Genomic DNA, 72,089 nt, shown 5'->3' on the forward strand with positions numbered 1-72,089 from the left:
CGAAAAGTTTTATTCGAAGCTATTGCTTACTTTTGTTTTGATTCTTCCTACAGAGAATATTTTGTGTGCATTCTGCATGTGTCTTTAGCTGGGTTATTGCTTGAGGTTGTGGTCAGAAAAGTTTTTTACTCAGGGCAGCAGGCACTTTGCACTATTGTTGGACAGTGGAAGCTGAGTGCAGATTTAAGAGGGTAACGTCACATTCACGTAACAGGTTGCTCTGCAGCACTAGACCTCATTTTAGACTTGCGTATCACTAGTTGGGCATTAGTAATACAAACAAGCCTCTGCTCAGTTCTGTTAATTCCAGCTTCACTAAAATGTGCATATCCCTCGTCATGCATATGAATCTCTGTAAAGACAAAGCACGTCAATATGTGCTGCAAACTTACTTATTACCGTTCAAAAGATTTTTGCTTACGGCTGTACTTTCGGGTGACACAGAATAGGCATGCTGATGATTCGGCCTGTGTATACAGAGACATTGCTACTCTGGTGTCAGAGAGCGCTTTGAAGGAACATTAAATGGAAACTGAAGTTGGCCTTTGTCGAGAGGCTACTGTCTGATTGCAAGGAGACTGAAATGGTGCTTTTACAAGCTACATAAAATGAAGAAACAAAGTGCAGGTGTTGTCATCATTGCCTCATTTTCTAAGTAGACTGCAATCTACTGACACGTCAGATTTCTGGGTGCAGATTACAAGGCCCTAAGCAGCCCCGCAACTAACTTCAAAATGTGGTCATGAAGTCCTTTTCGGCGTATACATCAGAATTTGAATTTAGTGACCGGGAAATTTTTAAATGTAGTTTTCTCAGCAATAAATGCATTTTTTCTCTGCCACACTGACATCAACAAATTGGTTTGATTCGATTTATTGGGGGTTAACGTCCCAAAGCGACTTACGCCATGAGGGACGCCGTAGTGAAGGGCTCCGGAAATTTCGACCACCTGGGGTTCTTTAACGTGCACTGAATTTGCACAGCACACGGACCTCTAGAATTTCGCATTCATCGAAATTCGGCTGCCGCGGCCGGTATCGAACCCACGTCTTTCGGGCCAGCAGCCGAGCACCATAACCAGTGAGCCACCGCGGCGTGCAACAAATTGGGAAAGTGCAGACAGAATGAATTTTTCCCAAGAACAACAGGTTTCATGGAGTTGTTTTTGCATCCCTTTAAAAACTAGTGTTGGAGTTCAGTGAGCAGCTTTCACGCAAGTAACAAAACACTATGGTTGTTAACCTTATTAAAGTGAACATTTAGGAAAGGTTTATTTTGGCTTGAAGTCTGGTTTTGTACTGACTACTAAAGACTACTGGATATATTCACTAGTGCACACAATGAAACTGAAATGTGGGCTACAAAGGAATTAAATTTTGGGGTAGGAGGAGGGGTGCAGTCTTCTTGGAATGTTTATTATTTCTTTGAAGACAGTATAGATATGCTCACTGTCCGAGGAGTAACAATGCTCTGTCCTTGTTTCAGGACCATTGCAGCTGTGAATCCTGTCCGGGGAACGAAGGTAGAGCACCAGAAGAAGAAGAAGCAACACTGCCCCTCTTCAAAAGTTCCTTCCCTCATCATGCAAGACTTTCACTTTTAACTGTTCTGAAATTTGACAACTTTTTAAATCAATATTTTGTGTACGCTGTGATAAACCAAACAGCCTGTGGCATGACTTATCATGCAGTAGTCACAAGAGTGGATGTACTATGTACAGAGAATCAATGTTATATGGTTACACTGATAAGTCAAACAGCTTGTGGCATGCTTTGTCCTGTTGCTTCTATCTCACTTCATTTCGTACTAGTGTCAGGCAAGACACAATTTGCTTAAGATGCCTTATTTATGCTTATACTTGCTGTTACACTTCAGTGGCTGGTTGTATGAATTGTAGCACTACTTTCTTCTTGTCTGTGTTACTTTTTTCATTTTAAAGTTATTTTAGTGTCAAGATAAGACGTACTAACTGGAGTGAAAAAAAGTTTTGCAGTAAACTGTGATAAGGCAAACAGCCCATGGCATCCGTTATGTCCTGTTGCTTTCATCTTCCTGCTTAATGCAGCACTAGTCATGAGCAAAGCATATTTTTCCAATACTCTCCTTTTGCGTATGCTTGCCATTAGTTTAGTGACTGGTTGTGTTCATTGCTCAGGTATTATTACTTCGTGTCGTATTAATTGTATTGTATTTTAGAGTGATCCATGCCATTCTGTATGACAGAAAGGCACAGGTTTCGTTTCTACTTTACTTGCCATTACTGCATATTTTGCATGCTTTTACTGTATGCCTGTAGTGCAGGCAGGGCAACGTAAGTTTCTTTTTTTCTGCGGCCACCCTCCTACCGTTTAACTTAATTCAGTGATGCTGAAAGATATTACTGTATAGTAAAATATCAGCCATGATTGCATTGTTTAACACTGCATATTTTCCAATATTCTTCAATACTCACTTGCCTTTGCTTGTGATTCTTTAAAAGCGGTGAAATATTTTATTCTATTGAAATGTGGCAGCAGTCCTAATGTTCTGTATATGTTTTTATGTCAGTCATTAAAAGATGATGTGAAAGAAATAAAGTGTGTGAAATGACAGAACATGGAGCTTCACAGAAAATTTCTGTGAGTCATGAAAAAAAGCTGTTAAATGACAGAAAATATGGTAAGAGAAAATGAAACATCACAGAATTTTTCTGTTAGCAGCAAATCGAAAAATACCTGTGAAATGACAGAAAAAAGTAAAAACAGAAAATTTCTGTCATCCTCACAGACATTTTCTGGTAATTTCCAACATGAAACCCTGTGAAATGACAGAAAAAGTAAAAACAGAAAACATACAATAACAGAAAATTTCTATCGTCCTAACAGAAATTCTCTGTTAGTCGAAAACTGAAAAGATCTGTAAAATGACAGAAAAAGTAAAAAACCGAAAACATAGCATAAAAGAAAATTTCTGGCAGGCCAGCTGCCAGAAAATTTCTGTTTTTTTTTTTCAATAAATATTTTTTACAGTGTAGACAGCTCCTCTCATCTCGAATAAATCCACTCCGATTTTTTTTCATGGAAGCTCTGTTGTTTCAGAGGGGATCATCGATTCAGAAAATTGGGTGCGCTCTTGCGCACAGGTTGGGCAGCTGGCTACGGTTCTTGTGATTTCCTGGCTTATGCCCGGGCACCAGACCGATCCTTTAGCATTTGCGCGACAGCGGAAGACGCCCTGATGTCCCTCGGCGACTCGTTGCAGCATTTCTTTCCGCATTTCCGGAGCCCTTCACTACGGCGTCTCTCATAGCCTCAGTCGCTTTGGGACGTTAAACCCCAATAAACCAAACCAACCAACTAGCCTGGAGCCCTTCAGAAGTAGCTTCTTGCCCACCGTGGTGTTGCCGTGGTAGGCCCAAAACTCTTTTAGTACTTGTGGTAACCGGCCCTCTTCAGGCCAACCTCGCACGCACGCTTCGAACAAAGAGGGGCTCTCTGGATCCTTTGCCTGCTCTGAGCGTATGCGGTCTAGCACGTTATCCGAGAACGCATATTGGAGAACTCCGTCCACGTATGCCGAGACGTCAGCTACAGACAGTTCTCCGATGGCTAATCCCCTGTTCATCTCTCTGGCGCGAGAAAGTGTGTCCGCCGTAGCGGTGCTTTTGCCTGGAACGTGTGTAAGCGTGAAGGAGTATCGCATTACACGCATCTTGAACCTCTGAATTCTGGGTGGGAGAGAGTCAAGGGGATCACGACCTAGCAGCGGAAGGAGGGGCTTGTGATCTGTCTCAAACATAAACGTTAGACCTCTCAGGAATTCGTGGAAGCGCTCCGCTGCCCAAGTGAAAGCCAATGCTTCCTTCTCGATCTGCGAATACCTCTGCTCAGTTTTCGTGAGCGATCTAGAGGCATATGCTACAGGACGTCTCTCGCCTGAGGGCTGATCTTGGAGTATAACTGCACCAAGTCCTTGCGAATACGCGTCCGCCAACACGATTGTCGAGTACCCGGGGTTAAGGCACCTGTTAGAGCTGTGAGTAGTCTTGATCTTCTCAAAGGCTTCCTCTTGTTGAGTTTCCCAAGACCAATCGCTGTCTTTGCTGAGAAGGCTAGAGGCGCAGACATGGACGCAGCGTCAGGAAGGGACCTTGCGAGGTGGTTCATCATGCCTAGCAAGGAAGGAACTTCAGCGACGTTTTGATGTCTGGGCAATTTCTTGGTGGCCCTAACCTTTTGAGGACCTTGGCGCACACTGCTGCCATCGAAGATCATGCCATGAAACGCTACCTGCTTGACAGAGAAACATTTTTCTTTGTTGAGGGTCACGCCCGTCTGTTGCAGCCGGTCGAGCACTTCACGAAGCCGGCTGTCGTATTCCGCTTTGTTCTTTCCGTACACCAAAATGTCGTCCTTATAGTTCAGCACACCATCTAGGCCTTGTAGGACTTGCGAGAACTTTCTTTGGAAAATTTCTGGTGCGGATGTGATCCCGAACGGTAACCTGCAGTAGCAGTACTGCCCATACGTCGTAATGAAAGTTGTCAACTTTTGACACTCTTTGGAAAGCCGTATTTGGTAGAATCCTGTATTCGCGTCCAGTTTAGAGAAGACTTTAGCTTCCTGAAAGCTCCCATGACTTGCTCCACCGTTGGCAGCTGATGGCGCTCCTGTCTTACAAACTGGTTCAGTTGTGTTAAGTCACCGCAGACTCTTACTGCTCCAGACGACTTCATTACGGGGACAATAGGCGCGCACCATTCCGTCGGCTCTTCCACCTTTTTTTATCATTCCTTCTCGGCCGCCGCGGTGGCTCAGCGGTTATGGTGCTCGGCTGCTGACCCGATAGACGCGGGTTCGATCCCGGCCACGGCGGCTGGAATTTCTTGGGAGGAGAAATTCTAGAGGCCCGTGTACTGTGCGATGTCAGTGCACGTTAAAGAACCCCAGGTGGTCGAAATTTCCGGAGCCCTTCCCTACGGCGTCTCTCATAGCCTCAGTCGCTTTGGGACGTTAAACCCCAAAAACCAAACCAAACCATTCCTTCTCGTTCTAGCCTGTCAAGGTCTTCTTTGACCCTTTCTCTAATGGCTATAGGAATCCGCTGAGGTATAGACACCGCGTACGGGATTGCAGCCGGCACAAGGCGAATCGTATGCTCCCCAGACATGGACCCTGTTCCTTGGGATACCTTAGGATACCTGCTTACTATGTCGTCAGCAGTCAGCAATTCGTATAGAAAGTGTACGATTCCTAGGGCTTTGATAGCTGGCAATCCCAAGAAGGGCGTGAGCAAGTTGTGCACGACGTTAATAGTTTCCTGCGACCGGTTTTCTTTCCAAACTACTTCTGCGTCAAATTTCCCGATTGTACGGATGCTTGAATTGCTCCGCCCGATCAGATCACCTGCTTGGTCCAGGGAACGCGGAATGAAAGGAAACTTTTCACCCACGACAGTCGCTTCTGCTCCAGTATCTACTTTCATGCCAACCTCGTGGCCGTTAATCAGCACTTTGACGAAGTGGGCAGACGCTCTGTTCTGAGATTGCTGGACCGTGCCAAGAAATTTCTTACCAGGTTCGGCAATGCAGTCGAGATTCCCGTCTGCCTGCTTCTTTTTTCGGCACGCTTTTTCGAAGTGGCCCAACTTTCAGCAGAATCGGCATCTTTCTTGCCGCCCTGGGCAGCTGCTTCTCAGATGAAACTGTCCGCCGCAGAAGCTGCAGCTCTTTTGACGATAAGCATTCTTGTGTCCGCTCGAAAACGTGCACTTTCCACCGGCTTTGCTCGACTTTACTGCGCCGACACAAGCTTCCGGGACCGTACAGTCATTGCCTTTTAGCTCGGCTTGCTGTTTCTTCACTGTTTCGCTCGTACGAGCTCTTGCCAAAGCCGTGTTCAATGTAAGCTTCGGATCCATTTGTAGTTCTTCCGATAAAGCCTCATCCCGTAGACCGACTACGAACCTGTCTCTAATTAGGCGGTCCTTCATGTCTTCGAACTCGCATCTGTCTGGTAGCCTGTTTAGCTCGGTTGCGAACTGGTCTACTGTTTCTCCCTGCTGCTGACGGCGTTGATTAACAAGTTCGCTGCGTAGCCCCTTATCATAGTTTTGATCTCTGTGCGTCGTGGCCCACCGGTGGGTCACCTGATGCTTCCCTCGGGTGCGGCGTGACACACCGGTGGGGCACACTTCTGAACCTATTTCTTCCACCTGCTGAAAGATGGCGCTACTGGCATGTATGCTAGCGCAGAAAGTCATCTCGTGGCTCCCTTGGCCTGTGCATTTCCAGGAAGTTGCTTTACCTGGGGCCGTATTTTATAAGAATTCGTTTTCTATTTTCCGCTCCGTTTCGCGTGACGTAAGCATTACGGAATCATCAGAAGAAAGCAGCAGTCGACCAATCACAGAAATGAAAGGCGCGTTGAAGATAGCCTTCGCCATTCGTTGCGTGCTCCGGTTCAATATTGGCTGCAAGTTGCATCCAATAGTGAGGTCCGGTCGGTAATGAGCCAATAGTCAGATCGCTTCTCACGGACGTTTGAACGGCACGGCTACGGCATCGAACAATAATGACCTAACGTAGGGGACCAAATGGATCATAAAAACAAAATGGATAATGGATCCTTGTAGCATATGGCATCTGGAGAATTTATCAAGTCATTTATTGCCGCGACACAGCTCGTTTCATTCCCAGTGAACGCGACTGAAGCACGTTCTCAAGGATGTCCTTGAAAAACGGCGCCATTTCTGTCTACAAAATTTGAGCTTTATGTAACTAGAGCGGGGCCAAGAGCTTCGGTCGTTCTGGTCTGAACAAGTGCCAGAGGCGCTTGTTGCTCTCGCGTTCTCGATTCTTCTTTCTTTTCCTGGGCATGCACAAGTTTCCACAAAAAAGAGTTTGCGTTTTGAAGCCGTTGCTACGTTTACTACCCACCGACCAGCTCCCCTTTGAGGGGCAATGCCACGTGACCCTGCGTATCAGCATTCACTAAGCACCAAGACTCAAGAACAAGACCTCAAACTCGGCATTTTATTGAAGTACTTCCAGAATAATTTTCCTAAGAAAAAAAAACATTTCAAATCACAACATTTGCAACTAAACGTCTTACGTGCCACCAGATCACGGTGCCTAAAACGTAGTCTATGTTCAGGAGTTCTACTCGTGCAGAAGCTTGAAGCATGGCAAACACATAAATGGCCTTCCCGCGCAATTTGCGAAAAATGTAACAACTTTCTTCGCCATTACCCTTGCCTACTATCGGCTTCTGCGAGCTCGCAGCGATGCGTAGCATCCAGTACATCTCCTTCGGACAGACCGTGCAGGTCCATCGGCTTTTTCCAGCGTATGGGCGCGCTTTGTTCCGCGTGTCCTTTCGGTCTCAATCTGAACTGTGGCGAAGAGTGCGCGTGCCAACTCCTCGCGGAATTCGATGACTGGCGACGTTTTACCGTCAACCATTGAACGGACAACCCATGCGTTCACAACTGCGGCTCCAACGATTAGCTCCACTTGAGCCCTTTCCGTAGGCAGGAGTAGTAGGACGTCCTTTGGTCACTGTAGTCTACGCCATTTTTCGCCACGTTGTAGTCGAGGGCTGTGCGCGGTTTCGTGATTGGCTCACCCTTTCTCGTTTTTTTTTCCGGTATCAACAAGGCTGCCGTCATGCTCAGCAACCGTTGTCATCATGAGAACGGGCCGTTTATCCAACCACTTCAGCACCTTTACCCGTTATGTGATTCAAGAAGAAGTCAACAATCAAATTTACTACTACATCTTCGGCATGCCCCATGCCCGCTATGGCGCCAGATTTTCCGGCATGTATTTGCACTTTCAATGTATAGCCCTCCTTCGTACAGGCATTGTATAGCTTGACTCCATACTTGTGGGCTTTACCAGGGATGTATTGCCTAAAGGCGAGGCACCCACGCCACGGAATCATCGTTTCGTCAAGGACAATCTCTTTGCCTGGCTCCAACACTGAGCAGAAATTGCGGTTCATTTTTTCATCAAGGGTCGAATACGATAGGCACGATCCTGCTGTGCGCTCATTTCCTCGTTATCTGCGAAATGCCAGAACCTCAGTAGCAGCAGAAACCGGTCGCGGGCCAAGTTCTGGCGAATGCAGTTTACGCCGTACGGATCGCTTCTTGCCCAGTAGTGCTCCAGACTACGAAGCCTTATTAGACCCATGCAGATCAGTACAACAACGAACACTTTCCTTTCTTGCACGTTTGTCTCAGGCCATTACTTGACGCGCGATTTCTCTTGTAGGGCGTTCGAGTCTATGTACTGCTTCCCATATCTGTTTGCCTCATGAACCATCATGTCCCAAATGTCATCAGTAAAAAAAAAAGAGAAAACAAGCTGAGAGCATCGTTGCTATTCGGGAGGCTGATTAGCACAGGAGGGCTCGAATACGACATCGCTCTAACTCTAGTCGTTATCGCATTCCAGCTTTCGGCAGGTAATGCAGCCTGAACATCACCATTTTCCGAATCCTCAGATTACGCTTCAACGCAAAAGCTTGACTCACCATCCCACAGTTCAGAAGACCTTTCCAATAAGTCTTCGAGGCTGTCATCGGCGCTGCTTGAACGCTCATCGTTCACTGGAGAAGTTTTGCCGCAAGAAGTGGATGGCAACGTATTTGGGCTGTCGCGTGTACCGGCGGATCCGCTTCCACCGCAGGGTCTTTTCTTCTGGTTTTCCGTACCTCCGTGGAATTTTTGACAGTCCATCACAATTTTTGAATGCTCGTAAAAAAATTGGAAAGCACAAGGATGAGGACCACGAGGTTTGGCACTGAGAGTGAGCCAAGTTATTGCGAATAGGACAGACTAATTCTTCAGCTGAGCTCTTGCACACATTGTGAGCGCTTCTCAAAAGTAGTACGTTGCGCATGTGGAAAGCGACCGAAGAAAGGGCTGGAGCGGGTAGCTGGAACATTATCTTTGCCGGTTCCTGATAGCCGTCAGCTTTATCATTAGACGCATTGCAGGCGCCAATGTCAGTAAATACAGGCGCGCTTTAATCTCTACCGCTATCTGTGTTTTGATAGTGGAAACGCATTTTCATGCATTTGTGGACACACATCGTCGCCGCACTGCAAGAAACGCATCGTTGTTAGCGCCAGCACGGCTGGACTGCGTTGCGTGACCCACCGGTGGGCCACGACGCAGTGAACGTGTTAAAGCGAGCACTCTCGTACACTGTATTCTTGGTGTGGACAAAGTAGCTCTGAAACTTCGACTTTACGAAGCTGAGATCCTTCATTTCTTCATCTTTGACATAAAGAGACCGTAGAAGCTCCCGCGACGTTCTGCCCATTGTATAGAGAGGTGTCCTTACTTGCACTTCGGCTGGCGTCTCGTGTAGTCCGGAGGCGAATCTGTAGTCGTCAAATTCGTCCATCCAGGCGGGCCAGTCCGCGACGTTCTGGAAGTCGAAGGGCCTCGGAGGCTTGATTCCCGCCATTCCGAAGTGTTGCTTGTCGCCTATCACCGGGAAGACTTGCTCTTGTTGCAGCAGCTTCTGGTCATCTCCTTGTTGGCGGTGCTTTTGCGGTGCCTCATCGGAGCCGGCCTTCATCCCACTTCTGACACCATGTCAGACCAGTCAGACAGACGCTGGTGATGGTGAGAAACGACCCCTTTGAATGCTCCGTCACGAAATATATATAGCCAGAACACTCACATCATTTATATGAGAACTGGGTGATGGAAAGGAAGGCATAGCGCATATTTCAGCGCGTATCGGTGGAACGGCCGCGCGAACAGTGCTTATCAGGATGACTGTCACAAGTTATGACACCTTTATATGTCGCTGCGCATTAACACCAAAACCGCGAACAGTTGTGCACACAGGCAAGCGGTGGTTTGACGGAACACAGCCGCGTACGGCTCTAATCTACCCGACGGCGTTCTAGTCAATGGCCTAATGCCTGCGCGGCCACAAATTTCCCGTGCCACTCACGGTTCGAAGTGGGTCTCGAGGACACGGCAGAGTCGCTGGTTCGGAGCGCTGCTCTACCCGGCGACACTGGTCGGTGGTTGCCCAAGCGAGGCGGTGGCCAGGAAGGCGGCGAACCGAAGTCGTCGCGTCGCTGCAGCTCGCCAAGGCTGGCACTGGCGAGATGGCGGCCCGAAGCCGTCACATCACTGTCTCCCGCAGCCGACCCAGCCACAACCGCGGCGTTCGAACACTGCCACGTCCCCCTACACACCACGCGCACTCCACACCGTCGTCATCTTCGCCGCGCCGGCCACTGCAGCAGCGCCACCACCACACTTCCCCCGTGTTTCAGAAAGTTGTCCGCACACAACGTCTACCAGTGTGCACAACACCATAATACAGCACAAGCAGTACGCAAGTATGGCCGCACAAAAGGAAAAGTCACACAGAGAAGATACGAAGTTAGCGCGGGCAGCTGGCACACAATAGCAGTAGTCAACAGGTGACAACAGCGGACAACACCACACGAAGTAATAAAAAAAGCAGTGCCCGTAAAGAGGCCCGGGTACACTCATTGGCTGGAGGATAGAGGCAATAAGTAAGCCAGGGCCGCTCTCATCCCCACAATAATCCTCGCGGCTTATATAATAATCCGCTCCTACGTTTGCAGAACCCCTGATGCACTCTACGTGGAAGTCGTACTCTAATCGAATCGAATCGAGATAAGATTGTTTGGCTTCATATCGATGCTTGTCCGTGAGTCCGGTGGAAATGGTGACGGCCCTCCAATCTTGAGTTTGATGCAGCATTGGGTATGGAACACCCTCGCCGAATGTTTCTTCATCCTTCAATTCGTCCTCATTAGCCAAGGCTGCTGCCGATTACTGCGGCATGGCAGTCACTTCGGAATGTGCAACATTTCCTGTGACGCCTTGCCCATCCTCCTCAGTAGCACTGGCAGCTCCTGCTATATTCGGCACAGAAGGCTTTCGTTCCTCATATTTTTTCAACATGTTAATGTGGAAAAGTGTGACTCTGTGACCCAGATCAATAACATAGTCTACGTCACCGCGTCTCTCCAATACCTCAAATGGTCCTTTCCACGACATGATCAGTTTGTTGGAGTCAGTGGGCAAAAGTACCAAAACTTTGTCACCCTTGGAAAGCTGTCGCTTCCTAGCACGCTTGTCATAACATGTTTTCTGCAGCTGTTTGGCCCTCTTCGACTCCACCGGGGCGAGAACACAGGTGTTCAAGTAAGCACAAGTAAGCTGAACTGGGCTAGTCGGAGCAATTGCATCTTCGAAAAACGTAGCGCGAAACACAAGACACAGGTAAGGTGAAGACAGGACACGAGCGCTTCTCACGACTAAATTTTTATTAGGAAGGATAACAGAATATATACCACAGATATGGAGGCGAAGAGAAAGAAGGAAACAACAAAATAACAACTCAAAAAAAAACAAGAACAAGACGAGAAGATAAGAGGTCGGCGATGGACGCAGGTACATAGCATTGCAATATAAAACACGTGCACAGTTACTTGACAACCGATTGGAGGTACACAATCTCACTTTTTGTTAAGGCGATCGATGCGTCACTAATACACTCCCCCCCCCCTTTCGCGATATAGAACGCTTCAATAATCTCCCTTGTACGTTGGTGATATGCCCTGTCAAGAACAGCAGTCTTATCGAAAAGGGGGTGACATTTACAATCCCTGCAATGCTTCGGTAAATTTTCAAGAGCTGTTGGCGTCAAAGAATTTCTGTGTTCAAACAGCCGGACATTTAGACACCGCCCGGTCTGCCCTACATAGAATTTTCCACACGAAAGAGGAATCTTATAAATCACCTCTTTTTTACATGGCACGAACCTTGATTTGTGATTAACATGGCAACGATGATCACTTTTCAATCCCTCTGCTTTCGCTCTGACCACCGCACACAATCCAGATAACTTCACGGGAGCTGAGATTACTGTGCCCACCTCGTAACGATTGGCAACATTTCGTAACCCATGTGAAAAACGATGTACATAGGGCAAAACGACAGGTTTCTTTTTCGCGTCGAATAACATAGCCTTCTTGGCATCCTTGCCCTTGAGCCACAACAGGAGTTTTTCGCAACTAGTGCTAATCAACGAAAGCGGATAACCGGACTTAGTCAATCTATTAACTTGTTCATGAAAACTTGTGTCGTTTTGCCCTATGTACATCGTTTTTCACATGGGTTACGAAATGTTGCCAATCGTTACGAGGTGGGCACAGTAATCTCAGCTCCCGTGAAGTTATCTGGATTGTGTGCGGTGGTCAGAGCGAAAGCAGAGGGATTGAAAAGTGATCATCGTTGCCATGTTAATCACAAATCAAGGTTCGTGCCATGTAAAAAAGAGGTGATTTATAAGATTCCTCTTTCGTGTGGAAAATTCTATGTAGGGCAGACCGGGCGGTGTCTAAATGTCCGGCTGTTTGAACACAGAAATTCTTTGACGCCAACAGCTCTTGAAAATTTACCGAAGCATTGCAGGGATTGTAAATGTCACCCCCTTTTCGATAAGACTGCTGTTCTTGACAGGGCATATCACCAACGTACAAGGGAGATTATTGAAGCGTTCTATATCGCGAAAGGGGGGGGGGGAGTGTATTAGTGACGCATCGATCGCCTTAACAAAAAGTGAGATTGTGTACCTCCAATCGGTTGTCAAGTAACTGTGCACGTGTTTTATATTGCAATGCTATGTACCTGCGTCCATCGCCGACCTCTTATCTTCTCGTCTTGTTCTTGTTTTTTTTGAGTTGTTATTTTGTTGTTTCCTTCTTTCTCTTCGCCTCCATATCTGTGGTATATATTCTGTTATCCTTCCTAATAAAAATTTAGTCGTGAGAAGCGCTCGTGTCCTGTCTTCACCTTACCTGTGTCTTGTGTTTCGCGCTACGTTTTTCGAAGATGCAATTGCTCCGACTAGCCCAGTTCAGCTTACTTGTGCAGTTCCTTTCTTGTACATCGGGCTCTTTTTCATGTCCTAACCCACGCTTTCTAAACCCAGCCACTTTGGCGTCACTAATTGCCATTTGTGTGGTTAAAGCAAGAACTGCTTCATGGTACTCCAAACAAGGCCTGATTCTCCCGGAATTCCATGGTATGTGTGGTTCAATGAAGCCGTCTGTGGGACACTCTCGCCGTGTCAGTCGCATCCTCTGTTCCGAGTGGTGGCGACAAGTCAGACACTACAAGGACTGCCTTCGTCTGGTGTGCGAACTCAACGGTCCGAACTACCTTCCTACCTACCGTGACTGGTGCCGGACTGCGGAGCAGGCCACGGAATTTCTGTGGGCGTCGGTGCGGATCCGTCTTCCTGGCAAGAAGAAAAAACGACCCCCGGAAGAAAAGGTGATCGTACTAGGAAATCAGCGCCTCCCTGAGAAACACCTGAGGACACTACAACTTGGGCCGAAATACGCCTTCCAACCAGCTTTGAACCCCTTCGACAAACTGGCATTGGTGAGGTCCATTTCTGCTCGGACACGGGACGATGTGCGGGCTCGCTGTGTGGAAGAGTGTGTAGATGCTGTGACTAGGACATGTGACGTCGAGCAATGTAAGTCCCCAATCAAAAGTTTGGCTGATTTCTTGGTCTCTTCAAAATTAAGGGTGCTGGTTTCGGATAAGGAGGGCTTCTTTGTCGTCATGCCCAATGATATGTATCTGGAAAAAGCCAACGGTGCAATGGAAAAGAATTTTCACCAGGTCACCAAAAAAGCAGCCCAGGTCAAGCAGAGGGCGATATCTCTGCTTGAAGAGATGTCGATGGATCGCCTAGCGAAAGCTGTCAAGGGCGCAAAAGTGTCGCATTTGGACATTTTTTTCTCAGTCAAAACACATAAGCCTGACTTTCCATTCAGGGCGATCGTGTCTGAAGCGGGCTCATGGCAACATGCTATCTCAGGCTTCTTGCTTAGGAGCCTTTCGGCCTTAGAAATTGATGACCCGTTCCTAGTACCTAATTCGGAGAAGATCGTCCAGCACCTACAGACGTCCGACACGAGGGGGCTCCGGGCTTTCAGCATTGATGTGGAGAATCTTTACTATGATATACCCCACGATGCTCTTTTGCAAAGTGTTCGGACGTGCATCTGCGACTGCAATGATGAGGCGCGGTTCATCAATCATAGTGGCATGCCCGTGGATTCCTTTTTGGAATTGGTATCATTCTACCTGAAGTCCACATTTGTGGGTTGGAAAGGGTCGTTTTTCCTGCAAAAATCGGGGATCTGTATCGGCTCACGGGTAGCTCCGGTTCTGTCAAACATTTTCCTTAGCCAAATCGACAAAACAATTGAGAGGAATCTGGACGGCCTATCATTGAACATTTTTCGGTATGTTGATGACTATTTGGTTCTTCTTCCCTCTGATCGTTTCAATCACTCGGTCGTTGACGTTTTAAAGGTATTTAAGACATGTGGTCAAGGTTTGAGTTTCACTTTCGAATTGCCTAATGAAAACTCTCTTCAATTTCTTGACTTATCTCTTCATTCTGGCAATAAGCATCTTTGCTGGGGCTACCACCCTAGGTCTTCTAAACCTTTACTCCATTTTCACTCCGGGCATTCTAAAGTAGTAAAAAATGCAATTGTCTCCTCATGCTTACGCTCTGCTTTACTTAAGTCTTGCCATGATAAAATAGCCACAAGTTTTCATGAACAAGTTAATAGATTGACTAAGTCCGGTTATCCGCTTTCGTTGATTAGCACTAGTTGCGAAAAACTCCTGTTGTGGCTCAAGGGCAAGGATGCCAAGAAGGCTATGTTATTCGACGCGAAAAAGAAACCTGTCGTTTTGCCCTATGTACATCGTTTTTCACATGGGTTACGAAATGTTGCCAATCGTTACGAGGTGGGCACAGTAATCTCAGCTCCCGTGAAGTTATCTGGATTGTGTGCGGTGGTCAGAGCGAAAGCAGAGGGATTGAAAAGTGATCATCGTTGCCATGTTAATCACAAATCAAGGTTCGTGCCATGTAAAAAAGAGGTGATTTATAAGATTCCTCTTTCGTGTGGAAAATTCTATGTAGGGCAGACCGGGCGGTGTCTAAATGTCCGGCTGTTTGAACACAGAAATTCTTTGACGCCAACAGCTCTTGAAAATTTACCGAAGCATTGCAGGGATTGTAAATGTCACCCCCTTTTCGATAAGACTGCTGTTCTTGACAGGGCATATCACCAACGTACAAGGGAGATTATTGAAGCGTTCTATATCGCGAAAGGGGGGGGGGAGTGTATTAGTGACGCATCGATCGCCTTAACAAAAAGTGAGATTGTGTACCTCCAATCGGTTGTCAAGTAACTGTGCACGTGTTTTATATTGCAATGCTATGTACCTGCGTCCATCGCCGACCTCTTATCTTCTCGTCTTGTTCTTGTTTTTTTTGAGTTGTTATTTTGTTGTTTCCTTCTTTCTCTTCGCCTCCATATCTGTGGTATATATTCTGTTATCCTTCCTAATAAAAATTTAGTCGTGAGAAGCGCTCGTGTCCTGTCTTCACCTTACCTGTGTCTTGTGTTTCGCGCTTCGTTTTTCGAAGAAACACAGGTGTTCTGTAAGCGTTCTCGAAGCTCCATCATGTATTGATAGGTGAATTTGGTTTCTTCATCTAAATGGCTGTTAGTCCACAAATCTCTCAGCACACTCATCGGCCCTCGCACATGTATTCCGTATAAAAGTTCAAAGGGCGCAAAGCAGGTGCTGCTCTGCGGTAGCTCCCTGTAAGCAAACAGCAAGGGTCCCAAGTACCGGTCCCAACACTTAGGTTGCTCTTGGCGCATGCGACTTATCATGCGTTTCAGCGTGCCATTGAAACGTTCAGCTAAACCATTCGACATTGGGTGGTTGGGCGTGGTCCGCAGCTGTTTTAGTAAGAGGAGGCGTCTAAATTCCTTCAAGACAGCAGACATGAAGTAGGAGCCACGACCGGTGAAAATTTCGTCAGATATCCCGACTCTATAAAACATCTATAGCAGTCCTTCGGCCACCTGTTTCGCTACAATTGAGCACAACGCCGATAACATCCGGACATCGTGTAGCGAAGTCCACCATGGTCAAGATATACCGGTTCTCTTTCTCGGATGTGGGTGACAGTGGCCCAATAACGTCAACAGCAACTCGCGTGAACGGGGTTTCAATAATAGGGGTAGTTCCCAAGGGAGCTCGGGCCACGAGGTGCCGAAGCACCGTTCTTTCACAAATTTCGCACGACCTGACGAACCGTCTCACCTCCGACTGGACCTCGGGCCAATAAAAGTAGGCCGGTGTGCGGTCCGTCGTTTTCATCACATCTTGGTGACCGGCCAAAATGCCTTAGTGTGGAAGCTTAAGCACGGCTTCTCGCAGCTGTCGCGGAACAATGAGCTGTTCGAGTTCTTTCCGGCACGGCATCTTGTGCTTACGAAATAAGATTCCGTCGGTAAGGAAATATTGCGTCTGATGCGCTCTACTCACAACTGTGGTGCCGACGGCTTCGAAGCAAGGGCGTAACGATTCGTCGCTGCTCTGGAACTCTTGCAGCATACTGCGGCTTATGGTTGTAGCGGACGTCGTTACCACTGGCAGATGAGACGCTGAATGTTTCGCCTGCGCAACCGCTATCATCGGGTCTGTCTCGTAGGTGCAAGACAAACCTGCCATATCATTCGTCAAATGTGTATGTCCAGGACCCAACACGGAAGGTTCTCGCCCTCTGGTCTACGCTTCCGGTGAATCACCACGTAATGATGGCGTCGAATTGTCTCGATGGGCACTTGATGAGAGATCGCCTCCACAGTCGGCGGCGACGACGACGTTGCTGCTCGACTCGGAAGCTTTAGGCTCTGCCGTCAACTTCGATCTGCCAGTAACCATTTTTTATTCCAGCGAAGAAAAGTAGCCCGCGTGCCGCAGCCTATCAAGAGAGTCGTCAATGCATGGTAACTGGTAGACGTCTTTCTTTGTATCCTGGTTAAGCCTCCGGTAGTCAATGCAAAATCGCAGACTACCACCCTTCTTCTTAACCAAAACCACAGGCGAAGCCCACGGGCTCCTCGATGGCTGAATAACACAATCCTGCAGCATCTCTTGGACTTTATCAGCTATGGCTTCATGCTCCCGCAATGAGACACGGTATGGATTTTTTCGAACCGGTCGGGTACTGTAGTCCGTTATGGTGCGGTGCTTAGCCAGAGGCGTCTGTTTGACTGCCGGCGTAGACGAGAAACAGTCTTGAAACTGATGCAAAAGGCCGACTCGGCTTTCCCTATCGGTCGGGGGTAAGCCTGGGTTCACGTCGAGGATCAACTGAGGTGTGCGGCAAGTGGACGTTTCGCTCTGGAGGGCAAGACAGTCATGAATTTCGGCGATGCCCTCGAAGTATGCGACCGCAGTGTCCTTGGCGGTGCTTTGCCGTTCGGTCCCGAAATTCGTTAGAAGGACATCTGCCAGGCCGTTCCATAGGGTGACGATACCTCTCGCAATGCAGACCCCATGAGAGAGCACAAGCGCAGTGTTTTGTTCTGCTACGCTGTCAGCACTGCACCGGTCGTCACAAATGACGGTGACGAAGGCAGAGGATCGCAGAGGCACGGTCACATCTGCGTCGATTATGCGCAGGGCCGCTCTGCATGCTTCGGTGTCGGCTGAAATTGTTCCAGGGGTCAAAAATGTTACCAGACGACCAGGAAGGTTTATCATGCCACGATGCTCGGGCAAGTCCATTCCAAGGATCAGGTCTTTGCAGCAGTGCGGCAGAACAAGAAAAGTGCCAACAACAGCAGAGTTGGCAATGGTGACTCGAACAGTGCACCTCCGGACAGGGGTCATAAGGTGACCACCAGCAGTACAAATTTGAGGTCCATCCCATTCTGTCTTCACCTTGCTGAGGCGATCCGCGAGGTGCTTGCTTAATATCGAAAAGTCCGCGTCTGTATGGACTAAAGCAGTCACTGGGTGCCCGTCAACGTCAATGCGGGGGTCGGCGCTAACTACCGCCTCGGTGTCAGGAAAATTCGGTATCACAGGATCAGACTGCGGCGGCATCGGGATCGCGGCATCGCGCTCCGGCGGTATTCAGGGGTATTCGTTATATCTGCTGTCAGCAACCTTCCCCCTGAGGTCGCCGCTTTCAGTTTCCCCGGCGCGGGCTTGGAGAACGGCGCCTCAGTACATCTGCGAAACCTGGCGGCTGGGCGACGTGATGCGTGCTGAAGACGGAGATTGGGGTCGGCGGGTATAGGGGGTTTGGTGGGCAGCAAGGTATACCTCTATTTCGTGGGGTCGCTCACCGAAACGGGGACAGGGAGCGTCACGTGGGAAGCCCCGTAGGCCGATGTCACGGTAGGGGCAACGGCGATACAGGTGGCCGGCTTACCCGCAATTGTAGCAGAGTGGCTGCTGGTCAGAAGTGCGCCAAAGAGCCGCCTTCCGGGCCGGTGGACGCATGGCAGGTCCTCGTTGGGGCCGCTGGTCGAATGACGGTGGCAGAGCGATTGGCGGCGGTGGATGGTACGGCACACGTTGCACAGGTGGCAACTCGGAACGCAGAGCCACGGCGTAGCTCATGGGGCGTGGCTCCGGCCTGACTGGAGGAGGCGGTGAAAATGCTTGGCGAATATCGCCGCGCACAGCTTCGGTAAGAGCTGCAGCCGTCGGATCAGACGAGGCAAGGGCCAGTTTCTGGAGCTCTTCACGGACCACCGCGCGTATGAGCTCACGCAGCGACAAATTGTCGCTGGACACGCTCAAAGAAGGCGAACAGGCGCTTGGCTCACCGCACAAGGAGTCATCTTGGCAGCAGCGCGGCTGCAAGGCCCGCTCAATGGCGGTCGCCTCTTTGATGAAGTCGGCTAGAGCCTGCGGGAGATTTCGTACCAAGCCAGCGAGGAGTTGGTCATCATGGGGTAATACCTATTCATAAGTAGAACAGAAAACTGGGCGAGTTGGTGAAGGTTCAACATTATGTACAGCGCGAAAAACTAAGACAGGGGAAGAAACACGCAAACAAACAAGCGCTCACTATCAATGTCAAGTATTTCTCATCTTCAAAATCAAGCGCTTCGAATTTTATCTTTCAGCCCATACACAGCCACTGCTTCACCTCTTTACTCTGACCTAAACATTCTGCCATTGAAATGCCTCCTTAATCTTAGGTTAGGTCTTCTAATCTACCGCGCTCGCAATAATAACAATCAACTTCTGTGTTTTTCCGCATCTTTCCTTTCTAATAGCAATAACACTAGATTCTCTGAACAATACAATATGCTTCTACCAAAAGTGAGCACAAATTATGGAAAACAAACTGCTTTTTTCTCCGCCATCAAAACCTGGAATTGATTACCACTAGCAATCAAATCCGCACGTTCGCAGCCCCCTTTCTACATTTTACTAAAAAAACGTCTCCTATCAACCCATTCAGCTTCATGCCATGCTTAAGGTTGCTTTCATCTTATTTTCTGTTCCCCACTCTGACAGCAAACGGTCATATTGTTAATCATCTGGAACCTCTTTTTTTTCTTTCTTTCTCCGCCTGTGTTTTATATCTGCATTTATTCAATGCCCATTGTTATCTCCGGAAATTTCGACCACCTGGGTACTTTAACGTGCACTGACATCGCACAGTACACGGGCCTCTAGAATTTCTCCCCCAAAGAAATGTAGCCGCCGCGGCCGGTATCGAACCCGCGGTAGAGTAGGTTAATATCAGATTAGTTGGGTAGTTCGTCTGCGCAGTCTTGGTGCTATTTAGCATTGTACGGCGGTTTTGTGCTGCAGCTTTTTCCAAGGCATCGTCGACGATAGGCTTCGAGTAGCGCTGTTAGACCAAATGTTTGCGGAGTGTCTCCCATATAGATGCGAAGTCGACTTCACGGGAGCAGATGCGTTTAAATCTTAGAGCCCGGATATATGGCACTCCTTTCTGGCAATGCTTTACGTGGCTACTTTCAAATTGCAAGCATTGGTGCCTGTCCGTTGGCTTCCTAAATATGGAGGTGACAAGCTTGTTTTGCGAAATCTGAAGTTTGACGTCCAGAAAGCTGATGGTAGAGGTTGAGTAGGCGTGGGAAAAAGAGATGCTTCTTTGAGCATTATTAACCCTTTATGAGACATGAAGTTGTGAGCAATGAACACCGGCTGTTCAGGGCGGGATTCTTATTCTTATCAGCTTTTTATGAAATATGCAAATTTTGAGTTCTCTAGAGTTAGTGGTTTTCGAGAAAAAAGTGGGACACAGGAGTCCCACCGCCCCATGAGTGCGTTTGAGAAAGTGGGACATATGTGTCCCGCTGACCTCTGAAGCACAGTCGCTCAAGAAAAAAAGTAATTTTATCTTGTACAGAAGGGTGGGCTTACCAACAACAAAGTATGGAGAATACAAAAGCCTACTTTCTATGATAAAAAATCTAAAAAATATCGATCTATGTCCAGCACTCAGTCACTTTCAGAGAATGAACATAGCACAAAAGGGCATAGCACAGGATAGCACAAAAGGGCATTATTTGCAGATTTCGTCAGTAAAAAGAAAGGTTCAAACTTACCCTTCATGACGAATACCGGTTGAAAAGCGCGCCAAAATCTACTGAAAACCGCACGCAACGCACGCAAGGAGTTCGGTTCGCTTGAGGCACAGGTATGTGCTGCCGCCGCTCGGCGCTCTTGTAAAGAGCCATCAAAACAGCTTCTTTGAACATCCACGAGATGGCAGTAAAAGCAAAAACGAAATTGATTCGCGCGGTTTTAACCACAAAAGTCAGTGTAACCACGAAAAAAGTGGGACATATGAGTCGCTAACGATGGATTTGCATCATCCTGATTCTCCGCCCTGTCGGCATGTATTTCTTTACCACGTAAGTCGTCCAGGAGTCTAAACACCAGCTCAACTACTTCCTGCATGGACAGACTTCCGCGCATGAATGAAACTCCAATCCACCGATGAGCGGCAAAAGAGCTTTAGACTGGATACGCTTCCCGAAATATATGGATGAGGAATGCTGAATTTGACTATGCAAAATTTTTTTTGCAAACAGTACACACAGGACAAACGAAAATGATCTATAAAGCACATTTAAGAACTAGTCAGTAAAAAGAAAACTTTTGAAACTTGTCGTTCATAGTCAACCAGCTGGACAGAGTGCCAAAATCTGCTGAAAACAGCATGCACCGCGCGCAAGTAGAACAGTTCACTTGAGACGCATGCCTGTGTGGTAAGTGCGCCGCTCAATACAACATTTTTATTAAAACAGTTTCCTCGGACATCCAGGAGGTTGCAGTGGAAATTTAAGCGAAATTAATTCATTGGTTTTCAGCTCAAAAATCAAAACATTACTATGAAAAAAGTGGGACGTATGAGTCCCGCTGTCCCACAAAGGGTTTTAGCGATTAATTTGAGTAGCTCTTCTTCACCACGGCACCATATAAGAAATATGTCATCTATGAACCTCCTATAAAAAAGAGGTCTGAAGAGACAGCTCTCCAGGTATTCAGTCTCCAGAATGCCTATAAATATATTGGCATAATTGAGACCTACTTTTGTGCTCATTGATGTGCCACTAATTTGTACGTACTGGTCGCCATCAAGTTTAAAGTTATTCATTTCCAGCACCAAATGCAGAAGTGTTTCAAGGGTCGTGCCATGCGCTGGTCTTTACACTTTGTAACCTCTGTAAGCATTAGCGACTGCCCTGATCCCATCCGAGTGGGGTATGTTGCTGTATACGGACACAACATCGAGGGTAACGAATACGTTGTTTTCTGGAATGAACAGATTAATTACGTCAGAAAAAAAAAGAGTTTTGTCTTTTATAAACGAAGGACAATTTTGGGGTATGTCTCTGATTAAGCTGTCGACAAAACTGGAAATCTTTCCTGACGTGCTCCTATTCTGGAAATAATTGGTCGCCCTGGAATAGTTTCCTTATGTATTTTTGGCAGAAGGTAGAACCTACCGGGGATGGGAGAGAATGGAAGCAAAAACTTGGCGATTTTATCAGTTATTCTCTTCTCCTTTACGAGGTCTCCTAGAGTGGTTTGGACCAGGTGTTTGAAATGTGAAGTTGGGTCGGAAGCTAAACGTTTGTAGAATGATTGGTTGCTTAGCTGCCACTCTGCCTCATACTTGTAGTCTCTGGTATGCATCATGACAATTGCACCACCTTTGTCTGCGGCCTTTATAACTATGTCGGACCGTGTGGCGAGGGACGTCAAGGCAATTTGCTTTTTGTGTGAAAGATTTTTTGGCAATACGAGCGCCTTTTATATTCGGACAGTATATCAGTGTGCACGGCCTTTATGTAGAGATTGAAACATTTGTCGCGCTGTGGAGGTGGAGTCCAGTGCATAGTCGATGGAAGAGATGGCACAGCGTCCTTGTTCTGAGTCTTATTATCACAGTAGACTCTGAACCCACGACCTCCGAGGTCGTGGGTTCGGATCCTACCGGCGGCTTATGGTTGCTCTTTCTTCTCCTTTGCTAATCAATTAGCTTTAAGCGATAACATATTCAGTAATATTCTAAATTGATCAACACCACAAAATAACTAACTAAATAAATAAATTAAAAATTCCCTGTGTCCCTTGGTTTCTGTGGCTGTTGGCTTCTATCATATATATATATATATATATATATATATACTCCACACATGAGTACTATTACCCTTCTGTACCGTAAGCCTGCCTACTGCAGAAAATTACGAAACGTTGGAACAAATTTCTCATATCTGATGGGCTGTGGCAAGTTGTGTCAAGATGCAGCTTCTAGTGCGCGATACACAGAAAAGATTTATCCAACCGTCCGGGAAAGAACCATGTGATCGTATTTATTTTCCCAAATGCTACGCCTTATTACGGAAATATGGCTTGGCGGCCTTCTGCATAGTTGGGGGCAGAAATGCATCATGTACTTGTCCTGCACAGAGAACCAAATAGGAAATAAATTTAGCAAACACGAAGCAATGTACGACGTATTAATGGGGTGCTAAATCCATGTCTAAAAATGTAAACTGGACAAAGATAGGGGTAAAGGGAGAATTAAAAACAAAGCAACAATCACAGGCTTCTGATTGTTAATGAAATTATATGCGGCAAAACAAAACATGTCCCGAATGACAGCTACTAATCTCTCGCATGTGTTTAGATAACCATAAGCACACTGGCTTCTCATGAAAAAAATTCACGCTGTCGCAACAACAAAAAAACATTAAGGAGACAGAAACATACTAAATATTGTTCCAATCTACAGAGTCAAACTGTAGAAATGCCGGATGCTGAAGTACTGAGAGGGTCTGTCAAGAAGCAGAATAGACGTGCATGGAAGGGAAACAATTAAAGGGCGAGTAATTTAAATGCAGTCCAGCAAATCCCTCTCTCCATTTTGTTGAGTTTAGCTCTCGATATATTCCTTCATATTGCTTTCATTGTTAAATCATGTCTTATTTCCTGACGTTCACCCCTCTCCTTGTTTGCTGCTTTTTCATTGCATCATGTATGCATTTTTATGTCTGCTTTGAAAATACCCTTACCAGTGGTCTAATTTCTAAAGTGGATAATGATTGATTAAGCCCCTGACAACAATATGGCTTTGGTCTCGTATGCCACTATATGTTTTGTTGCCCGTAATAGAAATTTTTTTTACTGAAGTATATGTGATTATCTGAGAGTCGTTGAGTGATATAGCCCGTTGCAATTTTCAGTGTGTTCTGCTTTTGCAGCTTATATTACCTGTGTATTCAATGCTTATTGATAAACAAAAGGAAGCTTGTGCCTGTGATGATATTTATGGGTGAATCCGAATGTCGCCACTTTTTGTCCACTTTAAATTCCTGCCAAACGCTTCGACATCACACAGACTATGCGCTACAAAGATTCGGGTACAGCTCCTGGAAAATAAGAAGATGCTTCGGGCTACAAGTGATGGTTGCAATACCAAAAACACATCTGGAACTCACCTCCGCATATGCGGTAATGAATTGATGAGTCAATGAAACTACGTGACCCCGTTGGTACACAGATGAGCATGCGCCCTAATCATGAACGGCAGACATACTATACCACAGTGTTCAATTATTAGCGCACAACTTGCTTTTTCTTTGCTGGAAGAATCAGTGTTGCGAGTTCAAACAGGGTAGAAGCTCAAGACAGTTTAGATTTTATATTATCACTCTGATATAGGTATAACACTCTGTTGACCCATGCGATATATAGATCGGTGTTGCCAGTGCTAGCCCAGGCAATTTAATTTTTTTGCAAAACAATCCACAAGCTGTCCCTTTCGAAGCGAGGAAATATTCTCTGGCAAGGTACAGTCGCGGACAGAATAAAATGGACCACGGCTCCGGTTAAAATAAGTGGGTCAACGCATCTACTGGAAACGCTGCCTGGTGTCAAGACGTATGCGTGAGCATGCGCGCCCCCTTACCTCGCAGCCTCTCTAAATCGTTTGCCTTCGCTTTGCGCGCTCTTTAATCGTATCGACTATCGCCAGATGACACTGCTGCAGCCGCCACTGCTGATGTGCGGTCGCAATGGCTTGCTGCCCCTGATCGTGTTCCGCGTTCGGCTCTGGCGCTGAGGACTGTCACCCTGGTTTCACCGGCAGTACCACCGCCAGTGGGCAGACAAACGAGGTGAAAAAAATGGTGAGGACAGTAAATAGAAAAGAATACTGGCAGGCGCGCGCGCCACGGGCCTGGTGCTCCAATACGGTCGCTTCATCGTGACCGGTGGCTTGTGGATGACAGTGAAGAGCAGACGGCAGCGGAGAGGGCGCATACAAGTTTGTCTCCTCCTTATAAGGAAATTAGCATGATTTTAGCGATGTAGACTGCTCACTTGGCTTTCGCCGGTAGTCGGAACGGCCATAGTTCAGGGCCGCGCTTCTTTCAGACATTATAAGATACTTTTCACATTACGCGTGCACCCCATCGCAGGCTGCCTGTTTGTCTGCGAGAAACAAAAAAAAAACGAGAACAGCGAATTTCAGCTTGACCTGACATTTCAGTCTGATGGCGAAGCAGGATTAATGTTTTTTTTTCTGATTGGCCATCAGTGTTCAACGCAAGCTATATTAGGAGGCAGCAGCTGACTCGTGTCGTCTTTTGTCAAGATGCCGGCTCGAGTGCCTCTTGAGGAACGAAGGTTGATCTTGCGACTTTACATGGAATATGTAAGCCAGCAGGAAATATGTAGGCGTAAAGGAAGGACAAGAACCGCAGTAAGTCGCATTACTCAAGCGTACCGAGATGAATCCAGATTAGGGGATGCACACCATGCAGGACGACGAAGAATAACAAAAGAAGAACACCAGCTGACAGTTGCAGCTGCTGTGGCGGACCCTCTTCTTTCTTCAAGAGACATCAGAGAGGCGCTCTCACTGAATGTTTCATGCAAAACCATTAAGGCGAGGCTTCAACACGCTGGACTGCAAAACCACATCGCAGCCCAGAAGCCCCTACTCATGGAATCACAAGGAACGACAGGGCTGGAATTCGCTGCGTGGTCTATCGAACATTGGAGACAAGTAGTTTTTACAGACGAATCTCTCTTCTCTACAAGATGGCATCAGCAGCAACGAGTATGGCGTCCTTTTAACTCCAGGTATGCGTCGGTTATTTACTATAACTTTTAGTCACATGTTTGACAGGGGGAGCGGCAAAATTAGCTTCTTCAAGATAGCGCCGTATAGAGCGCAAGAAAAAAAAATGCTGATCTGCAGAGCACCCACGAGAGAAGAAGGTCTCAGGATTTTTTTAAATTTTTCGTATTTCTATGCCTCTATGAAGTGTTCCTAGAGAACAGGGACTTCACTCGGTGCAGCGTAATTTATCTCCAGCACGACCGGAGCCCCTTGCACACAGCTCGTCGAGTGTCCGGGATGCTCAAGGACCGCGAGTTTTGTGTGCTGCAGTGGCCGCCAAACGGGGCTGATTTGAAGCCCATTCAAAAACGCCTGAGAGTTTATGAAAAGGCGCCTAGCGGGCACACTGAGGCAAGTCATCAACGACGAGTGGAACGCATTCCGAGTGCATCCCTAAGTAGTGTCCTTATATAAATCAACGCCTCGACGGGTAGCACAATTTTTCGCTGCAGAAGGAGACTTCGTAGGCTTCTGAATATGCAGTACGCGAAGGAAGTGCCTCTGGTGAGAAATTCGAGGTGAATTTCCTCGTGCGAATAAAGAATCGCTAATAAACTCGGTTTCTCGGTGGTTCCCATTGATCACTGGGTAACCTTCGCAAGCGACGGCACAGAACACAAGCGCAGAGAAACAAGTGCTTGAAGGGTTGTTCACTGAAAACGGTAGCAGTCTGTGCATATCAATAAAACTCGGCAAAACACCCATGCAATGTTCTCCTTTATAGGGGTGGTCCATGCGTACTGCTGACTAAATTACCGAGTTTTACGTTTCTGAAGTTGTGCACTGCATATAACCCGGAGCGCTGATATTCGAGGTCGACATATAAATGGAGAAAATAAAAGGCCACGACCTCTCAGCGGCTCCGGATATGCTTGCACGTCGCACTTGCAGCCCAAAAAAAAAGCTCCAAAGCGACGACACGGCAGTTATTGTAAAGAATGGCTGTGAATTTCTAGCTATAGGCGCTATAGCCTGAAACCGGACTTATGGTTTGCGCGGCATTCGAGCACTCCACGTTCGAAAGAAAAAAAAGCACGAGATCAGACTCTGGCAGTTATCTAAAACAACATCCACTGCTTAGAAATCGTGCAGCGTAAGACAGCATGCGACTAGTATCAACAGCGGATCCCGCGCCGTCATACTCGCGACACGTCGCTGGAGAATCTCGGACGCGCGCCGAGCGTTCAGCAAGTGCGCATCGGCCCTGCCGATTCTCGGCTGGAGCCCCGGATTTTTTCCACCCCGGGCCAACAAGACCTGCACCACCGTGCTCCGGAAGTCACAGGGGATCGGCGGATATCTTTTTTTCCGAGGTGAGATCCCCTTTTACAAATCCTGGCAAAGCGAAGTTTCGACCACGCTGGACGGCGCCGCTAGGCCTGACAGCGGCGCCAACGCCCGGCGCGGCGGAGCCCCTGCTCTGCGATAATATGGCCTTCCAGCAAGCCACCAGCCAGGGATATGACCCGGAGGCGATGGCGTGGACCACCGTTCATCCCCAGAACGTGGGTGAGACAACAGCAGCAAGCTTCAAGAGCGCCGCGCTCGTTGCCGCGGTAGCTCGCCGAGCGCAGGGCCGTGCCCTAAAATCGGCGTCCGTCGACGCGGCCTCCCGTGCCGCTCCCGCCGCCGGCGCCAGCTCCGACAACTCCGCTCAACGCACAGCGGGCCGGCCTCTTACGACCTGGAGGCCGCAGCCATTACCAAAACCGACACCCGAAGACTTCGTGGTAGTCCTCAAGCCGCGAACTCGAGTATCATTGCAAGAGGTATTCGAAGAGAACGGATACGGGCGGGCGTTCATAACCTACCTCGGACCGGACTGCTCGCAATTTTTCACAATTCTTCCGGTACGCGACCAAAATTTAATTCTAATTTACACTTCAAAAGCTGAAATTGCGGATAAACTTATCGGGGACTTCGAGATAAATCTGCAAAATAAGGAAGTCCAACTTACAGGCCACCTAAGGCAAGACGGTGGTAACGTCTGTTACGGCGTGGTAACAGTACGCAATACAGATACAGCGGAATCCCTCCGCTCAAGTCTTGAGTGGCGCCAGGGCGAGATTCTGGAGATACGCAAATTCGGCACGTCAAACAAAGCGCGAATAACATTTTCCGGAAAGCTGAAGCCGCGCTACGTACATTACGAGTGCATGCTCATCCAAGACCGTGAATACCAGCGCACCATCCCGGCCTGCGGTCACTGCGGTGTTGTCGGTCACCGTATGGACGCCTGTCCCGGCCCAAGACCGCACAAATGTGGTTTGTGCGGCCAACAAGCCGAGCTCGTTGAGGGAGTGCGGGTCTCTCACGAGTGCGTTCCAAAATGCTCTCTGTGCGGCGGAGCCCATACCACGGGGGCCCGCGGGTGCGTTGCAAAGTATCGAACCCCCCAGCCCCTGCGCCCAGAGCAGGGACCGACGCACAAGAAGGGCCGCCGTAAACGCCGGAAACGGCGGCCCCGTCAAGCCAAAGACAAGGGAGCCAACCAGCCCCCGAGCAAGCCAGGCGGTCCGTCTACCGGCAAGCCAGGCGGTACATCTACCGGCAAGCCAGGCGGTCCATCTCCCGGAAAGCCAGGCGGTCCATCTACCGACAAGCCGGAGTTGCCTAAGGCAATACCACCACCACCCCAAGCCGACGTGGAGAAACGAACGAGTACCCCCCCACCAGGTTCTTCGCGGACATGGGCGCAAGCCGTCATCCAGGGATCCCAGGTGAGCAGCAAGGGCAGGGCAGCCCCTCTTCACCCCCCCCCCCCCCCCTTCCAAACCGCCGACAAAAACGGCCGAGCAATCCCAAATTTCCACCCTCAAAGAGGAAATCGCTAACCTACAGAAGCGTCTTGCCCTCACTGAGGCGCGCCAAAATTTTCCAACCCAGAGGCCCACTCCCCCCGCGGTGGAGGAGATGGATAGCGACACACCGGCGAACGCGCAGACTGCAACCGCGCAGTCTGCGCTTGAGGCGAGGGTTAGCGCGCTGGAGGCCCAGATGAACTGCGCATTCTCCGCCTTAGAAATGCAAATCGCAACCACCATCAAGGCGGCTCTAGACAAAATTCCGACCATTATAGCCGCACATATGATGAAACAAACTGTAACTACCAGGCGCTCCGGCCAACTCAAGGGTATAATTTTTTTTTTCATTTCATTTTATTTCGGACAACAATACATGGTGTCCGCGGGGAGAGGCTAAAGGAGACTGTAATGTCTCCTGACGATGCCTAACACCCGCTTTACACGTCGGTGCAGATGGTGCAGAGTGACATATCAGTGAGAACAGTGGTACATAAAACACAGTGGGACAGGAATTCAACATAAGCAATTACACAAACACTGATCGGCAGAAAATAATACTCAAGAAGTCATCAACAATGAGCGATAGTAATTGGAGTAGAAAAGAAAAACACATTCGCACAGAACAAGAAAGAACAGTACAGAACAGTAGGTATAAAAATGAATGCAGCAGGTATGCTTAACAAAATTTCACACGGGGGTGTTCAAAAGATTGCTCATTTTCTTCTTAAATTGGCGAATGGTGACACTCTCCTGGGCACAAACAATTAGTGTTGGATATTTGTTGCATAAAACTGTTATTTGGTGATCCGTAGTATGGGTTCCGTAATTAGTGCGAGGCCTAGAAGCAATCAAGGAAATTGTGCGCAAGTTATGTGGGATTTCTTTATTCAAATAAGAACGCGAAAATGATTCAAAGTCATGTTTTATTTTTTGGTAGATTAGGAGTGCTAAGTAGTGCTTATAGCATAGAAAAAACGGTAACACCTTACAAGAGGTAAACATGTCATTGATACTAGCAGGATAACTACCCAATATGCGCAAGGCTCTTTTTTGCAGAGAGAACAACCTATCTGAGTCAGTTTTATTACATGTTCCCCACACTAAGATACTATACACAATATGGGAATGAATAAGAGAAAAATATAGCTGTTTTTTTACATGGAATGGAAGAAGATAACGAAGTCGTTGAATTAACCCAACTGATCTTGATATTCGTATCCGCAGATTGTTGATGTGATCAGTCCAGCCCAAGTCACTGCGGAAACGAACTCCTAGGAACTTATGAGAATTCACCTGTTCAATTTCTGTGTTATTAAAATATAGTCGGATATTATGATCAAGAGGCTTATTTTTGGCACTGAAAAGCACATATTTAGTTTTTTTTTATGTTTAGTTCAAGCTCATTTGCATGAAGCCATGTTCGCAGTTCATTGAGCCAGGTATTGGATTGATATTCAAGCATGCTAAGGTTGGGACCAGAAAAGAAGACATTAGTGTCATCAGCGTAGAGGACCATATTTGAAGTTGAGTGTATATTTACAATATCATTAATATATAAAATGAAAAGTATAGGGCCGAGGATAGACCCTTGTGGTACACCGAATTTTATTACGCCCGTGTCGGATTTAAGCTCCTGTAGCCACGTAGACTGCCTCCGTCCTGTAAGATAGCTTTACAACAATTTGTGTGCAATACCGCGAATTCCATATTTTTCTAGTTTTAATAATAAGATACCGTGTTTAATTGAATCGAAAGCTTTGCGAAAGTCTAGAAATATTCCAATGGTGAAAAGCTTTTGTTCGAAGTTAGAAAGAAGGCGATCTTTTGTGTCCAGTAGAACAGTCTGTGTGGATTTACCAGCCTGGAATTCATACTGTTCTTTGCATATTACGTTTTTTTTATCAAGGAAGTTTTGTAATCTTTTGTGTACCACAAGGAGCCCCAATATTAAGGCTGGTAGACCAAAAGTCGCACATGAGGAACAGGAGCCCGCCCTCAACCTGCCCAGCGTGACGCAACCTGCTGTCATTGGGGCACCCGGCTCAGAGGCGGGCCCCTTCCTAGTAAGCATAAATTCTAATCATAATCATGGCGGACATTAATAAACTGCGATGGTACTCACGCAGCAATTCGGCCCCTGTCCAAATTTTACAGTGGAACTGCAGAGGTTTCAAGGCCCTTACTAAGCGGGCCGACCTACGGCTTTTCCTAACAACGTTCCCCAGTCCTCCTGCTGTAGTGGCCCTCCAAGAGCCGGGGAACGCAGCCACCCTCACAAATTACTCAGTGTATCAGCAGGATGCGCAGAGCTGCCTCTGCGTGCATAAAAATTATACGGCCTCCCCGGTGGACCTGGATTACAAGGCGACTTTCTCGTATGCGATGGTGACGATCCTTCCGCTACGCAAACAGGACCCCCCATTACACGTACTCAATGTTTACAGCTCTCCAAAACTTCCAAACGTCACATTTGCAGACTTATTCAGTCGGGCGTTAAAGGTGGCGAACAGGGACCCCTCATAATCGTTGGGGACTTTAATGCCCCCAGCCCCTTATGAGGATACATACGTGAAGAAAAACGAGGGCGCAAGCTGGCGGAACTTGCGTCAACGTTGGGCCTTACTCTTCACACGGACCCTGCACAACCCACTCGCATTGGGAACTCCGTGGCACGCGACACGTGCCCAGATCTCACCTTTACCAAAAATATTAGATATGCAGAATGGCACAACACCGAGGAAACCCTGGGTAGCGACCACTGCATTCTTGCGACCACAATCCGCACTAAACCCCTTACTAGACCTCACACTAAAGCAACCCTTCCAGACTGGACCAAATTCAGATCCAACTACACTAACCCTACCCCTATAGCGGATCAAGGTTACACTACCTGGTCACAACACCTCATCTGCCAACTCAAAGATATCGAACGCCACGTTCAGCTCTCAGAGGCGAACCCGGCGGTGGAGAACCACCTCCTTCACCTCTGGGAGGCCCGGCACAGCCTCGTTCGCCGATGGCGCCGGCAGAAGCACAATCGGCAACTCAAAATCCGCATCGCGGAACTCACCCAACAAGCGGCAGAGTATGCGGCCCAACTCGCCTACTCGAACTGGGTAGACCGATGCAACACCGCTGCTCGGCAAATGTCGAGCCGGAGCACGTGGCGCCTTTTCCGCGCCCTCAATGATCTGACCCAAACCCGCACCGAAACACAAAAACATCTTCAACGAGCAATTCACACCTTCAACGGAGACACAGCCAAACTGGCTGACGCGCTCCGAGACAAATATCTGTACACAGACCAGGATTCGCGTGGTCTGGCGTACTCGTATGCAGGTTCTGAGAACGCAGAGCTGGATCGAACGTTCCAGCTTCACGACCTCAAAGCGGCCCTGGCCAAAATGAAACGAGGGACAGCCCCGGGCAGGGACAAGGTAACTGTGAAACTTCTCGCTAACCTACCCGAACCGGCCTACGAGCGGCTGCTCGAATACTTCAATGCAATCTGGACGGGAGGTACGCCTCTCCCAGTGGATTGGAAGACGGCTCTCGTCACATTCATACCCAAACCAGGCAAACCTCTCAACACTGACAACCTCCGGCCCATATCTCTCACTTCTTGTGTGGGGAAGTTGATGGAGACCATGGTCCGTGACAGACTATCCACCTACCTAGAAACGCACAACGCCTTTGCAGACACCATGTACGGGTTCCGCCCACACCGGTCCGCACAAGATGTGCTGCTGCAACTTCATAGAGAGATTCTTGATCCCGTCGAGCACCCTAGCGATGACAAGGTGGTCCTCGCATTGGACTTGCGGGGGGCTTTCGACAATGTTACCCATGATGTCATCCTCTCCCACCTGTCCCAAGTGAACTGTGGGTACAGCACATTCCAATACATCAAGCAATTCCTCACAGATCGGCAATCATATATCCGACTCCAAGACAGTGAAGATGGCCCGTACCAACTTGGTACGCGAGGGACTGCACAGGGAGCAGTCCTCTCGCCTCTTCTCTTCAATCTGGCCATGACGAAGCTCCCTACCCAGCTGGGTGAGGTCCCGGGTGTGCAGCATGCCCTGTACGCGGACGACATCACCCTCTGGGGAACACACGGTTCGGTTGGAGAAATCAAGGCCAACCTGCAGCAAGCGGCGGCTATTGTGGACGATTATGCACACCGCTGCGGCCTTGAGTGCTCCCCGAGCAAATCGGAATTCGTGCACATACGTCCCAATCCAAGGTGCACAACCAAAATTGCCCTCTCCCTGCTTAGTGGCCCGATACCTGAACACGATGAAATCAGAGTATTGGGACTCTACATACAAAAGAATCGCAAGATTGACACCACGCTGAAGAAACTCCGCAAGGTGGGGGATCAGGTGGGCCGTATGGTCCGCCGGGTATCAAACAAACGAGGGGGGTTGCGATGCAAAGACGCCCTGCGGCTGGCCAATGCATTCGTAACCAGTCGAATCCTGTATTCGGCACCGTACCTCCGCCTGCGCAAATGCAATGAGAACGCTTTCGAAGTGATTCTCCGAAAAATCTATAAGAGAGCTCTCGAACTCCCAATTGCAACATCCAACCAACGTCTCCACGGCCTGGGGATGAAAAACACCTTTGGGGAGCTGCGGGAGGCTCATCTCAGCAATCAATACTTGCGGTTAAGCAAAACACGTGCGGGTAGCCGCCTACTGACCCGCCTCCACATCAATTACACAACCCAAGAGGAGAAGCGGATATCCATGCCCGAGGCCTGGCGCTTCGCAGTAAAGGTTCGCCCCCTCCCCAATAACATGACAAAAGATGCCCATGATGGCCGCCGCCTCGCGCGAGCGGAGGCCATTTCCAAGCAGTCTGGTGCTCGACCAGGGGTATTTTACACGGACGCGGCAGGTCCACACCATGGGGGTTGGTACACGGCTGCCGTTGTCCACCAAAACAACCCAGTTCAGGGCCTCACCTTCCGTGCCCCCAACATTACATTCGCGGAGGAAGTTGCTATCGCACTTGCAGCTGCGGATCCAGCGTCCCGAGTCATTATCACTGACTCAAGAGAAGCTTGCCGCAATTTTGAACAGGGCCAAATTCCAGATCGTGCTTTCCAAATTTTACACAGATGTGAGTACCGGGATTTCCCAACCCGGCGAACCATCATCTGGGCCCCAGCACATGCGGGGATAGAGGGAAATAAGGTAGCGGACACTGCCGCCCGCGCGCTTAACCACCGGGCAATGCCTCTCGCCGCCTGATCCGGCTACTGATTTTAATCCGGCTATTACTTTTCGGGAGATCTCTCTCCTGTATCAAAACGCTCACGGCCGATACCCACCCCCCTGTAAAGGCCTCAATAAGTCAGAGGAGCGTTGGCTACTTCGCCTCTACACCAACACGGTACTGTGCCCGGCAGTGCTCAAACATTTCAATTCGGCCTTTTCGGGCGAGTGTCCACACTGTGGGGAAGTGTTTGCGGACACGTATCACATGGTGTGGGCATGCCCGGCGAATCCTGCTTTCCCACCCCACCCCCACCTCACCCGAGAGGACTGGGAGGCTGCCCTGCTCGGCTGCTCAACTCTCCAGGACCAACGAGCCCTGGTGACAAGAGCCCGGGCCGCCGCGGAGGCCACAGGGGTCCCGGACTAGGGATCCCTCCTAGTGATTGTGAGGGCCGGGCTCTTCAGGCACGGTCCAAGCAATACCTCTGTATATAGTAGAAATAAATGTTTTACACCACCACCACCCGTCGCTAAACGAGATTTGCTAACCTTGCAGAGGCACGCCACACCATTCGGCCGTCGTCTATGCTGGATTGTCTACACGTGGTATAAAAAATTCATCCTGCCGGGGACGGCACTTGCAGCTGTAGTCAGCTGCCGCGGGAGTGGGACGCGGCGAGCAGTCGCGCGCGGGAAAATAGTCCGGCAGCGCATCATTCGCGGTCCCTACAGCGGCGTCATCTCGCGCTACTCGCTACGACTGGCGTGCACCGATTTGAAGCGAGGAATGGGGAGAGGCTGTGAGTTAGATAGGGCGCGCATGCTCACGAAATGGTCTCGACACCAGGCAGTATTTCCACTACATGGCGCTGAGCCGCGTTTTTTTAACCGGAACCGGGGTCCATTTCATTCTGTCCGCGACTGTACTAGACATAACATTTGAGGTTGAGTCCTCTGCTGCGATGTCGCCAGGTCAATACCAACGTTTCAGTGTGATACATGGCAATGTCCGTGTTTAAAATGTACAGGGCCAAAAGGTAGGTAACAGCTTTAGGTGTGGTAAGTTTACCGGGACAGTTTTCTATTAGAGGTAAAAAAATTTGAAATATTGTCGGCACATATTCACCCATAAGCCTGTGGAAGCGAAACCTGTTTCACCAGAGGATGTTGTACGAAGTATATTGAAAGTTTCAATGAAAACATTTAAATTCCCTGAATAAAAAACTAAAATACTTATGTATCAATTCTGGCCACCTCAGTGATAGCCACCACCTGCACACTGCTCCTTTCACTAAAAAAAAGTTTTCCCCAAACACTGGTAACATGGGAGTTTAAGATTGCACTCTTATTTCTGGCTGTACAAGAAATCAGAATTTTGCAAGCAATGACACTTAAAGCCAGGAAGCCCTATTACTGTATATTTGCACCTCATATTTATAACATGTATAGGAGCATTGTGATCAGTTTAATTACCTTTACTTGAATGAAACTCTCTCCTACTCTCATCGCAGTTTGTGTGTGTCCTCGACGGCAAGCGCTCTGATTACATGATCTCTTATACAACTGTTCTGTCATTGCTGCAGCGAGAGAGCTGAGCACCAGCAATGCCATTAGTCGTTCAGGATTATTTGGCCACTGCAGAAGCCATTTCAGTGGATGTCATGGTGGCGCAGATGTAGGCCATAAACCACGCGTGCAAGCGGCCCAAGGCGCGAATCTCAGGAGCAGCACAGCTCTCCACAAAAAAAGGAATGAGAGCTGTGGTAATTGAATGAGGTCATTTGTGTTCCGCGATGCCCGCAAATACCAATCGGAAACGGGTGTAGGGCAAGGTGACACAAGGTGTACGATAATCTTCAACACTTCTTGAAAGGAGGTATTCAAAGGACTGAGCAGTGAAGAGCTTGCCTGAAAAATTTTTGTGGACATGTTAAGAATCTATGGTTTCTTGATGACATTGTCCAACTAAGTAGCAAGGGAGGATCTGAACATCCAAGCAGATTGATAGGTATAAAAGTTAATATGAAGTAAATTGAAGTGATATCTAAGAGTTCGGCAAGAGAATCGTAATTAGCGATGGGCAGCAATGTACTGAGTATTAAAATAAAATACATCTAGTTTGGGCAAGTAATGACCGCAAGGTTGAATCTTGACAGTGAAATAGCTGGAGCATAAAGATTATGAGGACATCGTAGCAATTCTTATTAGTTGTAGATGAAAGAACATTGCTTATCACTGAGTGTGTCGCTGAATTCACAGATCACATCTCTATGTCTGCAACGAAGCAGTTCCGAGGTCGACAGGTCGTAGTTGAAGTCCTGGCTTGGCCTATATGGTGATGCAGGCTGAAATGTTGTCAACGCCAACGCGAATGAACGCCGGCGGCCTACTGCTTCAGGAGGCGTGAAGACGTCAAGCGCGTGCCACGTTTCTGCCACAAAATTCTCAAAGACAGCGTCAATGAAGCTAGTAAATGAAGTGGCCTAAATCTGTGTTTTTTAATGTATGAAATGTCGCAATAACTCACTTTTGCTTAACTTAAGCTGTACACTTTTAGTTAGCTTCCATGTTTCTGCCCTCTGGATGGTCCTGGTAAGCTACATTTGCTGTATACTTTTCTCTTGAAGGATACTGGTAAATTGCCATTCTTGATCAGAGACAACCTGCCTTCTCAGTTATTTCCCTCTCATGATCCGGATTAGCGGTCACTCCTTTCCCTTAAGACCATCGTACGATCGTGTTTTGTGGTGATCCGCAAGCAGGCGGATATAATTTGCACTTATTATATGCTTTTCTCTTGAGAGGTATTGGCAAACTGCCATTGATGAGCCGAGAGAACCTGCCATATGCATTCCACCTCATTCTTATTCTTCCAGTTATTAACTTCTCAAGATCTGGATCAGCGGCCACTACGTGCCCTAAGTAAACGCATTCCCTTACCACTTCCACCACCTCGCTACATTTTGTGAACACTTGTTGCCTTGCGAGACCTTTGAACATTACTTTGGTGTTCTGCATAATAATTTTAAAACCTACCTTTCAGCTCTGCCTGTCTAACTGATTGATCATGCTTTGCAGCTCATCTCCTGAGTGACGTCGCAAAAAAATTTCATCAGCGAATTGGAAATTACTCAGGTATTCTTCATTAACTCTTATCCTGAACTGTTCCCAATCCATGCCACGGAACGCCTCCTATAAACAGGCCGTCAATAGCACTGGCGAGATCGTGTCTCCCTGCCTGACACCATTCCTTATTGAAATTATAATGCTGACTGGCTTGGCGCTGAAGGGGAAGAACAGCGGCTTCTGGTCGCCCAGGCGGTCGACATGCTCGGCCTATAAATTATGGTCGATTAAAAAGTATTTTACTACTACTACTACTAATGCTGACTTTATGGAGGACTATGGTAGCTCGTCAGGTGTTATAGATATTGTTACGTAGCCGTTGGGGCTCTGAACCGAAAGACTTTAATGGGGAGTTGACAAGGACGGCACCGGAGAGCAAGCCAAGAGCACCCAGAGGAGGCCGCAACCAATCTTCTTCTTTCACTCGCCGGTGCACGCGACTTGCGAAGAGCAGCCGCCCAGCGGCTGCTCGTGGAATCGTGGTATTAAGGCGAAAGTCTTTAATGTCTCATCGTTGTAAGCAGCAGTTGTTGACAGAAATGTCACGCTTTTCAATTGGTCGAAACGGTCGTGACGTCACAGTGCGCGAATTTCAAACGGGGCCAATTGTACTTTGGCTAGTAAAAGGATCATGTAGTGATGCTCCAAGTTAGTGGGACTGAGCTTAGTTAATTGCTTAATTACCTAAATAGCCTAATTAGCTTTTCTAGTCATTCCATATAAATAAATAAAACGCAGTAAGAAATTAGTCGAGCTTGGGAATCGAACCCCGGTCTGCGGAGTGCGAGACGAGCATGCTATCCACTCCGCCATGCCAGCTCGATGGTTTGGAATGAACAAAGGCGCGTCTAGTGAATACGGTGCCTTCGCTCACTCCCATCCTCCTCCCTTCCCTTCCGGCGAGGTTTAGGTGTCCACCGAGATGACAGAGCATTACTGCGCCATTTCCTTTCCTCAAAAAGCGTTGCGTTCAAAGGGAAACGCATCGCGCCGAACGGGTGGTAGCGTTCTGTGGACTCCCCGGCAGCGCTACAACACACTGTCGCGTTCTACTCCTAAAGACGAAGCTTAAGCGTCATTAATTAGCAGTTAATTAGTATTCAGGCATTAATCAGTAATTAACCATTAATTGGTGATTTGTCATCACTTAGTAATTAGTACTCAATTACATGTGACGCCACCAGTGCCACAGAAGCAGTCAAAGTGGTGCGGAAAACGCTTTCGCCTCTCCGTACTTTAGACAGTTAAGGTGCCCCTGAATTTTTACTCCCGTCCCTGAAAAAAAAGTCGACCCGATGAATGCGCAAGAAAAGAAGGTAAGAAAAGCAGTTCACACAAACATGGAAGAAAATAAGCAGTTCGTAAGCAAGGATGGTGAGAAAATGAACAGTCACAAAAACAATGCGGTGATGGCGTGGCGGTAGGTTGCTAGCGAAGCTCGCGCGAAAAGTACGGCTTCATTCGCACGATGTCGACAACTTCGGGCTTCTGCTGGCGGCGATGAGTAGTAGAAGAGCCGTCGGGAAGAAGTTCGTATGCGACGCCACTCAGCTGACGGACCACTCTGTAGGGACCGAAGTACTGCTTTAGCAGTTTCTCGGAAAGTCCTTGGCGTTGAATCGGAGTCCACACCCACACCCTGTCGTCCGGTTCGAAGCTCACTACTAGGTGGCGATGATTGTAACGCCGAGCGTCTCGGCCTTGCTGGTTCCGGATGCGCAGTCGCGCAAGCTGCCGTGCTTCTTCGGCGCGCTGAGTAAATTCCTCGGTTCCGACTTCGGGAGCATGGCCGTGATGGGGCAACATGGCTTCTAGCATGGTGCACACTTCGCGGCCATAAAACAGAGAGAAGGGCGTCGTGCGCGTGGTCTCTTGTTGCGCCGTATTGTTCGCGAATGTGACGTACCGTAGCATGTCATCCCAAGACCGATTTTCAACATCCACGTACATAGACATCATGTTGGCGAGAGTTTTGTTGAGACATTCGGTCAGGCCATTCGTCTGTGGATGGTAGGTGGATTTACGGTGGGTAGTGCCACTCAGCTGCATGACGGATTCCAGCAGCTTGGCCGTGAAAGCTCTGCCTCAGTCCGTTATGACAAATGACGGGGTGCCGTGCCTGAGGACGATGCGCTCGTAGAAAAATTTCGCTGCTTCGGCTGCCGTGCCTTGTTCGAGGGCCTTTGTTCCAGCATAGCGCGTGAGGTAATCGGTAGCGACTATTATCCACCGGTTGCCCGAGGAGGAAGTTGGAAAAGGGCCCAACAAGTCCATGCCAACCTGCTCGAATGGAAGTCTGGGCACTTGGACAGGCTGCAGTAAACCAGCTGGCCTTACAGACGGTATTTTCCGTCGCTGGCAATCGTGGCGCGTTCGTACACAGTGGCGCACTGCTGCCGCAAGTTTGGGCCAGTAAAATCTCTTTTGAATGCGAGCCAAAGTTAAAAATAGCCGAGGTGACCGGCGGTGGGCTCATCATGACATGCCTGCAAGACTTCGTCGCGGAGAGTCTGGCACGACGAGGAGATAATCCCTTCCCGTTGGAGAAAAGTTGATCTTGTACATCACGTCGTTTCGGAGACAAAACGAGGAGTGCGTTCTGGCGAAGGGGTGGGGTACTTCCGTACTACGCGCTTGCAGGAAGTCGATGAGTGGTGCGAGCCCGGGGCCTCACGTTGGTGCTGTGAAACAGTGACTGTGTCGACAGTTGCGATGAGAGGGAAGTCGGGCTCTTCGTCTTCGTTCGTCGACTGGATAGACGAACGGGACAAGCAGTCGGCGTCGTTTTGCTGGCGCCCGGTCTTTTGCACGATGGTCATGTCGAACTCCTGTAGACGTAAACTACAACGTGCAAGGCGTCCAGAGGGATCGCGCAAGTTCGTTAACCACCAAAGAGAATGATGGTCGCTCACGACCTGGAATCGGCGGACATAATGATACGGGCGAAATTTCATCACTTCCAAGACAACAGCCAGGCATTCTTTCTCGCTGGTAGAATAATTGGATTCAGCACTGGAAAAAGTCCGGCTAGTGTACGCGATGAGCCGCTCAACGCCGTCCTGCCACTGTAAGAGCACAGCGCCGAGGCCTACATTGCTTGCATCCGTGCGAACTAGGGTGTCGGCATGGGCATCGAAGTGGGCAAGCACAGGCGTTGTTTGCAAGCGGTGCCGTAATTCATCGAATGCGTTTTGCTGTTTGTCTGTCCAGGACAAGGTGACATCATCTCGGGTGAGACGCGTCAACGGGGCAGCAATTTGTGAAATGTTTGCAATGAATCGGCGGTAATAGGCGCAGAGTCCCCAAAAAAGCTGGACTGTCTTCTTGTCGGAGGGAGTAGGGAAGTTGGCGACAGCTGCAGTTTTGGCGGGATCGGGCTGAACACCTCGACGGCTGACGACGTGGCCCAGGAACAGGAGCTCTTCATAACCAAAGTGCAACTTTTCAGGTTTTAACGTGAGGCCAGCAGATCTTATAGCCCGTAGCACGGTGGAAAGACGATAGAGGTGTTCCTCGAACGTTGGGGAAAACACAATAACGGCGTCCAGATATACTAGACAAGTTTGCCATTTAAGCAGGATAAGACTGCGTCCATCATTCGCTGGTACGTCGCTGGAGCGGAACACAATCCAAACGGCAGGACCTTGAACTCGTAAAGTCCATCCGGCGTGACAAACGCTGTCTCCTCGCGTTCCCGTTCGTCTACTTCGATCTGCCAATAACCACTTTTGAGATCGAGCGAGGAGAAGTAGCGCGCATGGCGCAGCCGGTCTAAGGAGTCGTCAATGCGTGGTAGCGGGTAGACGTCTTTTTTGTGGCTTGGTTAATTTTGCGGTAGTCAACACAGAGTCTCAGACTGCCGTGTTTCTTCTTAACCTAGACGACAGGTGAAGCCCAGGGACTCCTCGATGGCGGTATGACACCGTCATTCAGCATTTCGTCTACCTGCTGAGCGATGACTTCTTGTTCCCGCGGTTACACCCGGTATGGGTTCTGTCTGACTGGCCGGATACGTTTGTCGGTTATTATGCGGTGCTTGGTGAGGGTCGTCTGCTTGACCGCGGAGGCAGACGAGAAACAGAAACAGTCTTGAAACTGACAGAGCAGCCCGACGAGTCGATCCCTCTCGGTTGGTGAAGAGCGGGGTTCACATCGAGGGCGAATTGGGCCGTTCGGCTGGCGGATGTCCCGGTCTGTAGTGCGACGCAGTCAGAAATTTCGGCGATGTCTTCCAAGTAGGCGACCGTGGTCCCTTTAGCGATGCGTTGTCGTTCATTGCCGAAGTTTGTAAGAAGTACATCCGCGAGGCCGTTGGTCAGATGGACGATACCGCGGGCAACACAGACAGCGTGATGGAGGAGCAGCTCAGTGTTCTGTTCGGCCACCCCTGCAGCACTGGACTGGTCATCGCACCTGACGGTAACGAGGGTACATGAGCGTGGCGGCACGGTTACATCCGCGTCAAGGAAGCGCAAAGGTGCATGGCGTCGTTCGGCGTCTGAGGAAGTCGGTGCAGTCGGTGAAAACGTGACCAAACGGCGAGGAACGTTAATGACAGCACCGTGCTGTCGTAAAAAGTCAAGGCCGAGGATGAGGTCCTTGCAACAGTTGCGAAGAATAACGAAAACCGCAACCAACACGGAGTCGGCAGTGGTGACTCGTGCAGTGCAACGCCCTAGCGGTGTAATAAGGTGGCCACCAGCAGTACGAATTTGGGGTCCAGGCCGCTCAGTCCTAACTTTTGCGAGCCGATCCGCGAAATTCTTGCTGATTATTGAGAGGTCTGTATCTCCTGTATCTACTAAAGCAGTCACTGGGCGCCCGTCAACAAGCGCGGGAAGGTCGGCGCTAGCTTTGTCATCGGTATGAGGGAAGCTTGGAGTCACGGAATCACGCTGCGGCGGCATCGCTGTCACAGAATCACGCTGCGTCGTCACGGGGGGTTCTTCGGAACGTCGGTTTCGTTTATCAGCAGCATGCCCCCCTGAGGTCGCCGCCTTCAGTTTCCCTGGCGTGGGCTTGGCGACCGCCTCCTCGGCGTATCGCTGAAAGTACGACGGCTAGGTGACGAGTAGCGGACGGGATAAGGTGACCGTTGGCGGCCGGTCGGTGAAGTCTGCCGGGCAGCAAGGTATTCCTCGATTTCCCGAGGTCGCTCACCGAGCCGTGGGTGCGGGGCGTGACGTAAAAATCCCTGAAGCCCGAGTTCGCGGTAGGGGCAGCGCCGATACAGGTGGCCGGCTTCCGCGCAGTGGAAGCAGAGTGGCCGCTGACTAGGAGTGCGCCAGATGTCTGCCTTCCGGACCGGTGGTTGCATGGCGAGTCCCGGCTGTCGTGGCCTCTGGTAGGAGTGCGTCGGCAGAAAGGACGGCAGCTGGGAGTCAAACGGGAGAGGCTGCGCGGGAGGCACCGCGGGCTGACGGACAGCAGCTGCATAACTCAGAGGGCGTGGCTCGGGCAGCAACTGAGGCGGTGCAAACGCTTGCCGGATCTCCTCGCGCACAGCTTCAGTGAGGGCAGCGGCTGGCGGATCAGGCGAGATGATGTGGAGTTTCCGGAGCTCCTCGCGAACTACGTCTCGGATCAACTCTCGCAAAGAGGAATGTTCACTGGTGCTGCACGAAGCGGCCACCGTGCTGAAGGGCTGAACGCACGCAGACTCGTTACGTCGAGAACGTTGCTACAGGGCTCGTTCAGTGAGGGTTGATTCGCTGACGAAGACGGCAACGGTCTGGGGAGATTCCGCACTAAACCAGCGAAAAGATGTTCATTTACCCCCTGCATTAGGTGGCGCATCTTGGCGGCGTCCGTCATGTCGGGATCAGCCCGCCGACAAAGACGGTTCACATCCTCGGCAAACATGGCGACGCTCTCGTTGGGCTTTTGGATACGGCCTTCCAGGTGGCGGCGTGCTCGGTCGCGGCGATCGGGGCTGGCAAACGTATCGCGCAGCTGCTGGCAGAAGGTATCCCAGCCTTGAAGACCGGTCTCCCGGCTCTCGTACCAGGTTTTGGCGCCGTATTCCAGCGTGAAGTATACGTTGCGAAGCCTCTTGGCGGAACTCCACTGATTAAAGTTGGCCAACCGTTCAAACTGCTCAAGCCAGTCGTCGACGTCTTCAGCAGGAGCGCTATGGAAACTGGTCGGCACACGGGGCTGCTGGAGGGTTAGATGAGGGGAACTCGCCTGCGCCATGGGATGAAGCTCAACGTGGCGGCGGTCGGGAAGGAGACCGAACTCTGGGGAAAGGTCGTGAATGCGGCAGCTGCTGCGATGTACGGGCGTAGACACCAGCGGGAGTCTGTCGGGACTCGATGAACCGCTGGGAGAAGAGGACCGGGACATGGGATCTTGAATGCGCCTCCACGAGTGTTACGTAGCCGTTGGGGCTCGTAACCGAAAGGCTTTAATGGGGAATAAGGACGGCACCGGAGAGCAAGCCAAGAGCACCCAGAGGAGGCCGGAACCGATCTTCTTCTTCTTTCACTCGCCGGTGCACGCGACTTGCGAAGAGCAGCCGCCCAGCGGCTGCTTGTGGAAACGTGGCAATATCTTGCAGTATTTTCACATTACTTCTCTACACCCCGACTCGCAATGCCTGCTGCGCAGGTTTCCACTGAGTGTAATGTTTTCTTGTGATTAATGAACGCGGTATATAGTGGTTGGTTATATTCGGTCCATTTCTCTATCACCTGATTGATAGTGTGGAGAAGTTAAGGACAATTCAGCGAGTTATGGAAAGAAAAATTGTAGTTTTAATGTTAAGAGAGCGCAAGTGGGCACAGTGGGTGAGGAAACAAATGCAGGTTAAAGATATCCTAGTTGAAGTCAAGAGGAGCAAATGGGCTTCGCCAGGGCGAAGTGGATTCCGCAATGGATTCCAAGAGAAAGCAAACGTGGCAGGAGGCGGCAGAAAGTTAGCTGGACGGATGTGATTAGGAAGTTCGTGGGGATACTGTGGTCGCTGCTCGAAAAAGACAGGGTTAATTGGAGAGATATCGGACACGTCCTTGCCCTGCAGGTGGCGTAGCCAGGCTGATGACTATGATGAACTCGCTTCTCAGTGGACACCTCAACTGCGCCTTTTATTGCTATGCCGCGTTTATGCTGCCACTGTGGTCGACGCCAACACCAGTGAACCCAATTAACATGGGTAGCCTAGTGCTGCGGGAGGTTTTAAGATATTTGCATGCTGCAGACTCTGCCACAACGCTCTCAATGCCAACGATAATTAACGCTATCAAAGCTGGCGGCCTAAATTATGTGCGTGCCTACGCACCTGTTTCGTTTTAAAGCCCTTTCTAACTAAGTCTTTGAGCCTCTGAATAGTTTGCAGTTCCTGATGTATTCCATTGATGCATGCTGTCTTTGTGCGCAGTGTGCATGCTGCTCGATGCTTCGTTGCAATGAAGGTCAGGAAATCACCAAAATGTTTTTCTATCACCACTGCATGATAAAAGATATGTTCGCCAGTGCTTCTCAATATGCTTTGATGTCTCCTAAAAGTGAGCACTCCCTACGTGCTTACGGCTTCAAAGAAATCTTTTGAGATGCGCAAAACTTAATGGATATGCACGCAGTCGTTTCCCGTATATTTCTTGTGTACGGTCTCATCTTTTGCGTCACTGTTTCTAGGTCCTCATAATGTCTTTTGCGTGTACCCGCAGAGCGAAACAAGATGTGTTCTTTGTCATTCCTTTTACTCTGTGCTGATTTCCTACTGCTTTCAAATGCTATGTGATACAGCCATCTGCCAGTTTTCCTCGGGTAAAACATTAAGGTACATGTTTCGTGTTAGCTATTGCCGAAGTTTTTTTAATCAGACAACATCACTGCGTCCGTTCCCACCAGTTGCGCTGTGTTAGGCCCCACTTTCATCGCGCTAGCTATTTCCGGTTTGCTTTATGGCATTTGCTGAGGCTGTTAGGTGAATTTAAAAAGGATAGTGTACTGAATTTTGGGAGGCCTAATTTTGTACTGGAATGAAAGCCGGCGTTCCTAAGCCGATCGAAATTTCATCGTTTTCTGCCCGATGCCAGCGGAAAGCACTTTCCCCTTCATTTTTTCCTTGAAATGACGCACCTGTCGGCGGCGCTCCGAACTGCTGCTCCTTGGAAGCTGTGACGTCACGTGTCTCCCTGCTTCCGTGCCCGGCCGGCCCGGCCGCTGCGACGTCGCGGCATGCGTCTGCTACTGCTGCTGAGTGGAAAGCATGGACGCTACGCGCCACGTATGGGAGGCGCTGCGAGTGCCTCCGCTAGTGTCCGAAGTCGTTTGAGGTCGAATTCAATCCACGTGGCTGTCAGACTAGCGAGAGGGGGAGGGGGCGGGTGCCAAAGTATTATTCCACTAAAGGTTGTAGGAATAGTGCGGCTCGGGAAGGGACACGCTATGTCATGCTTTCACATAAGATGCTATGCTCTGAAGAATGAATCCGTGCGGTGCAGCTAGCCTTCGCAACAAATAATCAAGGTCTGAATTTTTGTCGCGGCAATTTAATCGGCAGCGACTGCGACATAAACCATGCTCTGTTGCGAATCATTATCATGCCACTGAAACGACAAGTCCTCAAAGCTAATGTTTTGCCGTGCAGAATCCAACGTATACTTGCGAGGCACACGTCCTTGAAGGCCTGGAGCCAGGCAGGAGGAAGCGTTTGTTGTCCTCGATATGGCGGTAATGGCGGTCGATAAGCTATAGCGCAAGCACTAGATTGTCGTCTTTCAGGTCGACTGCACGCCACATCGCAATACTAAGTGCCAAGATTCCCTAGAAAGCGCAAACCCGCAAGCATGACAGCCACGCTTTAGCGAAATTGGACCTAAACTATATGAAAATTGCGTGTACCTTAAGAAGAGCGCAGTTTATGTTAAAAAATGTGCACTCTATAGCTACATTACTTCGCATAAGTAGAGAGAATATGAAGGGTAAAAACGTGGCAGCATTTGTTACATGTGTATTTCCTTTGTCAAGAGGCAATTCGAAAATATTTTCGCTGGTCCTAGTTTTTTCGCTGATTGAAACAGCCTCCGACGGAAAATCATGTTGGATGCGAAATGGAGCACAAACAAACTTTATAAACCCTCTAACCTTCTTTATTCCGATTTTGCAGCACATTCACTACAGACACCGGCGGCAGGCAGTATATATGCACGCTTGAACGGGCAGAAAAATATATGTATCGTGCAATAGCTTTTTCATGCAAGCATGCGCAAAACTAACAAAGCCTTAGCGGAGAGGTTCTTCACTCATGTCCGAGACCATCAGAAAGTAACAACGTTGGCAACTGAGCAACGCGCTAAAGCCGCGAGAACCGCCCCCAGTAGCACAAACGGGGCTTTGAATTGCGGGCCCTTGTGGGAACGGCACGGGCTACCCATTGGGGCCCGACATGGGAAATGGTGGGATTTGCAACTCGGAATCGCGCGGGACCCACAAGGGTAGCGCAATGGGCTTGCTACATAGTTCCGGCAGGGAACCCCTATCATCTGTATGCATAAAAACAATAAAGTTGGCTTTCCTCGGTCCGTTGTGGGACCCAGATGGGCAGAAATGGGCTTCTCAGAGAAAACCTACAGGGGGGTATGGTGGAAGTGCATGAGGGACCCACACAGGCTAGCCTCGCCAGGCGCATGTGGGCTACCCCATGCCAGACTCACAGGCAAAACCTCCCAGTTTCGTTTCTAAACCAGTTTTTCTTGGGACGATCACTCTCCCGCCCACTTTCTTCCCCCGATTAGAGACGCCAATTCCTATGCGTCGCATTCATTCCTCTACCAATTACATCCCGCTCGGTGCGCGCTGCCTTTTGTCCATCGGACCAGAAACACGGAGCTCTGATGCAGGCCGGGAGAGATCTAGTGGACAGTCGCAGGTATTAAGCAGCAGCGTGAGGAGCTCGTTGTGCTGAAATCCTGATGTGGCCAGTCGTCAGTCGGAAAAATCCCAAAATCCTTTAACTTGAAAATAAAAAAAATCTCTGCCTCTCCCGTAACCGAGAGTAGAGTAAGCATGAAATGTTTACGGGCCTAATGTCATCTCGGTGGACACCCGAACCGCACCGTACAGGAAGGGAGGAACGCCACCACCCGTTCAGCGCGATGCCTTGTCATTTGAACGCAAGGTTTTTTGAGGAAAGGAAATGGCGCAGTAATTCTCTGCCATCTCGGTGGACACCCGAACCGCACCGTAAAGGAAGGGAGGAACGCCACCACCCGTTCGGCACGATGCCTTGCCCTTTGAACGCAGCGCTTCTCCCCCGGATCACGTACGACAACGAAGTGCAACATGCAATTTATGTGGTTTTTGCACGCGTTATTAGAAATCGGAAATTATAATTCCGTGCGTTATCAAACCCACAGCTCCACTGATATCTTGATAAACATTGAGAAGGCACTGGCAGCAGTTATTTTTTGTCTCGTTTGGAGACCAACCAGCGCTTGCATGCCGGTCGCGTAGGAGGGCTTACGGAGTCTCGTTAAATCTCGCTGTCTCGTACGGTGCCCGGATGTTCTCGTTTCACAGCCCGGATGACTGGAATTCAGTGCCCGGATGACTGGATTTCAGTGCCCGGATGACTGGAATTCAGTGCCCGGATGACTGGATTTCAGTGCCCGGATATCTGGATTTCAGTGCCCGGATGACTGGATTTCAGTGCCCGGATGATGGCTCTCGGTCTCGGCGTGACGTCACCACACTGCCGACAACGGGGGCTAAAAGCATTTCATGCTTAAAAAATAGCGGACATTTCGGTGCAAACTCAGCCCCACTGCGTCTGATGTGCACGCAGAGCGTATGACACCAAGGGTTTTTATTTTTGTTCTTTACTGCCTGCAGGCCACGTAGGGTCTTTGGTTCAGGCGTATTTGCGGGGCACCCAGTGAATGCACTGTGGGGTATATGACTTAGTAACATGTATTTGGGATGTGTTCTCTTATTACAGTGAATGAAAAAAAAAACATATTAAAATGCTAATTATGCGTCATAAATTGCACGGAATGAAAAGGCGGCGTTATGCTGCCTCATTGTACCCAAAACAAATGGTGTGTATGTGTATGAAGTGGCGTAGTATGCCGTGCACAGTAACATAGATAGTGAATGATGATCGTTAACCAATAATTGTGATTGTAGTTTACGATCATGGTCGGTAATGTGTGGATTGGTAATCGCTACGAAATGAGAAATAAAAGTAAAAAAAGAGCAAAAGGAGAAGTCGTTACAGAGAATCTCATGAAGCGGAAGTTGTATGTCACATCACTTAAAACGATATAATTGACACAAATTATGACAGGACGAACGGGAAGACATGGACAAGCCACGCGTCAGATGACGCCTGGCCCAGTCCTTGGACAATGCCCATTATTGTGAATGTACCTCACACCTTTGGGATTTGAATCAATAATGTTTTGCAAATCTGCATTGTTGAATTGTTCCAACACTGCTGTGTAAAGAGGTTGCTGTTTTAAATTTTTGATTAGACGATTCCAATGCTTGCGCGGCCGTCCTCCTTTATTTATGGCTCATTCCGCTGCATCCAAGCGCGATGTTTTTTCAGTGCCTTCAGGCGCTCTCCCTCAGGATGCTTCTCGCTGCCTGCTCTCGCATGTATTCACCACATGCCTCTGTAAAGAGAAAATACAAATCATATAACTAATTCTAATCACATTGCCATGAAAGGCAGTCAATTTCAGTACGCAAATTAAAAAAAAAATTCCGATATTTTGTCCCTCTACGCTGCACAATCTATAAATGGCTGTTTAAAAAAAGGCGCTGAAGTGTTCAAAAGTTTCTGTTGACGTCGAGCACATAACCGAGGAGGAGACAGTAGTTAGGCAACAGAGTGATTTCAAGTGCAAACTTACGTGCTAGCACCACGACGTCACCATCACCAGATCCTTCTTCCCCATCGTGGCCTTCACCACTCAAACATCAGCAGATGTTACTGTTCACCACTCACGTCTTTCGGAGTGACGTCCTTCACCATTGAAACAGGGATGAAAATGTTCCACTGTCTTTGTACTCGACGTACGCGTTGAATTGCGTTGTCATCTTCGATCGTGGATTGAATAAGGAAATACGGGGAAATGCGCAAAGCACTCTATGACACAGAGTGAACGAAGACAAGCGAGTGTCAGCGCCTGCTTTCGCGGCTCCTTTCGTCGCTTCACGCTCAAGCGAACCGCAGGAGGGAAGAAAAACTTGTCCCAAAGCAATGCAGGAAAGGCGGGAGAGTACTTCTGCATGACTTCAACACGCAGTGGTCGGGGACAGTGAACAGTTAGTAGATTCAAAGCATCCTTGCCGCATTCTGGAAGCGTTACGTGGGAGGGTAGGCGGGAGCGCGGCTTAAAATGTTCGGTAATGGGTTGTAGAGTCAGCACCTCTTCGCCATTGCGGGAAAGGGGGCTGGGACCGACAGTACAGAAACACGGAGGATTCCTCGAAGAAGGAACAAGGCCGCCAGAAAAACCGGCGAAAAATAGTTCTTTTTTTTTTTGCTGCGAACGCACCCAGGCAATGCTAGGAGGTTGGTGGTGAGGCGAAAGAAAAAAAAAAGATTGAAAAGCAATTTGCGCAAAAGTGTGCCACTCGTGTGAGTTTTCTGCACTTGTTTTTTTGTTTTGTTCGCCCGAGCGCTGTATCTCTTCTCTTGCCCGAATCGAGCCTGCGTCTTTAGGGCCAGCAGCCGAGCGCTATATAATTGAGCCACCGGGGCGGCTAGTTGCGAAGGCCATGCGCCACATGTTGCATGGAGACGACGAAAGCGCTTGTTGTGCTGTCGGAAGTGAAGTGCATTTAAACAAGCAAGAAACGCTCTCCTGGCAGCTTTTTCCGCGGCGACCGTGGTACACCAGAAAAAATGCAATTCGATATAAGCACTAGTAGCACGCAAAAATCCCAGGTAAAGAGGCGAGTTTTTTTTTCATGTCATTATGGCGTTCAAAGTGCAGCTCTTCACAGGAGTGAAACATGCAAGGTTTTGGTATTTGGGCAAGCTTAGCCCTTTTACGTCCGATGTAGGATATGCAGGCAGGCTAAATGAGAAAATGTCACCTCTTCCCGTGTACAACTAATGTACAGAGGGCAAAACGCATGCCTAGAACAACCAAACTCTATGTTCCGGAGCTCCCAAAGCCGCTGCAACCAAGGCAAAAAATTACGATGAAATTCTATGAGTTTAACAGCACATGTTTACATCCAGGCCATTTTTAACCAAATGTAATCGCTACTTATCGCGTGTTACGCTCGAAACAGGCTCAAAGCGTGTTCTAGACATGCGTTTTGCCCTCTGTACATACATGGGGCTATCGAAAGATGTTGCTAGACAGCTCGCTAATGGTGCATGGAGTTTCTGTATTGTGAAGCGAGTGTAATCTGTGCAGGACGTCCAAAGGCTGCAGGTGGAAATATACAAGGTATTTGCCCATACACAGTCGCCTTGGCTTTGTCAGGGTGCTGTACGGGAATCCCCTATTGCGCTTGCCAGTAATTCACCGTCATGTAGCCCGCGCCTTTCATGCACGCAGTACATGTTGGCCAGTGCGCCGCCCATGCTTAGCCCTTTTCTACCAGATATGAAGGATACAGTCGGGGAAGATATAGGAATGACAAATGTGCCCCTATCAATCACATGTAATTTCTATGCAGGACCCATGTTGGCTACAGGCGGGAATACTAGGGTTAGCCCAAATACAGCCAAATTGGCTCCGTCAGTGTGCTGCACGGGCCGCCTCCATTGGGGGTGTCCGCGCTTCACCATAATTTAGGCCCATCTTTTATGCACACGAACTGCATGCATGGGAATGCCCTTGCCCAGCCCTTGCTGGACCGTCGCAGGCGATGCTGGCTTTGGGGAAGCTGTAATGGAGGCTTCCGGATAATTCGGCCACCTGGAGTTCTTTAAAGTCCTGTGAGATCGCACAGAACCCGGGACTGTTGCATTTCCACTCGATCGAAATGCGTCCGCCACGGACGGATATAGCCACATCTTAAGGGTGAGCAGCTGGGCACCATAAACGCTGAGTAACCATGGCAGCTTAGACGAATGCTACCTCAATGTGGCAAAATTGTTTGCACTCAACTCATGCCCGTGCAGACTGTTCGCACTACACAGCCGCCCGTGATTACGCGACGAGATTATGTAGGCTCTTAAAGTCGTACTTTTACGAACTGTCCATTGTCCAAAAAGCAAATTTTCATATGCTTTAGTTGCAGATATATCGAAAAAAGTAGTTCATTGGAAAACTGCCCATAATTCGGTTTCTTCGCAATTATAGAGTTCATATCAACTTAGCACGACTGTGTTATATGTACGTTTCGTGAAGGTATGAATCAAAATCTTTAGTAAATAGAAAAAAGATGGTCTTCTACGCAAATACAGTTTTTCCAAACTTGTATGTGGGCATCGCCAAAGCCATTCCTTCAAAATTGTGCTCACATGGACAATCGAAAGCGTGATCAAAGCGTAAAGACATGTAGCCGCATAATAGAAAGGAGCCCGTCGATTCTGCTACTGATAGTGCAATTGCGACGCGGTCCAGAGCAGCAGAGCAGAGAGCACAATAAAAATTCTGAGGTCATTTTCGAATGATTACGCGCTGTTAACGAGAAAGAATTATTCAGTCTTCGTGAGCATTCGACCTCGTGCAGGCTGCGCACTGAGATATGGAACGAAGACCCTCCTCTCAACGCTGATTCCACTAACGCTGAATCAACAAAGGACCCAGTGAAACACTCGGACATTCGGTTCGAATACTTGCCTCGAGCGAGTCTCTAGCCTGTGCTGTGAGACGTATGCTATATACTACGATAATTCGTATGACAGCACCCACAATGGTGTACGACGCATGGTTGCGTCACATTTTAATACAAGAATCTGTTCTTAGGAAAGTAAATGGCGCAGCAACTGCTTCACATCTCGGTAGACACTCAAGCGCTCATGGGAAGAGATAGTCTGGGAAGGGATAAAAACAAAGACGTCGCTACGAATCCCTCTCACAGCTAGCACGCAACTTTACTAGCTTATGTAAGCTTATGCAAAGAGCAATCGTTATGCAAAGTGCAAAGCTCAGCTTATGCAGAGCTTATGCATATAGCAAAGGGCATAGGAAAACTTGCCGCAGATTGAGGTCAGCCAATGGGAGAGTATATAGATGGCAAACATGTGTCTGTTTGCCTGAATTGTCGGAGCTCGGCTTTCTGCGCACGACCCACGGCCGTGTACGTCCGGTGACGTGGTCGTATTTTTCTTCCTATCGCAGGGATTTTCTGTACAACGTGCAAGTGCACACATACACTAACACAATATTATATTACAACTAACACACGACACCGACGTTTCTTGTTCTGGAGCCTCTGAGGCGCTCGCCTCAAAACAAGTTCGTTGAAGGAGTTCTTACATGTACAGCGCTGATAATCTGATTCTGAAATTTTCCAGGAAAAAGTACTTGGCGAGGGTGGTTTAAAAGAGCTCCTCGTGCCTTCAGGATGGCGATTCCTTCATACCATATCGCTCTTTACAAGAGATCTACTCTACTGGAACGCTTATATGTACCATAACCTCATGTAAGTAACTTTATGTTTTATCCTTCATCAAAAGCACTGGAGTGTTTAAAAAAATTTCCGACGATTACGTTACTTCGTAATGAGAAATTTTACCGCAGCTCATCAGCTGTTTTAGCTTTTCGATAGATTCACGCAAAGAATTCCAGCAAGACAGGTATGTACAATTACAGACAACTTATTTTTCACACATTTTCCTTCAAGAACCACTCCGCTAACAGTTCTTGATAGTCATGAAGGAAGCTTTGTGGTCGGAGCAATGCACCAATGACTGGTTGTCAAAGGAGAGGTCTGTGTAGGTATTTCGAGAGGTTGTCACAGTCGTGGGAGGCGTTACGAGCAGTAAGAAATTTCTGTTTGTCTTTATATGTACATTAAAGTCCCAAACCACCCACTCACTGACCGTTGTCAGGGCTAACGCATGCAGCCCACATCTCTCTCCCCTCACCCCACGTACATATAAGCGCAAAACAGGCGTCCACTGACCCAGGGAGGCGGTTATGCGCACTTCATTTCCTTAAAATGATCAGATTGTAAAACGTTGTCAACGCCAATGAGCGCAGTGACCGCCGACAGCCTATGGCTTCAGCGCCGCGTTCCTGGCACAACGTTGTAAATGCCTGCAGTCCACATCTCTCTCTGATCACTCCACGTACCTATAAGCGCAATTAAGGCTTAAAATGACACAAGATTGTCAATGCCAACGCATGCAGCGCACATCTGTCACTACCTTCAGGTAGCTTAAACCAGGACTGAGGTATCCACTGATTGAAGAGGGCAGGTATGCTCCTTACCTTAGCTTTCCAATTTCCTGCATCACTGGTTGAGCAACTTAAAGCGCGACTGAGGTGTCCACAGCTGGTTGCAACGAACAAGGGCGACCCCGCGAAATGCAGAAACGGGCTTCAAAGAGCTGCGCTCTAAAAAACTTCAGAAAGCACTTAAGTCTGTTTACGTGTCCATAACTGAACGTGGCCGTTGCGATGCCGACCTCCAATTCGGATAAGGTAATTTCTAAAAATCGTCCGTGCCGTCGTCGAAAAAGAATTGAACAAAGAATCGAAAAACTTAAAATTGGTTTTTGAGGAAAAGGCAGACACACATATATCACATATCACATATCTCGTCGGACACCTGAACAGGGTCGTCAGGGAAGGGATAAAGGATGGAGTGAAAGAAGAAAGGAAGAAAGGAGTGCCATAGTGGAGGGTCACCGGAATAATTTCGCCTATCTAGGTATCTTCAACGTGCTCTGACATCGCACAGCAGGCGGGCGCCTTCTTGCGCTTCGCCTCCATCGGAGCACGGCCGCCGCGACCGGCGGCCGCACCCGTATACTCCGGCTGAGTAGCCGAGCGCGCTAACTAACCACTGGGCCATGCTGGTGGGTAAAAAGATGTTCACAGTTTTGAGTTTTGCGCCACCTCGTTGCTATCATGTCTGTGCTGGTTATGGAGAAAGGCGCAGTAACTGTCTCACATGTCTCGATATATACCCGAACCGCGACGTAAGGAAAGAGATAGAGGAGGGAATGAAAGAAGCAAGCGAGAGAGTGGTGCCGTAGTGGAGGTCTCCGGAATAATTTCAACCATCTGGAGATCCTTGACGTGCACTGACATCGCACAGCAAACGCGTCTCTATAGCGTAACCATTCACCTCGACATGCTTTCGAAGTCAGACAACGGTTTAAATAGAGTTAAACCCACGCAATTTGTTAACGCGACAGCGTTAATGAGATCGTGAGCAGAAAAGACGATGTCGGCGTTGTTAGCCCTTGGCGTTGTAATCCGAAACACGAGAACCTTGAAAACAAAAAAAAATGGGAGATTCATGGAATCCAAACAAGGTTTAAGACTGCGAGGCAAACACGCACAGAACATGCTATGAAGGCTCTTTTTCTTCCTTTATTGTCTCAGTTCAAACTGAATAAAAAGTTCACCTAGTGAATGCGGTGTGGTCTTTGACGTCGTGAAGTGTCTTTGTGCACTGATGCGTACATGAGTAATCATGAGCATGCAAATTTTGAGACGGGACCCCATAAAAATCGCGTCCTACTCTAGAAAGCATTTCAACTGACTGCAATGAGCTGCAGCAACGCCACGCCATCTGTGTTGTAAAGTTGAAAGTTAATGCAAATAGCTGGCGCTGAGGTTCGACACATGGTACTTTGACCATGTTCGTTTTAAAGAATAGATCACCGTCAAGCCTTTGACGAACCTGCCAGACTGGGCATACATTACATAGATGCGATTTGGTGCGGCGACACCCCCCTGCCAATGGAGTGGAAAACGGGCATGGTAACCTTCATTCCTATAGCAGGCAAACCAATTGACACAGATAGCCTCCGCCCGATAACCTCTCACCTCCTCTGTGGCCAATCTAATGGGGACGATGGTGCGGGATCGGTTACCTGCATATCTTGAACACAAACATGCCTTTGTGAGCACAATGTTCGGATTCCACCCACAAACATCCGCACAGCATGTCCTCCTGCAACTTAAGCGGGAAGTCCTTGACCGCCTCGAATGCCGCCATAATGAGCAGGTAGTATTGGCTTGGATCTTAAAGTGGCATATGACAATGTAAAATGACATCACACTTACTAAAAATAGCCATACCGACTGTGGCTTCAACACATTTCGATATATAAGCCAACCTACTCGCACGCGGGGAAGCCCCCAAGGCGCGGTCACACAAAACACACATCAACTCAGACCGGCGTAAAATAGCTTGTCTTCTAGCGTCCTCCCTAAGTTAGGTTCGAAATGCAGCGTTTGATTTAGTGCAATTTCCACACGAAAAAATACGTTGTGCTTGCAGGAGCAGATTAGGTGTAAATTTTCACAGCGAAAAATACGAAGCACTCGCGGTTCGCAATGGGATTAGATTCTATGAAAATGTTTACACTAAAAATTACCCAGCCTTCGCGTCTGGCAATGGAAGGTTTCAAACGCAACGATACATTTGCCGGTAACTGCGCCGTCGTTTTTATGCATGGCGGCAAGCTTTCGAAACGACGGCATCCAGGAGGAGGAGGTGATAACAGCGGTCCGGTTTCTATATGGTACTTTCGATGCTTCATACAACGGTACTACAACTCTTAAGGAGATGTGCGGAACGATGTTAGTTCATAATATATCGCATCAATGAGGTTCTAATGCGCTTTGTAATAAAGAACAAAGCCCAATTGAACCTCAAAGTGTAGATATACTAACTAGCACCGTTCCGTGCATATTATTACGGGGGAGGGGGGGCGGGGGGTTAGCCCAGCAGCAGACGGGACAGGCCACAGTCAGAAGGCACACCGAGCTAAATCCTTCCAGCACAAACTGCCACGTCCTCGTCGTCGTGCACTGCGAGTATGTCAGAGCGAACCCAAAGGATAGGACAGCAATTCACATCTCTCTGTCAGGAGGTCCTATTAGAGAGGTGGAGGAGCTCCGTATTCTGGGCCTTTTCATTCACCACAGACTCAGACCGGACTCCACCATTGTGAAAATCAAGAGAGTAGGCGAACAGGTAGGGCGCCTGATCCGCTGCGTTTCCAACAAGCGGGGCGGTCTGCGGGGCAGGCACGCGCTTCTGCTCCTCTATGCCTTCGTGACTAGCCGGATCCTCTACGTCGTGCCATATCTCCGCACTACTAAGCAAGACGAGGCGCGAATAGACGCCATCATCCACAAGGCAACTAAGCGAGCCTTGGAACTCCCGGTGGGTACCTCTAATGCCAAACTCAAGGCATTGGGGGTGCTAAACTCCTACCAGGAGCTGCGGGAGGCCCGCCTCGTGAACCAATACACACGGCTCATGCAGACGGCCCCTGGGCGCCGCCTGCTAAACCACTTACACATCCAAAACGACCGCACTCCAGAGGAGGCGGAGCGTATCTCAGTACTGTGGCGCCATATGCTCTGGGTCTCCCTGCTCCCCCGTAACATGGACACCGACATGCACGAAAACATACGACATGCGCGGGCTAGGGCTCTTGAGAGACAACACGGCTCCCAACCCGGTGTACATTATGTAGATGTAGCAGGGCCAAGTGTGAAAATTTTTTCCTTGTAGTACAGTGAGTGTTGTAGTGTATGACATCCCAGTGTGCATCATCGCCCACGGGATTTTACACGGCCGCTGTCGTTCACCAGGAAATGCACGTAGATGAACTCTCTTTTCAAGCCCCGAGTTCAATGCGAGCCGAGGAAGTAACGATAGCGCTTGCTGCCGCCCATGCCGACTCGAGAAAAATCATTACGGACTCCCTAAAACATGTGATCATTACTTGGCAGGGGAGATCTCCCCCTTAGCTGCTTGCATTCTAAGATGGACTGCCACTGATCCAACACCGAAAAGAATCATTTGGGCTCCTGGCCATCAGGGCTTACGAGGTAATGGGGCCGTTGACGCGGCTGCCTGAGCGCTTATTCACCAGGCTCCTCATCCCAGCTCTTCTGGCTCAGAGACTAATCAGCCGCTGCTGCGATTCAGAGAAATAATAACGCATTATAGCGACAACCACCGCCTTTTCCCGGCCCCTGCAAAGGGGCTGAATAAGACGGAGGAGCGAACTTTAAGGTGCCTGCAGACAGGTACTCTACTATGTCCTGCAATCATAAAACATTACGATCCTAACACGGATGGGCGATGGCCGCACTGTGGGGAGACCTGTGATATCCTCCACATGGTGTGGGCATGTGCTAAAAATTTCACCTCCCCCCTTCTCCTACCCCTTCCAGAGAGGCATGGGAGACTGCCCTCCTCAACTGCTCCTCGCTTGAGTCCCAAAGGGTTCTGGTGAAACGGGCGAGAGACGGGGCCTTGGCATGCGGTGTCCCGGACTAGGGACGCCGACCATGTAGCGCGGTCACTCTGTGGCTCCCAAACTATATTTCAGCAATTAAAAGGTTTCACCACCACCACCGTCCAAAACAACGTCGTCTTCCCCTAGCAGTTATGCACCGTAACACTACCCCCCTCCTCCACCGGGAGGAAGAAAGCACAGTCTCTGACGTCCTAAGGTGATGGGTTTGAATGGTAGGGCTTAAGACGGGCGACGTGTACGAGCTGTGTGGAGGGGGCCGCACGAGGAGAGTGGGGTTGCAGGGGCGTGATTTCGTAGGTCCCATTGCTCAGTTGCCGCAAGACGCGGTAAGGACCCACGTAACGAGGCAGCAACTTCTCACATAGGCCCACACGACCATCTCGCCATCTCGAGCGATTTGGTGGGTGGCGTCAGCGCGCACAATGGCGTCACAAGCGTAACTGCTGGTGCAGGGGTCGTGAGGCAGGAGGCTGTCGAAGGGTAGCAACGGGTCGCAGCTAAAGAGCAGGTAGAAGGGGGAGTAGCCGGTGGTATCATGGCGTGTGGAATTGTAGGCGAACGTCACGAAAGGTAAACTGGCGTCCCAGTCACGATGATGGTCATAGACATACATAGACAGCATGTCCGTCAGGTTGCGGTTAAGACGCTCAGTAAGGCTGCTGGTCTGGGGATGGTAGGCCGTCGTGAACTTGTGGCGGGTAGAGCATGAGCGCAGAAGGTCGTGGACCACTTTATGAACAGAGTGGGGGCCGCGATCCGTAAGCAGTTGACGAGGAGCGCCATCAAGTAGGACGACGTCATGGAGAAGAAAGTGGGCGACATCGCAGGCACAGCTGGTAGGGATAGCGAGCGTGATAGCGTACCGGTTAGTGCAATCGGTCGCAACGGCCATCAACTTGTTCCCGGAAGTTGATAGGGGGAAAGGACCAAGCAGGTCGAGACCAACACGGAAAAATGGGTCAGTTGGGATGTCGATGGGTTGAAGCTGGCCACTGGGTGGAAGTGGGGGCGTTTTCCGGCGCTGGCATTGATCACAAGCAGCAACATAACCGCGGACAGAGCGATAAAGGCCAGGCCAGAAGAACCGCCTGCGCACGCTGTCGTACGTGCGTGACACGCCGAGGTGCCCTGCAGTAGCAGCATCATGAAGTTTGGCAAGTACTGTGGAACGGAGATAGGTCGGGACGACGAGCAATAAGTCGGCGCCATCTGGGTGCATATTGCTTCGGTAAAAAGTATCATGATGCACCACGAACAGGCGTAGAGCAGGATCGGACGGGTCGCTGCTGAAGCGGTCGACTATGAGGCGCAGAGATGGATCACGACGCTGCTCGTCACCAACGTTTAGAAAGCCTGATACGGACAGTACACAGTCGTCGCTATCACGGATGTGGGATGCAGGAGGATCGACAGGATGGCGGGACAGACAGTCAGCGTCTTGGTGCAGCTGGCCGGACTTCTAGACAGCATTAAATGTGTATTCTTGCAAACGCAAAGCCCAGTGACCGAGACGGCCTGTAGGGTCTTGCAAAGAGGACAGCCAACACAAAGCATGGTGGTCCGTAACTACGCAGACGGGCGTTCCAAACAAATAAGGGCAGAATTTTGTTAACTGCCAAACAAGAGCAAGGCACTCCCGCTCCGTAATGGAGTAGTTACGTTCGGAAGGAGAGAGCAGGCGGCTGGCGTAAGCAATCACACGGAAGGGCTCGTGTTGGCGCTGCGCAGGAATGGCACCAATACCATGGCCACTGGCTTCAGTGCGAAGTTCCGTAGGCGCAGATGGGTTGAAATGGGCCAGCACAGGTGGAGCAGTGAGGGCCCCAACGAGTGCCGTGAAGGAGCGAGCTTGGTCAAGGCCCCAGGAGAAAAGGAACATCATTCTTGAGGAGGGATGTAAGGGGACGGGCCAGTGTCTGCGAAGTTCGGGATAAACCGGCGAAAATACTAGCAGAGCCAGAGGAATCTGCGCACATCGCTGTAGGAACGGGGGGTGGGTAACTCACGAACGGCACGAACTTTGTCAGGGTCGGGCTTTACACGAGACACAAGACACACCAGCCAAGTGGCCGAGCACCTTAATTTGGCGCTGGCCGAAGCTGCACTTCTTAGAGTCAGTTGGAGACCAGCGGGACGGAAGAACGCAAGGATAGTAGCAAGACGGCTTAGGTGGCTTTCGAACGTGGGAGAGAAAACGACAATGGCACCTAGGTATCACAAGCACGTTGTCCATTTGAAGCCACGCAGAAGCGAGTCCATCATGCGCTCGAAGGTGGCAGGAGTGTTGCAGAGGCCGAAAAGCATAACTTTGAATTGGTAGAGGGCATCGGGGGCGATAAAGGCAGTCTTCTCACGATCCCGTTCGTCAACAGCGATTTGCCAGTAGCCTGAACGGAGTTCAACAGAAGAAAAGTAGCTGGCACCGTGTAGACAGTCGAGGACGTCATCAATTCTCGGAAGAGGATAGACATCTTTCTTCCTTACTTGATTAAGATGACGATAGTCGATAAAGAAGCGTCAGCTGCCATCTTTCTTTTTGACCAACACCACAGGGGATGCCCAAGAGCTGCTAGAAGCTCAATAATGTTGTTCGCCAGCATCTTGTCTACCTCTGTTTGGATGGCATGGCGCTCAGGAAGAGAGACACTATGGGGCCTTCTGTGTATAGAGCTGCCATCGCCCGTATTGATGTGATGGGTAACGACAGAATTTTGGCCAAGAGGACGATTCCCGAAATCGAAGACGCCACTGGAGGAAGCTAAAAGGGCGCAGAGGGCGTTCGCCTGGTCAGGTGGCAAATCCGCCGCGATCATTGCAAAAGCAGGGTCCGGGCGTGAAGCGGCCGAGCGGGGAAGGGCATGGGGTCCAGCGTTAGGCTCAGATGTTAGAGCAGAAACTGTACATTCGGCCAAAGGAACCAGTTCAGCGAGTGCGATGCCACAGGGTAAAACTTGAGGAGGGAGACTGAAGTTCAGAATCGAAAGGTATGTGCGGTAGCCGTTGACGGTGAGGACTGTGTGTGGAAGGATGACGTACAGTGGTGAGCAGCCTTGTCTAGAGTGCTCGGGCGGTGCACTTCCTTGCAAACAAATCCAGATTTTGTGGCAGCCTCTAGGGTCCAGCTGCAACGCTTGCACGGAAGTAGCGCCAGATAGCCTAGTAAACAAAGCAGGCACGATAACTTTGCCCTGTAATGAGGGGCTGCTCTCTAATTTCGGTTTTTCTTACCAAGTGCGCACTGCTCAAGCGCTCTAGACAAGGCTGCTCACCACTGTACGCTGGAGGACAACGTCCTTGATTGGGTACGTGACGTACACCCCATCAGGAACGGTGACATAGGGAGATAGACTGCAGCGTCGCGCGGCAAGCGGGTAAATTCAGCGGCACGTAAGCGACGAGGCGTCTTCCTATCGGCGCTTTCGGAGCAGAGCGGCAAGTCCAAACGAAGAAGGCCAGTGGCGCAATCCATTAGAGTCGCGTGCGTCGTTAAAAAGTAAATGCCGAGGATCACATCGTCGGGGCAATGGTCGAGGACAGTGAACGCGACAGGTGTTGTACGACCGGCAATGCAAACAAGCGCAGTGCACAGTCCAACAACGGCAGCAGCACTTCCGTCGGCGACGCGAACGGCCGAGGAAACGGCAGGTGTCACAACATTCTTCAGACGACGGCGAAACGAGGAGCTCAGGACAGAACTTTGGGCGTCTGTGTCAATAAGAGCGGTAACTGGTGCACCGTGCACGCAGATACCGAGAAGGCTGCGGCGAGTAGCGAGGGTTAGGAGAGGTTTTTCGGGCCGGGTCATCAATGCAGCATCACCTCCGGGAGCTGCATTGGTTAGTTTTCTGAGCGAGAGCCAGGTTAGGGTGTAGTGGACGGGCGTCGAAAATGCGGAGAACGAGAGCGGCGGATCTGAGGGGAAGGAGAGCGGCTGGACCTTCGCGGGGTCGAAGTGTCGAAAGCGTGTGGAGACTCAGCACGGGAAGACGTCTGGCGTGGTTCGAAGTCGGCACGGCGATCATTATTGGAACTAGGTCCGTAGTATGCACGACGATCATAAGTGGAACGAAGGTGAGGTGGAGAAAACCAACGGCTGCGGCAGTGGCGGGAATTATGGCCGACACAAGAACAGGTGAAGCAGATTGGGCGGTCGTCCGGGGTGCGCCAATCCGCAGGATTCCGGTAGCGGTAACGTGGTAATATTGTCGGAGTTGGTGAAGCAGCCGCAACCAGTGGAGCGGTGTTTGGCAAACAGGGCGACGCAGACGGCAGGCCAGAATTGAGGCCCACGTTCGCAAACTCCTGGCTAACGACAGCCTGGATCAGCGCAATCGTAGGGTTGGCCGTTTGAGGGGCGAAGGTGACGGGAGTCATAGCTTCCAGTTCTCTGCTTACAATTCTAGTTAAATTGGCAGGATGGCACGGTTGTTGCAGTGTTGGCCGGTCTTTGCAGGAGGATGTCGCGGCCGTGTTCGGAAGGCGATCTAAACGAGAAGCAATACGGCAGTGTTTTCCCTGCACGAATTGCCGGCATACCTGGAGGACGGATTCGACCGTTGCACAATCTTTACACAGAAAAAGGTTGAATGCATCATCAGCGATCCCCTTCAGGATGTGGCCCACCTTGTCGGTCTCTGGCATGGCGCTGTCTACTTTTAGGCACAGAGCAAGGACGTCCTGGATATACGAGAGGCATGACTCCGTAGACGACTGTGCTCGACAAGCAAGTTCTTTTTTAGCGCCCAGCTTGCGTCCAATCGGTTTGCCAAATAAGTCCCGGAGCTTTTGTTTGAAGTGGTCCCAACAGGTGAGGACTTCCTCATGCGTCTCAAACCAGACGCTCGCCGCGCCCGCCAGGTAGAAAATAACGTTAGCAAGCATGAGCGTCGCGTCCCAGTGGTTGTGCTTACTGACAAGCTCATACATGGCGAGCCAATCCTCGACATCGACGTCATCAGTGCCATAAAAGGTGCCCGGGTCGCGAGGCTGCGCCACGACAACGGTCGGCGCTGGTGGTGATGATGCGGCCGGAGGTGGGTTGGACGGCATAGTGATGGCTTGAAACTGACGACCGCTGCGGAAGTCCAGGGCAGGGTCCCGGTGTGATACCCCGCATCTCCACCAAATATTACGGGGGGGGGGGGGGGGGGGGGATAGCCCAGCAGCAGGCGGGACAGGCCACAGTCAGAAAGCACACCGAGCTAAATCACTCCAGCACAAACTGCCACGTCTTCGTCGTCGTCCACTGCCAAGCGTCCAAAACAACGTCGTCTTCGCCTAGCAATTATGGACCGTAACAATGTTCTTATGCAGTCCTACTGTAAGGAAGATGGCAAACACACTGGATAGAAAAGTGCATCGGACCTCTGTCTTCACCTCTTTCTCCTGGATGCCTGCGTTACAAGATCGTAGCGCGAAAAATACACAACGCCACAAGTACGTAGCAAAATATCACCGTACTCCGCAGAAACAAAACAAGACCAGCGGCGGTGGCGGCAAAGAAACATCTTTTATCTGACTCCGCTGTGAATGCACTTCTGTAAAAAATACACGAACCATGGCTCCGGCGCAATCTGAATGAATCAGGACGGGGTGGCCCTTCAATGGGCAAGAAAAGTGAAGTTGATGAGACTGCGGGCAAAGAAAGCAAAAACAAGACTGTTGCAATTGATCTAGGTACCAAATAACTGCAACACATTATTTTTCTTCTTCTCATAAAGTTTACTTTCTCTTCACTGTGGTACAAAAATAGCAGTGACTTAGCTAAGCTAGGCCAGGATATACGTAGCGAGAGTACGGTTCAACTTGATTACACCTTGTTGAAATATACCTGCGCTTAAAGACACGGACGGAATTAGTCAAAGAAAGTTTTGAGCAGCAGGTGGTGAGGCTAAGGGAAGCAGGTTATCCGGATCAGGTTTTAGTGTCAGTGGCAAAAAGCATGCTCAAGAAATTTGGCAAAAAGGGTACGGTGCCTAGCAAGGAGGGAGAAAAACAAAAGGAGAAAACGGTGGTGATTCCGTACATTCATGGGGTGTCCCATAATCTTAAAAGAATTGGTTCGAAGGTAAAAACTAGGGTCGCTTTTTCAGCCCCGGACAAATTGGAAAACTTATGCAAAATAGTAACGTACCCAGAAAGAAAAGCTAAGGGGTGTAAAAAGAAACACCAAGTCCCCATGGTCGCATGCGCAGAAGGAGTGGTATACAGATTACCGCTTATATGTGGCAAAGCATATGTAGGCCAAACGGGGCGATGTTTGAGCGAGCGGCTCCGTGAACATCGGAAGAACATGGAACGGAAAGGCGATGGGAATTTGGTGGTTCATTGTCAAGAGTGTAAATGTGTACCTTCCTACAACGAGACGAAGATAGTAAGCAGGAACCGTGACCAAACGGCGCGTGAAATAATTGAAGCCATGAGCATAGCGGACAGGGGGGATGCATGCGTGAGTAGCCTGTCCCTTTCACTACTATCAAAGGAAAGGGCATTTTTTGCAAAAGGGAAGGTAGGACTGGACATGTGACGAGACAGTTTGTCGATTTTTATCAGCCGGGTGTTACCATCTTCCATTTTTTATCTGCTGCTTAAAAGAGCAGCATAAAGAGCATAAAGAGCAGTGTTTCCCGAGTAAAAATTCAGTTGTAAGTCCAGCGCTATGTGTGTGTGTCTCTATTTTTCAGTCCGTGTCTTTTAAGCGCAGGTATATTTCAATATGGCAAACCAACTCGCCCAACAAACCACTCTGCTAAATTTGATTACACCTTGTCGCTTAGATTAGCGCGCATTCCTAGCCATGCCACACTTCCACCTCTTTCCGATACGCTCAGCACGATATTCCTTATATCTCATCGGCTCGCCGCTGTCCGATACGCTCAGCACGATATTCATTATATCTCATCGGCTCGCCGCTGTCTCTTGCCTTAGTTCCGTCTTAGAGCGCTGGCTTCGATCTGAGACGCCGCACTAGACGACGAAGAACCCTCTGAGTCCGTACGTGCCACTCGCCTGGCTGCGTTGTCCTTACGAGCCGCCTTCTATATATATATATATATATACCGCTGCCTCAGCCCCACTCCTCCTATGGCGCATGGGCACAGCTGTTGCAACTCGGTTTCGCCTACAAGTCGCGGCATCGGCTCCTCCTGTGACATCACGCCATATGGCGCGGCGAGCGGCGGCTGCTAGGCAACGGCTCAAGGTCACGGTGTGGCCAGAGAGAAACCGATGCCACGGCGAAACGGCTAGACTTACCCGCAATGTAGCTCTCGTTATGAAACCGAATCCGTGAAGTTAAGGATCCTGAACAGTGCACAAGGAAAGCACATGCGGCCAACTACACATACGACAAAAAATGTTTGCTATCTATCTGCCCTTAGCAGGTTTTAAAAATAATACTGTTCAATATTGTATGCATAAAATCCTACCATTTCTGTCACTTATTTTGGCTGTCGTTAAAGGAGCTTTTTAAAGAAAATTTTGAATGCCGTGCTCCACTGGCGCATTTAAACTATCTTTCGAGTACCATTTTCATCCAGTTTATGACGCCTCAAAATCGCAATATATCAGCAAAATGATTCGTATTAAGGGTCACACAAAACATGGGGTATAGCTTGCGCTTAGTGGTTTCATTTTCGAGCAATAACCTAGTTCTTGAATCTCACTTACATAGTGCAATGAAGTTGTGCAAGTTTCTTACCACTATTTCTGCGAGACTGCACTTTTTCAGCACTTTACAGAAACATTGCTACTAGCACGTCCTCAAAACACTGTGTTCACAACTTCACTTGTGCATGCGAAGTACGGTCATTCCTTGGATGTTCGTTAACAATGAATTGCAAAGACTGCTCTTACAAATAGCGCTGGATTATCACAAATATGCCAGTTGCTAAGCTACCCACAACTGTAGTATTAACACCAGCACAGGGTGTAAGAATATATTTAGGTGCTCACACTGCACCCGAAGGCGCGACCAGATCTTTTTTGCTGCTCGTTGCACTTCTCTTTGACGGGGACAGCTGGCGCCACACGATGGGGTCCGGTCTACAGGTTTTCCCACTGAATTTAATCCTAGTGCCAGCAGAAATAATCTGAGCGCCGACAGATATAATCTGCCTGCCATGCAATTTAATCTCAGTGCCATGCACTTAATCTAAGCGCCAGCGTATTTAATCCAAGCGCCAACTCGAACAATGTTAGCTCCAACCAATTTAATCCCAGTGCCAACGCAAATAATACACGCGCCAGCTGCTTTAATCCAGGTGCCAACCAATTTAATCCGCATGCGGAAAACGAATGCGGTAGAAGATTCCAGAGCGCAGAGCGCGAATGCCAGAAATAAAGCGAAGTTGAGATAATTTCTGAGACCGTGCGAGCCTGTGAGTCACATTCTCATGAACTATTTCGTTTCCTTCGCATATCTTGCAATATCAAAGAGCCACTAGCAGCTGTTAAACCTCAGTATTTGATGCAACTCTTGCGGCTTGTGACTGTCGTGTATTAATTAGTTGGGTAAGCACTGCTGATTATGGGTTGTCTTATGCGCCGAATCTGCACGCTAGTTACAATTACGGCCTTCATACTATTTTCATACTGCCGGCCGTTTTCATGCAACCGGTGCGAAATGTTTTCGGGAGGCTCTGATAAAGATTCAACACAACTAGCAGAAATAACAAGGGAGTAGTGTAATACAGAGCTCTTCCAGGTGGGACGAGTCATAGAACCGGAGTAACGGTTCTTCACTTTACGGTTTATTCAGGGCATACTGGCAATTTCCTCACTGGCGTCCCAGAACACTCCTCGCAGCGCCGCCTCTCCTCCTCCGCTCTTTTCTCCCTTCTCCTCTTTTTTTCTTTCACGGCTGTTGCGCTCTTCGGTCTATTCCTCCGGCGAGTCTGCCTCCGCGCACCGCCGCCGCGAATCTGCGCGTCTTCTGGACCTGGTCAGCGCGCCTCTCAATGTGCTGACGCATGAACACGTAGGTGGTGGTGGAAACGTTAATTGCCAATGATGTAAATCGTAGGGGGCGCCTGGTTTGCCGCAAAAGTTTGCATGATTACGAGCATTGGTCTGGGTATCGGGCATGCAGCAGTATTCGCTATGGTGAGGGACGGAGCGGGGGGTGCGTATTCCCTTCTTTTGTCTCGGTAATACGAGAGAATATCACGGAAGGAGACCAGGTAGTGCATTCCCTGCTCACGACAGTATGAGGCATTAAAGGCTTTCGCCTTAATAAAGCGATTCTGCTCGTATTGTCTTTCACAGCTGTTCTGCTCCTGGCGAGCTTCTAGGGCGGCCGGCTCGCGATTTTCGCGTTGCCCTTCGAGCCATTTGTGTGGCCGGCACGTTCCTCGCGCAAGGAAGGCGACTGCGCAAGTACTTAAAATGGCGTTAAAGGGCGATTCACACGACGGTCCGTTCGCCCGCGGCCCGCGCACTACCTGGTCTCCTTCCGTGATATTCTCTCGTATTACCGAGACAAAAGAAGGGAATACGCACCCCCCGCTCCGTCCCTCACCATAGCGCAGGCTGCACATTGGCGACAACTACAAACCCGGACTGCTCAATACCCAATACTGCTGCATGCCCGATACCCAGACCAATTCTCGTAATCATGCAAACTTTTGCGGCAAACCAGGCGCCCCCTATGATTTACATCATTGGCAATAAACGTTTCCACCACCACCTACGTGTTCATGCGTCAGCACATTGAGAGGCGCGCTGACCAGGCCGCGGTTCAGAAGACGCGCAGATTCGCGGCGGCGGTGCGCGGAGGCAGACTCGCCGGAGGAATAGACCGAAGAGCGCAACAGCCGTGAAAGAAAAAAAAGAGGAGAAGGGAGAAAAGAGCGCAGGAGGAGAGGCGGCGCTGCGAGGAGGGTTCTGGGACGCCAGTGAGGAAATTGCCTTATTCAGTATTAAAAGGGAAAGTGAGCGAAGCTACACCAGAGCTTACAGCCTAGGTGAAGAATAGCTACTGGCGGGCTGCCTTATAACGGTGTTAACAATCTAGGTTTATACAAGCACAGAAGGGGCCGTCTTTGAAATGCAGTTTTATTTTCTGTAGGACATTAGGTGGCGCAAAGTGTGACCTCACACTTTTTACATGTCATCTTCACGCAAAGCTGCTGGTATAGAAGAAAAGTTATGGCGGTCGAAAGCAGCGCACTCTACTCGCTGTACTTGCTGCATACAGTGTCGAGCAGCGTCGAGCAACAAGCTGCGCCGATGCTCCCTTTTAGTCAGTCCGGGCGGAGTGGTGAGCGCCAAGACTCTCCGCTCGCTGAGGAAAGCTTTGACTTCAGACTTGAACTTCGAAAACACTTCCTCTATAGGGTTAAAAAATGGACTGTATGGAGGCATCCTCTTGATTGAGTGCAGCTGACTGGCCAGGATTGCCTGTTCCGCATGGCTGTGAGCGGGGGCATTATCAAAAATAAAAACAGCTTCTGAACCAGGCTCTTCCCTTTCGACACGGGCTAATATATCGCTCAGAAATTCGTTAAACATGAACCTTGTCGACAGCCGTCCAATGTATGACGCCATTTGCTGACATACAGGCAATAATGTTAAGGTTTGCGCCTCTGGTGCCAGTCGTCGTCTGCACTGCAGGTTGCCCCTTAACCGCACGGCCGAAGCTCCTTGAACACCATATGTTATAGTTCGTCTCATCCACGTAAAACCTGCTCAAGCGGGGTCCTTCACACTGCAGCCACTGCGCATATGCTTTGCGGGTGCGTTTCACGTCATCTCTGTTGCGGTCGATCGGCCTCCGAGTCACCAACTTCATAGAGTAGCCATGCGCATCCAGTAGGCGATCAATGCTACTTATGCTGATGGCAATTCCGGGCAATTCTTCTTCCACCGCCTGCTTTATTTGCTTTAGCATGAAAGCAGGGTTGTTGTCCACAATATTTTTGAGAGCCGCTACAACCTCATTTCCGAATTTCTTCGACGTTCCGCCTTTCTTCAGCACCTCTATATCGGTAGCTGCAATGGACGTTGCTGTCTTTAAATTGATGCCCAACCTGTCTGCCATTTTTTTCACATCTCCTCCACGCCTTGACACATCGAGAATTCGGGCCCTGTCATATTCAGAGACTTTTCTGTTATTTTTTCTTGGTGCATCTGGCGGCTTGAATGGCGGTCCTCGTTTTCGGTGTCCAATTAGGACGTAAGAGCACGGCTCATCGGCTTCCATGGAAGAAAATACTGCGCGTTAATGTCCATGCGAGATGAAGGAAAAGTCGTACACTATCACCTGCTTATAGTATACGAGTGCGTACCACCACCGTCCGGCTTTACTCCGTTGTGCAAATGCAGCCACAATGTGGCACATACAAATCCGTCTGCTTTGAAACTTTCTTGTCTTCTGTGTTTTTAACAATGCTTTTTTACGTGCCTGAGAAATAAATATTATTTCTTGAAAAAGAAAGTTCACAGATTTCTAGTAACGTGTGCACATATCTATGTCTTTTTCTGCTGTCCTAACATATTTTGCAAAAGCAGACGACAATCCACAGGAAATGGAGGCGCAAAACTTGCCTTCTGGTTTGGAACTTTCCATCATTGGTTGTGTACCTTTTTTTCACACGAAACTACGTAGGGCTAATCTAAGGTACGGTTTATTAACACTTTCTTTGACTATCTGACAAAATAATCGCATCTTTTATTGAAGACAGTGGATTCAATGTTCCATTATAAACAGTGTGTGCATTTGTGCCCTCCTCCGTTCTATGGTCATAATAAAGAGCCAGTAAGCCATAGCACTGAGCCCCTGTGCAGCTTTTTAATGCTGATATTGTGCGCTTTAAACGACGCTTTAAAATACTTGTAGCAAAGCTGTGTTGGTTATAATATTGATGAAAGCTATGCAATATGTGGACACTTCGCTCAGGCATCGCATGGTTTGAAAAATTATCTCATCTTTTTTCCTGGCATTCGTGTTCTATGCATCGGAGTCTTCTACAGCATTCGTTTTTCGGGTGTGGATTAAATTGGTTGGCACCTGGATTAAAACAGCTGGCGCACGTATTATTTGCGTTGGCACTGGGATTAAATTGGTTGGCGCTCGCATTCTTTGAGTTGGCGCTTGCATTAAATACGCTGGCGCGTGGATTAAATGTTTTGCACTCGGATTAAATGCATGGCACGCAGATTATAGCAGTCAGCGCGTAGATTATTTCCACTGGCACTAGGATCAAATTCAGTGGGAAAACCTGTAGTCGTCAGCTGCGGCGGCCGTAATTCAGCTGTTGCGCGAGCATTCGGTGCCGCGGACGTGGCGTGCGCATGCGCTTTTTAAAGTTTCTTTGTCTGTTTAGGGGCGTTTAACGTCCCAAAGCGACATAGGCTATGATGGAGACCATAGGGAAGGGCTCGGGAAATTTCGACCACCTAAGGTTCTTTAACCTGCACTGACGTCACACAATACACAGGCCTCTAGAATTTTACCGGCATCGAAAATCGACAGCCGCGGCAAGGAATAGAGGGATTGAAACTGCTGTCGACACCGAATAATATCTGGCACCTTAGTGTTTTGGTTGCTGCGACTGCATGGATGGGTAGAACAGCAGCAAAGACGCTGCCCTGCAATATTTACGAGCTCGTTATTAAAATGCTATCAGTGAATTTTTTTTTATTCATCGGCACGAAGGCAGTGAGAATAGTTAACTATGCTGTCTGTTAAATATAAAAGCTGGGACGCAACTGGCATGCTCCCACGTTTGAGCCAAAGAACCAACGTGCACATTCAAACGTTCATCGCTTGAGCACTCTAATGCGCCCGCGTTTTGAGATGATGCCCGCCGTGTAGAGAACATGGTTAACTTCACCCAATTGAGGTTCTTTGATGTGCAGAAAGACCTCAAGGGCGTTCCCTTGGCCTGCATCAAAAATATTGCCTCCGCAGCGAGAAATAGAACCCGCGCTCTTGTGCTGTGTTGCGCAACGCCTCCACCGCTATAGACCAGATTTTTTTACCCTCGCACGCAGGCTGCGGGCGCGCTCCTATCTCGACACCAGTCGCCATCTGTCGGCGCGCGCGGCCCGAGGGACTGCGGGTCGCGCCGGCGCCGCGCGTAGAACGCATGTTTACGTGTTCGCTTCTGCCGTTGCTGTGCTCCATCAGCTAACCTATGAGAGTGTGTGCTGTGCGTCACTACTCACATTTTCCCTCTTCCAGACAGTACTGCGGTTATCTTGTGCGCAGTTACCCGTTAACGTGACATCCGAGGGTAGTCGACCAGGTAGTCTACGGACTGGAAACCGGCACTTCTAAGCAGATTTCTGCGCTGTCGTGTCGTTTGTTGTCGCCTTTTACGTGCGATATCATCTACGATAATTTTATGCATCAGAATGTAGATCTATTGATTTGACTCAGTGGAGTAGTAACTGGATAGGTGAGCTGCAGACTGAAGGTTGTCCGGACGGAGCGCGTGTTTTCGATCACCAGTACGTGTTCGGCATCCTTGCGCTGAGCTTGCTCTTGTTCCCATTAAACACATTTCATGCACAGGATTGTAAGAACGACCGCTACCGATTTCAGCTGCTTTTTCCGCACGCATGTCAGAAGTATCTGGTGGGTAAAGGTTTATCTATAGTATCTTTCTGCTGTTGGCATCTACCTTAGTTTGGTTTGGTTTATTAAGGTTTTACGTCCCAAAGCGACTCAGGCTATGAGGGACGCTGTAGTGAAGGGCTCCGGAAATTTCGACCACCTGGGGTTCTTTAACGTGCACTGACATCGCACAGTACACGGGCCTCTAGAATTTCGCCTCCATCGAAATTCGGCCGCCGCGGCCGGGATCGAACCCGCGTCTTTTGGGCCGGAGCCGAGAGCCGTAACCACTGAGCCACCGCAGCGGTGCGTTATCTACCTTATTCATAGAAAAATATGCGCGATTTCATTACATTTCCACACTTAGCCAAACGGCTACGCAACGCTCTCACACGCGGCGAGAGCTGCTGAATAAAATAACGCGACTTCGGACCTCAGAATTAGTGAAAGCTGGATTAGCAGCTCATATCTATTCAAGCTTCGATAAATTAAGCGAAAGTACGTTTTTATGCACCAGGTTGCATAAACCATGACAAAATTTGTTTTCTGTTGGCGCTGCGACTCAGTTGAGCTCACAGCGGTAATTTGTTGATAAACTGGCGCGGCGACAAGAAAGCCCTGTTTGTGGAAGGGGGAGGGGGGGGGGGGCTTTATGGCCGGCCGGCAGGAAGGAATAAGAGTGCATGGGAATTGGAACTGCATGCTAGCCGCACACCTAAAGCTTGATATTGAACAAAAAGTTTCTTTGCGGTGGAGCACCAAGACGGAATTCGATATAAGCACGAGCGCGTTCTAAGCGCCGGCACAATTAGCCTGAATGTCAAACTAAATGTCATTAAAACGCGTCAATGTTATCGCTGTGATAACGTAAATACTTCCTGCAACACAGCCACGCAGCGGAAGTATGCTCGACAATGTTTTTTTAGCGCCCGAAGCGCGGCTATATGCAGGCGCGGCCGCGGAACTGCCGCAGCCCCGCAGTCCCCAAAAAACGCCCGCACCGCGGTGCGCCAGTCGGTGCAAAATGGCCGCGCCCGGGAAAGGCTCAAAATTCTGGTCTATAGACCTCCTTCACCCCGCGACGTCACGGAGATGCGGTGGCGCTGATGTCAGTAGCGACTTTCGCGTGGTAGGCAAAACAGGTTCCACCTGCCCTTGCCTACCGCAGCTGCCGCAGCTACCGGCGGCTGCATCGTGGCTGCGCACTGCAGAAGTAGCATGTACTGACCAGCTGTGTCGTTGTTTATCCACGTAGTATCAAAAAACGGATAATTAGATTAGCCTTAATAGGTTTCTCCCATGTAAATACCGCATTAGGAAATGAGCCGCGGTAGTAAAAGCGCGAAGTCTGGGGGTCGACAGGCGCTGCCAGTCAACGTACTTCATAGCAGGGAAATTTTTGCGC

At 49.3% G+C, this 72,089-nt stretch overlaps 1 pseudogene; it reads right to left on the bottom strand.

The window, feature by feature from the left end:
* Nucleotides 1-2,760: 2,760 nt before the first annotated feature.
* Nucleotides 2,761-9,457, bottom strand: LOC149345738 (uncharacterized; annotated as a pseudogene).
* Between the last annotated feature and the right edge of the window lie 62,632 nt (nucleotides 9,458-72,089).

This window comes from Amblyomma mixtum, chromosome 4 (assembly GCF_055824585.1).
Source record: "Amblyomma mixtum isolate Tamu chromosome 4, ASM5582458v1, whole genome shotgun sequence".
Classification (NCBI taxonomy): domain Eukaryota; kingdom Metazoa; phylum Arthropoda; class Arachnida; order Ixodida; family Ixodidae; genus Amblyomma; species Amblyomma mixtum.